This window comes from Myotis nattereri, assembly GCF_964212035.1.
Source record: "Myotis nattereri genome assembly, chromosome: 18".
Lineage (NCBI taxonomy): Eukaryota > Metazoa > Chordata > Mammalia > Chiroptera > Vespertilionidae > Myotis > Myotis nattereri.
The window spans coordinates 37,830,178-37,896,202 of record NC_138093.1 but is presented as its reverse complement, the minus strand read 5'-3'; the positions used below and the strand labels follow the sequence as shown (position 1 = coordinate 37,896,202).

The window sequence follows — 66,025 nt, the reverse complement described above, 5'->3', positions numbered from 1 at the left end:
ACACACACACACACACACACACTCCTGAGTTGCTGGGGGGCGGCGGGGGGGGGGGGGGGGGTTAACCAAGGCAAAGAAGTGAAGAAAGACTGGAGATAGAAGTTTTTGACAGTTACTAACCCCCAAGGGAGGGGCACTTGGAGAGATAAACAGAGAAAAAGAGACTCGGAAGGATACTTTTGTGGAGTAACATGATCCTTGACCGTTTAAAATATTGCAGCCAAGGACTTGGCCATGCCATGTTTCTGCAGCCATCGGCTTCTGGGATCATTCACCTCTTCGTACTTGCCAAGTGAAATGAACAGGGCTGATTCCAAACTGGGTCACTAAGGCATCTGCATTAACTGGCTCTACATTTAATTCAGAATCTAGAGGCCCATAAGGACCCTTCTCTTTATTATACAAATATTTCTGAAAAATGTAGTTTTTCCCATGACCACACAAGGCCACATCATAAAGGCTTTTATTACCCAACTGTAAAATGTCCCCAACCAAACCATTCAAGTGACTGTAAAACAATAATCTGACCATGGCCTCCCAAGTGGAATATACTCTAAGGACCAGAAGAAGTGCAGAAATATTCTAAAGTAGGCGTATTGTTGGTGGGGGTGTTGGTATTGTTGTTCTGAAACTATTGTGCATTGTGGGGTAAAACAAATGAGTTAAATATCAGTGTCTTTGTGAAACAGGATTTTTGGTGTAGAACAAAGAGGTACAGATTTAGTTGATACAGTTAAAGTAAAAACACTATAATTTTGCATTTCAATTGGAAATATAACTTGGAGCTCATGGTGTTTTTATGCCATTTTCTAACTTTATCTTAAAAAGGCCTGGAAACAAAGACCCATTAGCAATGAGCATGCTATTGTTCAAACTGAGCTATCTCAATACCATTTCCCACTAAAGGGAAATGACTAATTTCAGGTATGGGGGAGGAATTTTCCAAGATAAGCAAGGAAGCTTTCAAAGACTTAAGATTGTATCAAAAGGAATCAGAAGCTACTAGAATAATTCTACTGGCCAAAGATAGGCAATTTGAGTGTCAAAATGAACAGTATCTACAATGAATTTAAACATATTTGATGTGTTTAAATATGCTTAAATCTGAGTTCACAATGATACTTAATTGTAGTAAAGTACACATAGCATAAAATTTACTACCTGAACATTTTAATTGTACAGTTTAGTAGTGTTAAGTACATTCATGTTACTGTAATCAATAAAAATATATATATATTAAAAAAATAAAGCATATTATTGTGCAGCCAACCTCCAGAACTCTTTTTGTCTTGCAAAACTGAGACTGTATTCCCATTAAACATAAATTAAACTTATTTTGAGATAATTATAGCTTCATATGCAGTTGTAATGAATAATAGAGAGAGAGAGATTTGAGTGTTCTTTACCCAGCTTCCTCCACCCTCAGTGGTAACATCTTGTGAAACTATAGTACAACATTACAACCAAAATAATGACATTGTTACCTCAAGCTACAGGGCATTTCCATTAGAAGAATACCTCAGGTTGCCACATCCCCACCTTAACATCTAGCAATAAGCAGGTTATAGTATGCAACCTTTGGGATATTTTAAAAAAATTTTGAGAGAGAGAGAGAGAGAGAGAGAGAGAGAGAGAGAGAGAGAGAGGAGAGATAGAAACATCGTTGTGAAACATCAATCAGCTGTCTCCTGCACGCTCCCTACTAGGGATTGAGCCCAAAATGGCTGGCATGTGCCCTAATTGGGAATCCAATTGGCAACCAGTCACTAGCTTCTCTTTTCATCCTCATAACAGGGTCTTTTGCAAAGCAAATGTGTTTTAATTTTGATGAAGTTTATTTTATCAGTTGTTCCTTTTACAGAGAATGCTTTTCGTGTCAAATCTTTGTCTAGCTCTTCTAAAAGTTTTATGCTTCACATTTAAGTTCGTGACCTACTCTTTGGGTTAGTTTTTGTATAAAGTCTGAGATCGAGGTTAAGGGTTTTTGTTTGCTTGCTTATGAATGTCCAATTTCATCAGCAATGTATATTTAAAAAGCTATTTGTTTTTGCCCTAACCGGTTTGGCTCAGTGGATAGACTGTTGACCTGCAGACTGAAGGGTCCCAGGTTTGATTTTGGTCAAGGGCATGTACCTTGGTTGGGGGCTTGATCCCCAGTAGGGGGCGTTCAGAAGGCAGCTGATCAATGTTTCTCTCTCATTGATGTTTCTAACTCTATTCCTCTCCTTTCCTCTCTGTAAAATTAATAAAACATATTTTTTTAAAAAATCCTATTCTCCATTTAATTGCTTTTGCACCTTTGTAAAAACAAAAAAGTCAGTTGGGGATATTTGTATGGGTCTACTATTGGGTCCTCCATCCTGTTTCATAGATCTGTGTACTTATCCTTCTGTCAATACCCAACCGCTTTGACTGCTATAGCCTTTTAGTAATTCTTGGGTAAAGTCTTGAGTAAAACGGGAAAGCGGGTTCCTCCCACTTCTTTTTCAAAATTTGTTTTAGGTCCTCTAGTTCCTTTGCCTTCCCATATAATTTTGTCTGTATCCACAAAAATCTTTCCAGGATTTTCCCCTCACTAATTTCATTTTTTTTGTCATCACAATCATGTTTTATTTTGAGAAATGTCTTGATTTTGATGTTTGACAGAAATTTTGTGTTTTTATTTTTTGTTAATCCTCAGCAAAGGATTCTTTGTCTTCTTCTTCTTCTTCTTCTTCTTCTTCTTCTTCTTCTTCTCCTTCAAGAGAGAGGTAGAGAAAGAGAAAGACCAATGTGAGAGAGACACATCAATTAGTTGTCTCCTGTATGCACCCTGGCCGGGGCAGGGATTGAACCTATAACCTTGGCACATTGAGACAATGTGTTTTCTTTAAGGATATTGCTTGAAGGAGTTTTCACTGGATATAGGAATCTGGAATGACAGTCTTTTCTTTCAGCACTTAAAAAATGTTTGTGCCACTTCTTCTGGTTTCCATGGCTCCTAACAAAGAATTTGCTGTCATTCAATATGTGTCATTTTTCACTGTTTTCAAGATTTTCTTTCCTTCGTTTTTAGCTTTTAGCAGTTTTTTTAAATTTATTTTTTAAATATATTTTATTGATTTCTTACAGAGAGGAAGGGAGAGAGATAGAGAGTCAGAAACATCAATGAGAGAGAAACATCGATCAGCTGCCTCCTGCACACCCCCTGGGGATGTGCCTGCAACCCAGGTACATGCCCTTGACCGGGATCGAACCTGGGACCTTTCAGTCCGCAGGCCGACGCTCTACCCACTGAGCAAAACCGGTTTCGGCAGCTTTTAGCAGTTTGACAATGATGTGTCTTGGCATGAATTTGTTTGCATTTATCCTCTTTGGGGTTTGCTCATGTTCTTCAGTCTGTAGGTTTATCCCTCTGTCAAATTTGGGGGAGTTTTCAGCCTTATTTTTATTAATAGCTTTATTGAAATATAATCCACATACTATAAAACCCATCTGAGTTTTGTCAAGTTGCATTCATTTGATTGCCTGTAGGCTTAGGTTTGATTCTACCACTTAACGCTGTATCTTCCATTCACCTCACTTAGTTCTTGGTTTTATTGTCTCTCCTGCCTTCTGGGTTGACATCATCCCACCTCATTCCATGTTTTCCTTCCTCTTAGTTTAGTATACATTCTTTCTATCTTTTAGTGGTTATCTTAGATTTCTTAATGTGCATGTTAACTTAAATCCTAACGTTTACCCTTCTTACAAATAACCTTGAATAATTCCAGTGCAGTCATGCCTAAAGTTGCCCCCTTCTCCCAGTGACCAGAGCCCTCAGTTGCATCTTCAGTTTGTGAGTTGGACTGACATGGGCAGTCACCAAGGCCATTCCCTTTCTGCTCCTTGAACAGGAAGGAGGAGCAGGGGCCCGTGAAGTGCCCCCTCGAGTTCCCATGCTCTCTACACGGCTCCCTCATCCCTCACCCTGCAACCTTTTGGGGGCTTTCTGGCCTCACAAAAGGAAGCGGGAGCCAGGATCTGGTTCACCCCTTCCCTAGGTCTGAGGATCTGGACCCCTATTCTCAACAACCTGAGCCCCGTGTGCACTTTACACGGAGGAGCCTGAGTCTACACAGACTGGGGACTGTCCAGCATCATAGGATTGGGGATTCTCTTGAGCCTCCCCTGTCAGTGCAGCCACAAGTGGGAAAGGATACCCAGTGGCCGGCCTCACAGCAGGCCAGGCCCTGGGCAGGATCCAGCCCTTCCTGCCGGCATTTTCCAGGTGCCACTCGGACTTGGCCATCGTCTTCTTAGGCAGGTTCTGGTGCTGCTGGTATTGCTGCTGCTGCATCTTCACCACACCGGCTGTGGGCTCTTCCTGCGGCAGGAGAGTCAGAAGCTAGGAAAATTCCTGGGCAAGTGGAATAGGGAAACTGAGGCAAGAAAATTAAACAAGGCGAGGCCATTTAAAAAACGTACAGCCAGCTTGTGAATCGCAAGACCTTATCTTCCCCAACCAAGGGCACTTGAAAGCAGATAGTTTATAGCTCTCCTCCCTAGCCAGAGAACACGTAGCTTAAATCACCTGGTGTGGGAAAGAGAGAACGAAGGCACAGTTAGTGCCGTTGGTGCTAAGCCCGAGGACAGATGAAATGGGGAACAAATTAAAAAACAAACGAAAATCCCCTAGAGCCAGGCAGACCCAAGATAAAAAGTAAAACAGTCAAGCAGACCCAAGAATAATTGGAAACTCCCCTGGGCACTTGTTGTGATGCATCAGCATGTTACAAATGTACCTGGAAAGCTGATGAATAGTCTGATGAAAACTTCCCTTAAGGTGCTCATTCACAGAAAAAAGGAAAAGGTAAAAGCCCTCAGAGCAAAGACCCAAGGTGGGCATGCTCTGGCCGCTTCCCGGGCATGCAGTATTTATTTCTTCCTAAACTCTAAGGGTCCCACAAGACTTGCACCCAGGGAAGCCGTGGGGTGGGCGGCAGCAGCTCCTCCCAGGCTACCCCCCTGATCCTGTCTCAAGGCCCCCTTTCTCTCTGCCTCCCCAGAGAGCTAAAAGCCCTGCGTTGGTGCACTTCTTCCCTGTAAGGTTTCTAGCAGAGACCACCTAGGCTCCCTGTTGCTGCTGCTCCCCTAAGTCCTTCTTGTTTCACTGTCCCCAGCTTCAATGAACACACTCTCTGGACTCCCGCTGTGCCATCTTTCCACATGGAGTCAAGAACCCACACAGGAGGCCGGCCTGAGGAGACCCCTCCAGGCCTAGGCCTGTCCTGCTGGGGGGCGGGGCGGGGGCCCTGCACCACCACTTCTTGCCCTTCAGGGCCTCCTGCAGCAGGTGCTCCTTGTGTGGTCAGTCCTCGATCCTCACACCCTGGCCTTGCACGGCACCTGCTTCCCCTGAGTCTTGTTCTCAGCCTTCGGGCTTCCCTGCCTCCTGCTTCCAGCTCCTCCAGCTCCTCCAGCTCCTCCAGCTCCTCCAGCTGGCTTTGCAGGCTGGTGGCTCTTCCCCTTCCGTGGAGTCAAGTTCCCTTTAGCTTCTGCAGCTGCAACTGCCTGCGTGGGGCCTTGCCGTCCAGGTACTCCCCGCTCACCTCCACCTTCCTGAAGGGCGGCTCCGGCTGTCCCACCTTCTCCCCCGGGCGCCTCAATGGTGGCTGGGCCTCTGTGGCTTCTCCTTCGGCTTCTGTGGCTTCTGCGGCCTTCTCCTTCGCTCTCAGCTCCTTTCCTCCCCCTCCCCGTCCCCGCTCCTGCTCCCGCAGCCCTCTTTTCTCCAATGTGGCAGCAGACAGCTTTTTGGCGCTACCCTGCCTCCAGGTCTCCTGTATCTTCTCATGCATCCGTTCCTGCACAGCATCCAGGGCCAGGCAAGGAGTTTGCCAGCCAAGTTCAGCTTCTGCGGCTCGGGGCTGGGCTGGGAGCAGATTTTCCTGGCGAGGCCCTGCAGGTGGACCTTCGGAGAGCAGAGAAGCCATGGCCGGAGGCTCAGGGGCCTGGTGGGCTCACTCGGCGCCTGCTCAGGGGAAGGAGGGCTGGGCACAGCGTCAGAGGCCCATTGCAGGCTCCATCCCCGGCCCTGGTCCGGGAGGCAAGCAATCACTGTGTCTCCCACATCCATGTTTTTCTCTTTCTCTCTGTCTCTCCCCCTCCCTACCACTCTACTGAGAAATCAATGGAAAAATGTCCTTGGGTGAGGATTAACGAAAAAATAAATGAAAACAACAAAAAAAGTAAAATGATAGACTTATACTTCTTTTACACAGGTGGGCGCAGGATCGTTAATAGTCCACAATGAACACGATACAATAACAAAGAGAGGATTTATGCCTCCGCCCTGGTGCAGTGGTTGTGCCCTGAGGGGTCTGGAAAAGGGGGAGTTACCCTGACATGCCACAGGAATGTACAAAGACAGGCCTAGTCAAGATGCAGAATGACTTTTGTCAGGGAAGATGCTAGCCTAGGACATGATTACCTGCCATAAACCGCGTTGGCTAGAAAGTTGCAATTTCAGACCATCCTTTGTGGTTACTTTAGGTCTCGGAGTTCTCAAGGCCACTGCGCAGGCCTCCCCTGAGCTGGTCAGGTTGGCATGTGGCCCCTTTTAGTCCACATTTGCTTTCTTTTCTCTCTCTTTCAAGTTAATTTGCATACATCCATGGATTTGGTTTTTAAATCTCCTTGAGTCCCTAGCCTACAAGCCTACATGCACCCCAATTTTCTTTTCTTTCCCCTCACTCCTCTTTCTTATTCTTCTTTAGAAAATGTAAAGCTCCAAAGCCCTTCTCTTAGTCTCCCACCCGTGCGTGATGCTCAGATCCTGGTGACCTCCACGCAGCCATTGGATGGGTGACTCGTCCGTAATACTCTCTTTGGCCAACAGAGCGGGTCTGTGGATGTCCATCATTTTACTTTTTATCCAATCCCAGAGGTTTCCCCACGTTGCTTCCTCCGCCTCCCTAATCTAGCGCCAATGACTTTCCCGGAACCGCTTGCGCCTTCTCTTTTGATTGTTAATATACACTGAGCGGCCAGATGATTATGACCGCCCCATCAGTGCAATGAAGTGAATTAGTTATGCAAATTAATAATAACACAACCTGGAGAGTATTTGCTTAGGAGGTTTTCAATATTCAGTATTTTTGGAAGTGACAATGAAGTAGTGATGGGGTGGTCCTAATAGCCTGGCCACTCAGTGTATAAAATAAACTTCCAAAGTGCCATTTTCGGAGCATTCTCTCAGTCCGTTGAGATGCTGCTACCGGACAATTGTGGACAGTTTGGCTCAAACGCATTCTTTACAGGTCTGGGTGTTTCTTCCGTTGGCGGGTCTCAGGTCACAGTGGCTGGAAGAGCGGCTGAAGGACCTGGGTCTCCCAGCGTCCCCTGCGCGGGGACCTTTCTACACCCCCAGGCAAAGGTCCGGTCCATGGGCAGAGCCCCAGCTGGAGACCTGCACTTTTCTGCTGATTACAGTTCAGGGGATCACGGGAACTATGGGAAGCTGAGATCTGCCTTTCTCAGTCTCTCTCCGCTGAACTTTTTTATTATTAATAATCCTTTATTGCTGAAAGCATTACCTATGTCCCCTTCCTACCCCCCCCCCCCCCATTGGCCCCTCCTGCCCGCCCGCGCCCCCGGCCCTCCCCGCCCCCTGGCGTCCATGGGTTGTCTCTGGTCGTGGGGACGGGGACGGTGTGTACTCCCGCCTCCTTCAGCTCCGGGAGCCAGGCTTGGCAGTTCTCTCACGGGTTTTCTACTTCAAAAGAGAAATAATAAGTAATTTCGTCGTCGGGAAAGGCCAATATTGAAAAACATCTAAAATATCTAACTAGTTGAGACAATGTATACAATTTTGAACTATAGATTACTTACCAGGCGTTAGCACCACAGTCCCTGGTGGTCTAGTGGTTAGGATTCGGCGCTCTCACCGCCGCGGCCCGGGTTCGATTCCCGGTCAGGGAACTTGCTTTTTTTGTTCCTGCTACTCTTAAGAATCCTTTTTAATGATTGACATTGCTTCTTCCAGTCACTTCTTCCATCCACCCAAAGCTGAAAGTTTCATAATTATAATGAAAATATTTTATGCAAATACAAGTATATGCACATACATACATACATACATACACACACACACACATATTTAAATATGTCCCCCTTCTTGCATAAATGACAGCAATCTAGTCACGCCATTCTGCACGTTTCCTTTTCACTTAACAGTATATTTTGGAAATAGTTCCAGATTAGACATGGAGAACCTCCTCATCCCATGGCACATAGGATCTCATTTGATTGATATTCCACCATTAATTGAACAAACTTCCTATTGTTGGACACTTACTATTTTTAAACCTTTATTATTGCAAACGATACTGCCATAAATAATCTTGGACATGTCATTTTACACAGGTGTGGAATAAATGCCCAGGAGTTCAAATGCTGCAATTTACGCTTTCACCAGCAACACACAATGTAAATATAATTAAAAAACAAAACATAAAATAACAATTCATGTGTTTTCATCAGTCAATCTTTTAGTCCTCCCTCTCAATTTTTTTTTCTTTTGTATTACAAGTAACATCGGCATAGATATATCTTTGTGTATATCCTTAGATATTTACTTAGGATAAATTCATAGAAGTATCACCTTATACCATCTATTAAATGGATTAAATAATTAAATGCAAGAACTGAAACAATTAAGAGCTAGAAAAAGTATATTAGTGGGTAATTATCTTAATATTGAATTAGACAAATAGTAAAGGATAAAACTGACATATTACACTACATAAAAAAGAAAACTTCTGCCCATCAGAAAGTCCTATAAATAATTAAAAGACAACCAATAAACTGGCATAAGTAAGTAATATATAATATAAACACACAATAGAAAAAATAGACAAAGCATATAACTTTGCAAGTCTAAAAATGAACAGATAACTGTTATTTATGGAAAATGATCAACCTCAGTAGTAATAGATTAAATGCAAATTACAATGAGACTCCATATGTTTACCCTGCGCTTTCTAAAGGTGAAAAGAATGACGACATCCAGTTGACCGGTGTATTCACTGAATACTGAAAATTTAACATGTACATATGTTTTTAATTGCAATTTTACCTTTATGTATTTGCCTTAAGGAAACACTCTCAAATGTGCAACCATATGTATACAGAGATAACTCCCAATAAAGTGCCTTAACTCTAGATGAACAAAAGTGGCTTTCCTTAAACATGTGAAATAATAAAAAATACTACCAGAATTTTCAATGTGATCGTAGGAGAAACTCTAGAGAACTTTTTTTCTTTCTCTTTAACATAAATCTCAAAATAGCAGGAAAATGGTGGGAACCGAAGCTTGGCATGGGATTCTTCATAGGAAAGTAGGTTCAGAGTCCTGCTCCCTTCAGGTTGCGTTGGTGGTATAGTGGTGAGCATAGCTGCCTTCCAAGCAGTTGACCCGGGTTCGATTCCCGGCCAACGCATTCGGTTTTCTTTTCCCAGATACACGATTTACCTTTTTGTTTCTGTTTTTTTTGCGGAAGGCGTGTGCTGGGTGGTGGAGGGTTAGGGAAAATTCTGAAATAGAGACTCGTCAGATTTGTTTTTCCCGATTCTCCGAGGTGGTCTGATTTACTGAGGGGTCAGAAGAAGGAAGTCAGCTCAAGCGCCGGCGTTGGGGAGGGAGAGCGCGCCCAGTTACTTGCAGCGGTTCGGGAGCCACGAAAAGTGAAGGGCTGGGTAGCCCCCCGGCCTCCCGCAGTCACCAGCTCGCTTCTCGGCGGTCCCACCATTCCGGGCAGCAACCTCGATTCCAGTTTCTCAGCTGGAGATGTAAATGGGAAAATCCTTCGGGCCGCCCTCGCACCTTTGGGGAAAGAGAGCAGTGACCGGAGGAGGGGCGACTGGGAACGCCACTCAGAGCTCAAGTCGGGACCGGGGCGCGCCGCCCAGCAGAGGGGGTGATGCTGGTGCCGACAGCGCGGGATTCGGGGGCTCAAAACCACATTCAGATGGACGGCTTGGAGGTTGCGGAGTGGAAGGATTTGCTTGGGATTCTGACTTAGGCGCGTCACCGGAGCGAGGCAAGTAGAACAAGCAGCAGAGGTGGTTTCCGATCTCAAAAGACGCCGGGCTGCTCTGCAGGGGGCAGGCCTGAGCGGCGGGTGGTCCTCGGCGCTGCGGCTGCAGCGCCCTCTGCTGGAATCCGACTCAGGCCGGTCATCGTAGTTGGCCTTGGCGTCTGAGCTTCCTTAGCCTTTTAAAAGTTAAACGAGTGAGTTTATAATCGGCTCGAGGCGGTGTCGCAGAACTGCAGCCTACGACGGGGTGAATGATTGTCTCCCACTCAACTCACTCCGCTGCCCCCCTCTACCCCACCCCCACCCCCACCAGGTGAACTCCACCGGGTGAACCCCACCAGCCTGGCGAGCAGCCTCAGGCCGGGTGCAGAGCGCTGGGCTGTGACGCAGGCGCAGAGGGAGGCTCCCTTCGCCGGGGAATCGGGAGCTCAGCTCCCCTTCCAGGGTTTGGAGAGGAGTGAACCCGCCTTACGGCCCCGCACCCCGTCCGCGTCATCTCGGGGAGAGCTATGCACGTAAGGAGAGTGGTCTTTTACCCAGGACACACACGATTTTAGTATTTAAAACCAAACTCGTGCCCTAGATGAGCAGCGAATTGGACCTATCTTCCCGGTGATGCGCGAAGCCCCCCATTCGGCCTCCGGGTTGTCAAGATTAGGGGAGAAGGCAGCGGGGCGGCAGCCCCAAGGTCCCGAGCACCCGTCCCCGCGCCGCTCCGACCCCTGCGGCTGGTCGGCGCTTCTCAGCCCCAGAAGTCGGTCCCAGGAGCCGGATTCTCTAAGTGACTCGGTCCAAAGGGAATTTGCAGAAACATTGAGGTTTCAGGACCCGTGATTCCTTCCTGCGCAGCCCCCCGTCACTCTCTCGAAGCTTCGGGTTCCTCGGCCCTGAGTTTCTGCTGGATCCACACAATTCAGGACCTGAAATTTCTTTCAGATTGCTGCATGAGACACTTGGTCTCTGGGATGAAATTAATCTGAACTTTTACAAGCCAGCCCCCGGAAGTGCCCGGCTAGCTCAGTCGGTAGAGCATGAGACTCTTAATCTCAGGGTCGTGGGTTCGAGCCCCACGTTGGGCGCACTCTTTTTCCCGGTTGAATCCTTTTTTTAAAAAAATTGAATTGTTTCTATTCACCCCAAATTTAGCAAAAAAAGAAAAAGAAAAAGAAAAAGGGGGAAATGGAGTTAGGAAGGAGAGGGCGGAGCCAGGACCAGGGCAGGGAGAGGAAGCGTGGGGAACTGGCTGGGGTTGCTGACGAGCTGGACACGGGCGGCCTTGGGGAGCGCTGCGCCCACGGGTATTGGGTTAGTTATTGATACACCGGAGAACGTTGCTCTGCCGCCAGAGCCCGGAGACGTTTGCTTTGCATTTGTTCCCGGTAAATCTCTTCCTTGTTGGGGTGGGAGGTGTAGGTTAAGCCGGTGAGCGGGAATCAAGTTTGGCACCGGCCAAACATTCCCTTTTGACTCCTCATTTATCAGTCCTACTTTTTTTTTTGTTTTTGTAAATATGCTTTCATCTCTCTTTTTTATCCCGCTAACCATCTCCAAGAGGATCAATAGGCTACCAGTTATTCTCAGCGTGGTGCCAGGACAAAGAGCAGCACCGCCTGGACACTGTGAGAAATGCAAATTCTCAAGCCTCATGAGATCCGAGGGCTCCGGAACCCTGCGTGGGCCCAGCCACCTGTGAAAGCTCGCCAGGTGCCGCGGAGAAATGCTCAAGGTCGGCAATCACTGCCTTGGGGCAGCTTCCTAGCAACCAAGCTAAACCATGTTTTGGGGTAGGAGACTCAACGCCATAAAGATAGCACCTCTCTTTAACTTGCTGTCTGAGTGTAACATAGTTTTCATTAAAATATCAAAAAGGTTTTTTCAATTCAAACTGGACAACATAACTTTACAGTTTAAAGGGAAAAAAATAAGCTGTAATCTTTAGAGAAATTCATTTTTTTGGTGAGAAATTATCAACAAGCAAACAAACCATGAAGACCGTGATCATGTACGTTGATGGTTGATGCTCTCGATTCCGAAAGACAATGTTCCTCTTTTACTGATTAAAAATTTTTTTTTTAATTTTTTTTTTTTTTTTTTTTTAGACTTCAGAGAGGAAGGGAGAGGAAGAGAAAGACAGAAACACCAATGATGAGAATCACGGATCGGCTGCCTCCCGCACGCCCCGCACTGGGAATCAGGCCCCTTCCTGGGCATATGCCCCAACCGCGGATCGAATCCTGACCTCCTGGTTCACAGATCGAAGTTCAACTACTGAGCCACAGCGCTCCTCTTTTAAACGCTTAGAGACAGCAACATCTTCGCCCCTCCGACCCGCTAGGAGGGCGGGGCGCTCGCGGCCCCCGCGGTGGGGACGCGCATCCCGGGCCCGCGCAGCCGGGAGGACGCGCTGCAAACCGCGCGGAGCCCTGGCCCGCCCCGCCTCCCGGGCGCACCGGCTCGCCCCTCGCCCGAGCGCGGCGCCTGCAGGGGACGGCGAAGACAGTGAAGCCTTTGCACATAGACGCACTGTGAGAGGCAAGATAGAGGCACTGACGGGGGGTTCATGGCTGACCGTCAGAGGAAGCTCGTGTCGCTATTGGAGCAAACCGAGGGCCGCGGATGGACTGGGCAGATCGGCGACAACGGCGGCTGTACCGCCCATAAATAGAGCCGCGAGCGCACGATCGCCCAGGCCAGGCGTGGCCCCTGCAGGCGTGCGCTCTGTACTTTTCTCAATAATACACTCAGCTTATACCCCGTTTGTCCATATGCGCGCCCCTTTGAGCCTGGATTTCTTATTCCCAACAGCCCCAGAAGGGGCAGGGACGGCTCGGGCTGGGGCACAGTCAGTGCTCTGGCTCCGCGGAACCTTCCCTTGCGCCTAAGACCGTGGGAAGAGTGCCCACGGGTGTCGTGGGAAGTTGGAAAATTCCAGTCTCAGGACTAAGGAGGTGGCTCCGCAGTGGGTCTGGGTGGGGCCTCTGGGGATGGACTGAAAAGATCCCTTCCTCCTGGATGTGCTTGCCGTCGAAGTTTGGGTTCCGTCTGGGCGGAACCGAGCCCCAGGAAGGCGGTTCTCAAAGCCCAGGCGAACAGCAGGGCAATCACAGGCCTGGGCCGTGATTTGGTGCCGATCAGCCTTAGGCCGGAGCAAATCCTTTAAACTCTGCAACCTGTTTCCTCACCAGCAACGCGCCCAGGCTGCCTTCGGTCTCGGCTCCGAGAGTTTACGTTTGGGCAACGGGTCCCAAGCTGCCAGGGCGAGAAGCTCACCCTCTCCCCGTCGCCCCAAACTCAGTGCGCAGCCCTAAGGGTGGCGCGGAGGCCGCGCGTTTTATTGGTTTTCTGCGGATTGGGTACCCGCGGTGGCCAGGAGGAGGCGCGAGGTCCCTCCCTTTGGAACTCGGTCCCAGCACACACGGCCTTTCCTCAGTTTGGCTAGTAAAGAATAATGAAATATATATGTGAAATAATAATAATTTTAAGAGGTAATAATGAATTAAAAACTATATGGAATAGCAAGAGAAAAACAGAATAAAATAAAATATAGGGAAAGAAAAATGGATGGAGAAAAGGAACTAGAAATAAGGAATATGAGAGGGAAAAGAGAAGCAGAAACAAAGTGAAATCTAAATAAACAAGAAGATTATATACAAAATAATAATAATAAAGAAATAAAAAGGGAATAAAAAGGTGGCGTTTGGTTCCACAGATTTCAGCCTCTGCGTTCACCCTTTGGATCTGCTATTTGTGGCGCTCCATGTGTTTTGCTCAGAAGCTAGACTGGCCCCTTGGGGTGCTGTCCACAGGCCTCCCAGTAGGTTCTCTGGTGCAGTTCACGTCAGTCACTATCCCTGCCTGGCTTTCAGCCACCAGCCTGACACTTGGCAGGGCCAGGTCCCAAACAGTCCGGTGAACAGGTCTTGCCCCTTGAATGTTTCTGCTCTGACTTGCTCTCCCTCCCCCACAGAGCTCTGAGGGGGTACCCAGGACCTGTATGAGTTGGCTCACCCTCTTCCTGTCTCCTTCTGTCTTTTCTCTGTGTTTCCTGTTCACAATATTTCACATCAGTTTCACTTCCACTATTTTTTCACGGGCAGCTGCCCTGCAGTTCAGCCACAAATCTGTTTGGTGTTGGGAGCATCCATGTTGGATCTCTGCTCTTTGAATTCTTTTTTTTTTTAAAAAAATATATTTTTATTGATTTCAGAGAGGAAGGGAGAGGCAGAGAGATAGAAATATCAATGATGAGAGAAAATCATTGATTGGCTGTCTCCTGAATCCCCCCTACTGGGGATTGAGCCCACAACCTGGGCATGTGCCCTTGACCAGAACTGAACCTGGGACCCTTCAGTCTGCAAGTTGACACTCTATCTACTGAGCCAAACCAGCTAGGGCTCCTCTTTGAATTCTTGATCAGGTAAATTACTTATCCTATATAATAAAAGGGTAATATGCAAATCAACTGAATGGCCAAACAGCAGAACGGCCATCCAGACAACCATCCGGGACCAGGCTATGACACCCATTGGCGCCAGGCCAGCCAAGGCAGGTGTGATGTGATTGGTCGGAAGCCCGACCATTGCAAGTCACCGACTGATAGGCTGTGGTGCCGGCAGCCGGGGAAAGGAAGGCCTACTCTTCTTTTTTTTTCTTTTTAATTTAATTTTATTGTTTGAAGCAGCGGTTCTCAACCTGTGGGTCGCGACCCCTTTGGCAGTCCAACGACCCTTTCACAGGGGTCGCCTAAGACCATCCTGCATATCAGATATTTACATTACAATTCATAACAGTAGCAACATTACAATTATGAAGTAGCAACGAAAATAATGTTATGGCTGGGTCACAACATGAGGAACTGTATTTAAAAGGCCAGAAGGTTGAGAACCTCTGGTTTAAAGTATTACAGACAGTAGTACATATGCCTCCTTTCCCTCCACCCCCCCCCCCATTGACCTTCCCCCGGCCTTCCCTACCACCCCCCTCCTGCACATGCCCTCATCCCACCCTCCCAGTGTCTTGTGTCCACTGGTTATGCTTATATGCATGCATACAAGTCCTTCGGTTGATCTCTTACCTCCCCCCTCCGCCCCCCAATACTCCCCAGCAGGAAGTCCTACTCTTGGATGAATTTTGTGCACTGGACCTCTAGTCTCATTATATTAGGGCTTTTCTCTAAAGTTTTTCCTGTTCCTTCATTTGGGATATATTCTTCTGACTCTCAATTTCATTTTACTTTCTGTGTTTGTTCCTATATGTTGTATCTCTCCCAGTCTTCAAAGACAATTTCTGAGTAGACTGTGTTGAATAGTTTTGGAGGCCAGTTGAAGTAAGGTTTGTGTGGTGCCTAGTGCATCACCTGGAATAAAGGGGGGTGTTCTGGGTGGGGGAGCCTGGTGTGTGCACACTTTCTTGCCTTTTTTTATCAGGCTGGGTTGCCTGATGTAAATAGGGCTTCTTGGTGTACTCTTGGAGTGCCTTTTTGCTTTAACTGTGTGTCAGAGCTGCATCTGGGTGGGGTTTGTCTGTGTGCTAACATCTCAGTGCTCCGCCAGCTCTTCCTGCTCTCCCTGGAGAAAGGCCTGCATGTGCCTGCCTTAGCACTTGTTAGTTCCGCTTCTTTCTGGACAGGAAGGCTCCTTGGGCATGCAGCCATGCCCTGCACTCCACACAGGCAGCCCCGAGTGTGTGTCTTATTGTTTAAAATATCTGCAGTCAGAGCAGAATTTGGTTGGATGCCTGCATCATAACCCCTACGAGCTCTGCTTTTCAATTGGGCCAACCTTGCCTGTGTTCACACAGCTGTACTCTGCTGTTTCTGATCCCTCTCAGCACCACTCAGCTAGGTGACTCTCACTCTACCTGGGCAGCACTGCCAACATGTCCTTTTGCTTTAATTATCTGTAGTCTGGGCAGTGCTACACTGTAGGGTAATGTTGACCTTATAAATTAAGTTAGGAAGTATTTTTTCTACTTTATTATATTGGAAGATTTTGTGAAGGATGGGTATTCTTTTTTTTTTTTGAATGTTTGTGTGAAGCCATCTAGTGCTGGACTTTTACTTTTGGGGAGGTTTTTTTTAAATTTAAATTTTAATTTTTTAAATTAAATCTTTATTGTTCAGATTATTACAGTTGTTTCTCTTCCCCCCCCCATAGCTCCCCTCCACCCAGTTCCCACCCCACCCTCTGCCCTTACCCCCCCCCCCGCCCCCGTCCTCATCCATAGGTGCACCATTTTTTTTAAAAAATATATTTTATTGATATTTTACAGAGAGGAAGGGAGAGAGATAGAGAGTTAGAAACATTGATGAGAGAGAAACATCGATCAGCTGCCTCCTGCACATCCCCCACTGGGGATGTGCCCGCAACCCAGGTACATGCCCTTGACCGGAATCGAACCTGGGACCTTTCAGTCCGCAAGCCGACGCTCTATCCACTGAGCCAAACCGGTTTCGGCCATAGGTGCACCATTTTTAAAAAAATCTATATTTTATTGATTTTTTACAGAGAGGAAGGGAGAGAGATAGAGAGTTAGAAACATCGATGAGAGAGAAACATCAATCAGCTGCCTCCTGCACACCCCCTATTGGGGATGAGCCTGCAACCAAGGTACATGCCCTTGACTGGAATCGAATCTAGGAACTTTCAGTCCGCAAGCCAACGCTCTATCCACCGAGCCAAACCGGCTAGGGCAAGGTGTACAATTTTTGTCCAGTCTCTTTCCGCATCTCCCACACACCTTTCCCTGCCGAGAATAGTCAGTCCACTCCCTTTCTATGCCCCTGATTCTATTATAATCACCAGTTTATTCTGTTCATCAGATTTTTTATTCACTTGATTTTTAGATTCACTTGTTGATAGATGTGTATTTGTTGTTCATAATTTGTATCTTTACCTTTTTCTTCTTCTTCCTCTTCTTAAAAGGATACCTTTCAGCATTTCATATAATACTGGTTTGGTGGTGATGAACTCCTTTAGCTTTTTCTTATCTGTGAAGCTCTTTATCTGACCTTCAATTCTGAATGATAGCTTTGCTGGATAAAGTAATCTTGGTTGTAGGTTCTTGGTATTCATCACTTTGAATATTTCTTGCCACTCCCTTCTGGCCTGCATAGTTTCTGTTGAGAAATCAGCTGACAGTCATATGGGTACTCCCTTGTAGATAACTGTCTTTTTCTTGCTGCTTTTAAGATTCTCTCTTTGTCTTTTGCTCTTGGCATTTTAATTATGATGTGTCTTGGTGTGGTCCTCTTTGGATTCCTTTTGTTTGGGGTTCTCTGTGCTTCCTGGACTTGTAAGTCTATTTCTTTCACCAGGTAGGGGAAGTTTTCTGTCATTATTTCTTCAAATAGGTTTTCAATATCTTTCTCTCTCTTCTTCTGGCACCCCCATAATTCGGATGTTGTTACGCTTGAAGTTGTCCCAGAGGTTCCTTACACTATCTTCATATTTTTGGATTCTTTTTTCTTTTTGTTTTTCCGGTTGGGTGATTTTTGCTTCTTGGTATTTCAAATCTTTGACTTGATTCTTGTGATCCTCTAGTCTGCTGTTGGAACTCTGTATAATATTCTTTATTTCAGTCAGTGTATGCTTAATTTCTAGTTGGTCCTTGTTCATATCCTCGAGAGTCTCACTAGATTTCTTGAGGGTCTCACTAAATTTATCGGTGATTTCTAGAAAATTCTTGAAAAACCTTATAAGTGTGGTTTTGAACTCTATATCCAGTCGTTTGCTTTCCTCAATTTCTGTCATTTGTGACCTGTTTCTTTGTTTCCACATTTTTTATGCTTCCCTGTGTTGATAGAGTGGCTTTGTGTGCTAGGTGTCTTATAGGGTCCAGTGGCTCAGCCTCCCCAATTACCTGAGGTGGACACTCTTGGTGCACCCCTTTGTGGGCTTTGTGCACAGTCTTGTTGTAGTTAAGCCTTGATTGTTGTAGGTATCACTGGGAGGAATTGACTTCCAGGCCAATTGGCTGTGAGAATCAGCTGTGTCTGCAGTGGGAGAACTTCTGTGCTGGAGACACCCTTCTGGGGCAAGACTTGCTTCAGTGGGGGCTTTGGTGCTCACTGAGTCTGCTCCCTGAGTATGTCCCTTATGGATCTGAGGAGTTGTAATCTGGATGGTCCCACTCTGACCACTGGGTACACTGGCTCTTGAATCTCTAAGGAGGTGCTAATTTAGCCTCTGTCTGAGGCTACCCAGCAGGAGCTATGGAGAGATCTGCAGATTCCTCTTCTTTGTTTGGGGTTTGGAGGTGCCTAGATGAGGCCCAGCTGTGAAGCAATGCAAGCTGCTGTGGGGCCTTGGGCCTTCTTTTGGAAGTTCTGGGTCTCTCTGACACAGCTGCTGTTTGTTAGGTAATTTTCAGATTGCGAAGGGCCAGGCCTTTCATATGCAAAAGCCTTTGGGCACAGCTTGGGTGGGGCGGGGTCTCAGGGGATCAACAGGGCGGAGCAAGCAGCTATGGCTGCTCCTCAGTCCTACCCTAAGAGGCCCGAGTCTCAGTGTCCCGGGAATTGCTGTAACAACCTCTGAGAGAAAGCCGCCCTCGAGTTCTGACCCATGCCAGACAGTCCAGTTTCTCCCTGTATGAGTCTGGGTCCCCAGAGAATCGCCTGGAACTGGAGTTCAGAGCAGTTGGGAGCTTAAGACTCCCTCCCAATTGAAAAAGATAACCGTGTCCTCAGTTGCCAGCCCTTCCCACGTGCGCCTCCGTACCTCTGCACTTTACTTCCGAACCTCTTCTGAGTTTCAGTGTACTTTTCTCTTTTCTTCTAGTTGTAGAATTTCCACTCAGCCAGCCTTCCTGTGGTTCTGGATGATGTCTGTTTTATCTTTTAGTTGTATTTTTGAAGTGGTTGTGCGAAGCAGCAATTTCCAGTGTTTACCTATGCCACCATCTTGGTTTCTCCAACTTGGGGAGGTTTTTGATGACTGTTTCAGTTTATTTAGTGTTTTCTGGTCCATTTAGACCAGTGGTTCTCAACCTTCCTAATGCCGCAACCCTTTAATACAGTTCCTCATGTTGTGGTGACCCCTAATTTCATTGTTACAAATTGAACATAATTAAAGCATAGTGATTCATCACAAAAACAATATGTAATTATATATGTGTTTTCCGATGGTCTTAGGCGACCCCTGTGAAAGGGTCATTCGACCCCCGAAGGGGTCTCGACCCACAGGTTGAGAACTGCTGATTTAGACCTTCCAGTTACTTATGAATCAATTTGGGAAGGTGATAGATGTCTAAGAAGTTGTCCATTTCTTCTAGGTCATCGAATTTGGTGGTATATAGCTTTTTTATAGTATTCTCATATAGTTTTTGTATTTCTGTGGGGTCTTGTATCTTCTCTTTAATTTCTGATTTTGTTTATTGACTGTTTTCTCTTCTTTCCTTAGTGAGTCTAGCCAAGATTTTGCCAATTTTGTTAATCATTTCAAAGAACCATGTCTTTGCTAAATGAATTTATTCCTATTGTTTTTCTGTTCTCTATTTTATTTAATTTTGCTCTAATTTTTATTATGCCCTTTCTTCTTTTGACTTTGGGCCTTAATTTTTTTCTAGATCATTAAGATAAAGTGTTAGATTTTTTTTTAAAATTTGAGTTTTTTCTTCTTTCTTGTATGACTTTTTTTCTTCCCCAGGTTAGGGAAGTTTTCTGTTATTTTTTTCTTCAAACAGGTTCTCTATACCTTGCTCACTTCCTTCTCTCTGGGGTACCCATATAATGTGGATGTGGTTAAGTTTCATGTGGTCCCAAAGTCCCCTTAAATTATCCTAATGATTTTTAATTATATTTTGTTTCTGCTCCTCTTATTGAGTGATTTTATTTTCTTCCTTGTCTTCTAATTTGCTGATTTGATTCTCTGCTTTGTCTAAGCTACTATCATTCTTTCCAGTCTATTCTTTATTTCAGATATGTCATTCTTCATTTCTGACTGGTTGTTTTTCATGGTTTCTATGCCCCTTTTCATGTTGTTGATCATTCTTAAAACCATTACTTTATACTCTGTTGTTAATAAATTGCTTGCCTCCATTTCACTTAGCTTTTTTTGTCTGTAGCTTCTTCCTTTTCTTTCATTTGGGTCTGTTTCTTTGTTTCCCCATCTTTGCTGTTTATTCTGTTTGTTTCTATGTAATGGATAGGCCAGCTATTACTCTGTCTTGGTGGAGTGGCCTTCTGCAGTGATTATCATGTGGGACCCAGTGGTGTAGTCTCCTTGATCTTCTGAGCTGGGTGTTGTAGAAATGTCCTTTGCATGGGTTATGTGGGCCCTCCTGTTGTGATTGGCTCTTGATTGCTGTTGTCCCATTAGTAGGTGGGTGTAGCCCTCGTGCTGGCTGACTGTGAGGCTCAACCCCGACCACCTTATGCCAACTGTTATACAGACATTGACAGAAAAAAATAAAGAGAAAACAAAAGCAAACCAAAAAAACCCCAAAAACCCCAAAAACCAAAAACACCAAACCATCATCAACAATAAAATAAAGACAACAAAAAAAAATTAAGAAAAAAAAATGTATGAATACTAAAAGATAAGAGGCCAAGAGAATTAAAGAAAAAAAATGAAAAAAGAAAATTTGAAAGAAGAGAAGAAAGTGGGAAGACAGAATAAGAATACAAAATAAAATAAAGATAATGAGTGGAATAATAATAATAATATAAAACAGTAATAATAATGAATAAAATAAAATCCTATATAATAAAAGGCTAACATGCAAATAGACCGAATGGCAGAACAACTGAACAACCGGTCGCTATGATGTGCACTGACCACCAGGTGGTGTGTGCAGAACATGGCAGGCGTCAGCCACGGTGGATGGTGGAGCAGGTGAGTGGGGGCACCAGACCAGGGCGGGGCACTGGTTGCTGTCATCAGGGCAAGCCTCTGGTGGTTACTGAAAATTCCTTGCTCCCGCACACTGCAGTCCCGCCTGGCACTTGCACCTGCTGCCAGCACTTGAGCCACCACTTGAACCCGCTGCTGGTGCCTGGCACCGGCCCCAATCACTCTGCAATGTTAGCAGGTGTGAGTGGCAGCTGCTGGCCCCGATCACCCCTCAGGGCATCTCCACCTTCCCCTGCTCCTGAGGGGCAATCAGGGCAGCAGCCACTGCTCGCACCCACTGGCGGTGCTGGCCCCAATCACTCTGCACTGTAAGCGGGTGCGAGTGGGGCCGGCGCTGTCAGCGTGTGGGAGTGGTGCCGGCAGGAGCGGGGCTGCCGGCAGACAGGGGACTGAGGGCCAAAGTGGGAGGGGCCAGGCAGGGGCACAGAGGATGGGCCGAGACCTGCCCCTGTGCCCACCACAACCTTGTGGCCCACAGTTCCTTTCAAGGTGCACGAATATTCATGCACTGGGCCCCTAGTATTAAATAAAAGAACTACAGAAAAAGAAACGAGAAAGAGAAAAAATAGATAAGAAAAGAAGAGATAAATAAGAGATAAAACAGAAATAGTACAGAGAAAATAAATGAAAAAAATAAAATATAAATGAACAAATAAAGAAAAGATTTAAAAAGTGGAGTTCTTCTCCACATACTTTTAAGCCTGCTGCTATCACTAGTACCCTTTCAACCTGTTATTTGTAGAGTTTGTTGGATTTTGCTCTGGTTTTGTCCAAATCTGGCCACATGGTGTGCTGGTCCCTGGCCTTCTAGGAGGTTCTCTCATGCAAGTCGTTACCAGTTGCTGTCCCTGGCTGGCCCTTGGCATCCTGACTGAAGCTTGGCAGGGCACCTTTCATCTTCTCAGCCTCTACAGAACAGAAAATAAATAGAAACTGGCCATTGGAGCACCCCTGTTTCTTCTTCTATTTTTGTAGACTTGCACTGCAGGGTGACTTCCGGTCCCGACTTCCTCAAACATCTGAGGAATTCACCTCTTCACTCTGAGGTAAATGCTTTTTTTGGTGAGAGAGCATCTCAGATTACAGCCCCTGGCCTTGTCCTCATGCTGCTGAAGCTCTTGCTGTTGCTCTGTGGTGAGTAGGACAACGCAGAGTCTGGGATTCCGTCACATGGGGGCTCTGTCTTCTATAGAGCTGTGGGACTCTCAGCAGAAGAGTCTGCCTGGCTATGCTCAGGGATGCTTAGATCTCTACTTCCAACTGAGGGTGGGGTCAGGCAGAAAGTGGTAGATACAGGAAAGCCAGATTTTTTAAAAGCAAATGATCATTTTAGCTTTTATCTCATAGGATGTGTTCACCGTCTGTCTTTCTACTTTCATTTATTTATTTTTATATATTCTTTATTGATTTCAGAGAGGAAGGGAGAAGGAGAGAGTTAGAAACATCAATGATGACAGATTGTCATTGATTGGCTGCCTCCTGCTTGCCCCACACTGGGCATGGAGCCTACAACCTGGGCATGTGCCCTGAGAATCAAACCCTGACCTCCTGGTTCATAGGTTGATGCTCAACCAGTGAGCCACACCAGCAGGGCTGTCTTTCTACCTTTTTTTTTTTTTTTATTGTTGTTGTTAATCCTCACCTGAGGATATTTTTCCATTAGTTTTTAGAGAGGGTGGGAGAGAGTGGGAAAGACAGAGAAACATCGATGTGAGAGGAACACATCGATTGGTTGCCTCCTGCGCGAGCCCTGACCAGGACCCAGGCCAGGGAGGAGCCTGCAACCATGGTACGTGCCCTTGACCGGAATCAAACCTGGGAACCTTTGGTCCGCAGGCGGACGCTCTATCCACTGAGCAAAACTGCCTAGGGCATGTCTTTCTACTTTTAATGGATGATTTTGTTTTGGGTATTTTTCAATAGCCACAAAGATAGTTTGTACCACAAATTGGTCTCTCAGTTCTTTGCCCTTCTTACTATAAACATTGTTTTTCTTTATCTTTTTATGACCTTGCATTCCTACCATCAATCCCTAGAGCATTGCTAACAACTGCTCTATTTCCAAAATTGTTGTTTTCAGCATCAGCCCCCTTCCCCACACAACTAACGGACTGTATCTCCAGCTCACATTCTCTAATGCTCGGTCTCCAACATGTCTCAACTCCCCAAGGTTACTTTTCCACTGTCGATTACTACGCTCTGCATCCTCTCTTCTCACAGCAGTCACCTTAGACTCTAGCCATCACAATACTCCGTTGCATACACCTTCATCTCTCTTCCCCCGCAGCAGTCTCCTGATTAACACAGGTTTCTGCATGCTTCACACCTGTGCCTGAGCAGCTGCATGTGACTTCATACCAAAGGCGCAATCAGGCCGCTAGTCTAAAATAAAATCCCAAACTATTACCAATTCTCTCACACCGATATCAACCACTATCGGCCCACCCGGTCGATTCCGGATGCACTGGCCTTCCTATCCCGCCGTGGGAAAGGTGATGCCGTCTTAATGTCTTTGCAGGCGCTGCGTCCCTTCCAGAAATGATCGTTTCCAAATACTCAGTAGGCTTTCACCCTAATTTCACTTAGGTTTCTCCTCGATTGACATCTATCTAAATAGTCAAGACCATCATGAGATCATCAGTAACTTATTTCTCTGATTTATTTTCCTTATGGCGCTAATCACTCTCTGAAACCATGCCATATGTTTATTTTTAATTGGCTCTCTTCCACTGAAATGTTAAATTTTTTTTTAAAATATATTTTATTGATTTTTTACAGAGAGGAAGGGAGAGAGATAGAGAGTTAGAAACATCGATGAGAGAGAAACATCGATCAGCTGCCTCCTGCACATCTCCTACTGGGGATGTGCCCGCAACCCAGGTGCATGCCCTTGACCGGAATTGAACCTGGGACCTTTCAGTCCGCAAGCCGATGCTCTATCCACTGAGCCAAACCGGTTTTGGCGTTAAATTTTGACAACAAAGACTACCATTCATCTTTATTCCTGTAACATAAGTGCCATCTACAATGCCTCGTATATAGTATTTGTTGTATAGATGAATAAAGAAAATGTGATTTTCTTTTTTAAAAAAATATATTTTATTGATTTTTTACAAAGAGGAAGGGAGAGGGATAGAGAGTTAGAAACATCGATGAGAGAGAAACATCGATCAGCTGCCTCCTGCACACCCCCTACTGGGGATGTGCCCACAACCAAGGTACATGCCCTTGACCAGAATCGAACCTGGGACCTTTCAGTCCGCAGTCCGACGCTCCATCCACTGAGCCAAACCAGCCAGGGTGAAAATGTGATTTTCATGTAAGCCTTTATCCATTCTTTTCTTCTACCCGAGGAACTAATTTCTTAAATAATAAACATTTACCCTAAAAACAGAAGGCATCTCACATTAAACATGGGCTTAAATAGATGACATTAATAATGAGATAATATTTACTGAACGTTGAATAAATTCTAGGCACTACTCTAAGCATTTTATGGCTATCAACTTATTTAATTCTCACAAAACTCTATAAGGCAAGTCTGTTATTGTCTCCATATTTTTCAGAAAAGGAAAGTACAGAGGGATGAAACCTTTTTCTCAGGGTGACACAACGTGTAAGAGGAAGAGCCTCTTACCAATGCCATCGGCTGTAGAGCCTGCGTTCTCACAGCAGGTGCAGTTTTAGTGATTATCAGGCCCTGAGCCTTCCTGTCCTGTCCTGGCTACCGTTACATGAGGCAGCATCAGAGCTGGGTCATCCGGACCTTTGAGAGAAGGGCCTGGAAATGGGCGGCTTGAAGAAGGGAGTTGCTAAGTAGTTCTAAAACAGAGGCACCATCGTGTAATTATAAATGAGAGAAGCTCTTGGAAGTTGCTTTATAATCATAAAATGAACTATGTGTTGTTTATGGGCAGGTGTCTTATGGGTGATGTGGAATGTGAGAAGAGGAATGGAGAGAAAGGAGAAAAGAAGGAAGGAAGGGTAAAAATCAGGAGGAAGGGAGGAAAGAAGAGAAGAAAGGGAAGAGAGAAAGAGTGAAGGAAGAGGAAGGGAAAGATGTGGGGGAGGGCGCAGGGAGGGAGGGTCTGTCGTTGGGAAACTCTTGGGAAAATTAAACTTGGCATGGGTTTTGGATTTGGTGTTCCGCACTGACCTCTGCCGAATTCTCTCCCAGGTCAGCCCTGTGAACCAACAGGTGAGTTGCACTTCCCTTTCTTCTTCATGGTCGGTGGGTACCTTGACACGTGGGCCAACCCCGGAGGCCAGTGGGTGGCTGTCTGACATCTGGTGACAGCTACCGAGGTGTATAAACAACCGTGGCTCACTCAGGCCTAGGCTGCGGTGTTCACATTTGTTTCTGTACCTGATATTTGCATGTTCAGCTCGGGGAGCAGGTGTTGGTCTTTCCTCAAAACCACAGTCTTTTTTTTTTTTTTCCCCTGGGAAGTCCCAGCTGAGGGAGGGATATGCTGCTTGCACACAGAAGTCATGGGTATCAAAGATTGATTTTATTTTATTTATATAACAATTTTTTTCAGAATTTTTTATTGTTGAAAGTAGTACATATGCTCCCCTTTTTGCCCATTGATTCCCTCCAGCCTGCCCCCGCTCCCCACCCCAGGCCCTCACCACCCCACTGTCTGTGTCCACGGGTTATGCATATGTGCATACAAGGTCTTTGGTTGATTACCTCCCACCCTCCCACCCTCCCTCAAAGATTGATTTTAGAAGAATCTCTGCCCTTGCAGCCTCAGGGGCCCTGAGGCCCCAGTGTCCTCCTCAGCTGGGTGTTACACCAGGAGGGAGAAGGGAGCCACATTCCCACGGAGAACACCGTCACAGCCAGCCCTGGGCCACGCGCAGCATAAAATAATGCTGCCGGCTCCTTCCCAGTGTTAGCTGAGCTGCTGCCACAGCAGTTACCCAGCGTGGTTTCTCTCTCAGACTCTGATTTCTGCAAACTTACTTCATTGTTCTGATCCTCGCTTAAGGTCTTACCTTTACCAGATGGAGAGAGGAGACCATTTCCCCCCAGAAGAAATATTTCACTGAAGTGTGTTTAAATGTAATATGTGTCAGAACTCTCTTTTTGTGCATAAAATACGAAGCACAGGGTTAAACGAGGCTGTCCTGTCCCATCAGGAACACAGGCTGCACATGCAGCGAGGGAACCCCAGATTAGGGTTCCTATGACAAGGGATGCTCAGAGCCGACTCCTCCGGCTGGGTCCCTCGCCTGGTGTTTGTCTGAGTCTGTGCCAATGCCACGGTGTCTTATTCTTGGCCCTGTTTTTCCTCCGAAAAGCCACACAGGCGCCTAGTCCTAGCCTAAGCCACACCCAGGGTGATGGAAGCTTCTGCCACCAGGAATTTCCCAAGGAGCCTCTATGCCTGAGAATTATCTCTCTATATAAAAGCCTAAGTGACCATTACCACCAGACGACCGGACGACCGGCCAGTAGCTATGACGTGCACTGACCACCAGAGGGCAGATGCTCAGCACAGGAGCTGCCCCCTGGTGGTCAGTGCGCTCCCACAGCAACCTCCCATGGTGGCTGGCCAACCTCCTGTGGTCCGGCCTGCCCTATTGGCCCTGATCGGGACTGGGCAAGATGGCCCCAATGGGCCCCGATCACTGGCCTGGCTGAGGGACCCCAGCCGTGCACAAATTTGTGCACTGGACCTCTAATTTGAAATAAGCTCCAAACTGTAAGATTGAGCTCCAAACCCTTGAAAACTGCGCTTTCTGATGTCCTACTCCATCCCCCACCCAGGCTCATTCAGAAAAGTGGCTTACAGGTGCCCAGGTGCCTTTTTCCTTCCCTTTTCTGCTCAGGCCGTACAGCTGTGCTGCTCCTCAGGCCTCTAGGGACTGCAGCTATCCAAGGAGAGAAAGTGACTCCACTGTGCAGGGCTTCCCACCCCCCAGCGCGGGCAAATCTTGTCGCATCATTCTGGAACTGATGTTCTCCAAGTCCCAAGGCACAGCATTTCAGGGTAAAGATTACAGATATCAAACCAGAAATAACGCCCCGGAGATCTGGAACACTTGGCATTTTTAGCTGGTGAATTAAAGATGCATCAGCCCATGAAACATCAAAATCCCTGAGAGCACTGGCCATTCAGGGGTTTGTTTATTCAACCCTCAGAGCCTCTACTATTTGGGAAGTTTTAAGAAATACCTCTTTCTTTCCTGCCATGAGGAGATGAGATGAAAGCAGAATACAAATATAACCATCTTTAATTCATCCAGGAAAAAGCTCCTAAGGCAAAAACATACACCCCCGAGGCTCAAGATATGGGTTAAATTTTCTCCTTGTAAACATGGCTTCTAAAGGGGCTTGTTAAGAAGTCTCACAAGAAAAAAAGAAAAAAAAAGAACCCCCCCCCCCAAACAAACAGACATAAATATATGAAAAAAAGTCAAAAAAAAAAAAGTCTCAGAACACAGGCTGTGCAGACGTGTGGATGGAGGACATTTCTAAGCAAGTACATGCCTGCTTCTTTCATTACAATAATAAGGGCAGAAGAGAATTAGGTAAAGAAGGAAGTGAGTTTCTCTAAGTCTTTCCCAGATCCTCCAGGTTTTATATTCTGTCTTGGAAAGAGATAGTCTGAGATGTCAGGGGAAAGGAGACAGAAGAAAATAGCCACTAAGGCCTACAACAAGGATGGTTGAAATATATTCGCTTTTCCGACGACTTCAAGCGTTGTCTTCCCCAACGCCAGCTGCAATGGCAGTGGTCAGGACCCCGGCACCGTCTCCAGAAAGGCTGCTCTTAGTTCATGGATAGAAACTTCAGTGAGTAAGGACCGAGTCAAAGGTAAGGGCTGCCTGTGGTAGGAGGCGGTGCTACACAGAGGCAGGTGTGTTGGGGGTGAGCAGATGGCAGAAGAAAGCCCATGGACCACGTGTGGGTGGTGATATGATCCGTGTGTCCAGTTGGCTGGTTCTCACTCTTTTCTTATTTTTCTTGATTTCAGAGAGGAAGGGAGAGGGAGAGAGATAGAAACATCAATGATGAGAGAGAATCATTGATCAGCTGCCTTTTGCACACCCTCTACTGGGGATCAAGCCTGAATCCCAGGCATGTGTCCTTGACCGGAATCAAACCCAGGACCCTTCAGTCCACAGGCTGCCGCTCTTATCCACTGAGCCACACCAGCTAGGGCAGATTCTCAGTCTTGTTTCAAATGCTAAGAATACAAAATGACTGAATGCCATTGCCCTGGAATGTGTGTTTAATCCTTCTCCCTAGCGCTGCTTTTGACAGTCAGCCCTCCTCGGCCCATGGAGGGGAACGCAATGGCCCTGACCTGTAAGACCCAGCTCCCCACACAGAAGTTAGGTGTCCCGCTCCAGTTCTCCTTCTTCAAAGATGGCTCTGCCCTGGGGCTGAGCTGGAACAACTCCTCGGAGCTCCACATCACTGCCCTGAAGAGGAAAGATTCCGGGTCCTACTGGTGTGAAGCTCAGGCAGAGGGACTTAAAGTCATACGGAGCCGGATAATCCAGATAGATGTGAAGAGTGAGTGTCACTGGGCCCCTCTGCTGGGTGCTCGGGGGGGGGGCGTGAGCCTGGGCTGTGTTCACTGTTCTGTTCTGCTCCTGAGCTGCTCTCTCTAGGCGAGTCCTTAGGGGTCCTCCCTTCCCCTTGCTATTCCCATTCAAGCGAGCAGAAGACTATTTAGACAAACTTGATTGTGTGTCTTCACTCTGCAGGAGAGAGTGGAGAAAATCTACATAATACATAGTCCCTGATACAAGCAGCTGTTGCTCACTCAGCACTTTGAACAACTACGGTGGAATAGAGGGTGGTGTTGTATAGGAAGGGCTATTAATAAAGATACTGAGAAGAGAGAAAGATGACCGAGGTTGCACGAGAAGGCTTTGTGGAATAGGCTAATGGAAGAAAAGTGTGGGCCTGGTTTTTAAAGATAGAAAAGGTGTTTTCTGATTCAAAATCACAGATGTTATTGCAAGTCAGGGCCGATGCTTCTGGTATCCTTTCATTCTCGGACAAAGATGTGTCCATTGTGCCATAAAGCAGCTGTTCTCCAGATGCCTGGGCTTCCCACACCTGCTCACAGTCAACATTGGTGATGGTGGAACACACACACACACACACACACACCACACACCACATACACACACCACACACACCACATACCACACACACAAAACACATACCACACACACACGTCCCACCCACCCCCTCCACACCCCCCACACCATACACACACACACACACACCCCACAACCCCCCCACCTCCCCACACCATACACACACACCACACACACACACATCACACACGCCACAAACACACCACACACACACAACACACACCACATACTACACACCACATACCACACACCACACACACACACCACACACCACACACCACACACCACACACACACGTCCCACCCGCCCCCTCCACACCCCCCACACCATACACACACACACACCCCCCACAACCCCCCCACCTCCCCACACCATACACACACACACACCACACACACACACATCACACACACCACAAACACACCACACACACACAACACATACCACATACACACAACACATACCACACACACACAAACCCCACAAACAACCCCCCCATACACCACAAACCACACACACCACACACACACATCACAAACATACCACGCACACACCACACACACATAGCACACACACCACACACACACTACACACACACACACCACAAACACACCACACACACCACACCACATACTACACACACACACCCCACAAACCCCCTCCACACACCACACACACACACACACACACACACACACACACCATACACACACACACCATACACACACACCACACCACACACACACCACACCACACACACACACACCATACACACACACACACACACACACCCTACACACCACACACACACACACACCCCAACCTAGAGAGCAGGCCCTATTCCAGCACAGAGTTGGAATCACCACTTAAACCCAGGCAGTCTGATCTGCAACACGCAGTATTAACCAGTAGCTTTTGTGCCGTGAGGAATGCGTGTTTGAGAGACATCAGGGTGGTGGGAGGTCCATTGTCCTAGGGAGGGAGGTGATGCTGCATCCTCCATGGTGATATTATGGTGCTTTCTTATCCTACCACCACGAACCCAAACAACGCCAATTTCAAATCAGCAGAACCCCCGGCCCCCTCCCCCCAATTAAACTACATAAATGATTGACTTTCTCCAACGCCTTTTCCCCAGGACAGCCATCCTCACTCCTGCCCCTGAAACTCCCCCTTAGGGCTCACGTGTCATTGTGTTTGGCAGGAGTCCCTGTCTACAACGTGAGCTTGGCGACACAGCCCCCCGGGGGCCATGTGATGGAGGGAGAGAAGCTGGCTCTTGTCTGCGTGGCCACGGGGGGCACAGGAGACATCACCTTCCGGTGGTACCGAGGGGCCCTGGGCCTAAACCTGGGGGCCAAGACCCAGCCCTCCCTGGCGGCGGCGTTGGAGATTCCTGCGGTGAGCGAGCAGGACGCCGAGGCCTATTACTGCGCAGCGGACAACGGCTACGGGCCCAGCCTCAGCGGGCTGGTGAGCGTCGCGGTCAGGAGTAAGTGCCCCTGCCCATCGGCTGGCAGGAGCGGGCACACGGGACCCCTGTTTCCTGGGGGGCATCCGGAGGAAGCTCAGGGGGGCCGAGCCCCTGAGGGAAGAGCTGGTGAGTCTGCCGCACTGTCCGACACCCCCTTGGACACCCCATCTTTTCCAGTTCCAGTGTCTCAGCCTGTCCTCACCTCCAAGGCTCCGGGGGCTCCGCCGGTGGCGGGGGAGGCGGTGGAGCTGCACTGCGAGGCCCGGAGCGGCTCTCCTCCCATCCGGTACCAGTTCTTCCTCGAGGATGTCCCCCTGGGGAGCAGCTCGGCCCCCTTCGGAGGAGGCGCCTCCCTGAACCTCTCTTTGACCTCGGAACATTGCGGGAACTACTCGTGTGAGGCCGACAACGGCCGGCGCGCCCAGCGCAGCGAGGCGGTGCCCCTCTGCGCCGCAGGTACAGCTCGGCCCACGGAGCCGGCACCGTCTTGGTGCCCGGGAGGGTCTCACGGGCCTCGCCGTGTTACCCCAGATGGGGGTCGGTGGGTGGTGCCGCCCTGGGGGTGCATCTGAGGGGCCTGCAGGACCTCGTGGCGGGGTGCGTCTCTGGTTCTTTCATCGCTGAGAAGAGCTGCAAGTCTCTAGATCACTAAGTGTCACTGCCCCTGCCCCCTGCGAAGGGCGGACCTTGGCCTCGAGATGTCTGCTCTCCAAACCGAAGTCCTTCTCCTGGCAGCTCACGCACAGGTCTCTCCCCTCAGTGCCTGCAGCGGACAGAGGAAACCCTACTCCGCCCATCCTTGAGGGGCTGCTGGGCGGCGTCGGTCTCACCATTATGGCCCTGTTCTTTTGCTGTTGGCTCAAGAGAAAAGTAGGTGAGTATTTATGGTGATTGGTATGCGGTTACCGTGACCGTGGTTTTCACGGAAATAGGCTGCGTTGGTGTCACGTATACTACAGAGAATGAATGCATCGCGTGCGTCACCCTGCCCGCAGACCTGCTAACAACTCCCAGCAGGGAACCGCACCTATTAAAGTACTGTACTGTTGTTAGTCAAGTTCCTATCCCCTTTGTATTATCCAGCTGATATCTAATGATTCTGTGATTTAATTTTATATGAAAATGTAACTATTTAAATAACGAATCAGCTACTGGATGAGAAATACAGGGAGCAGTTCCAGCTATCCTGACCACCTCCCAACTAAAGTCAATGCATCAATTCTTATGCACCTTAGACTGAAATTACATGCCCTCCCTGCCCCCTCCCCCCATTCTACTCATTACTGGGTTTTTTCCACTTTTCAGTTTAAATGTCATTTAAAAAATACATATTTTTAAAATTGATTTTAGAGAGGAAGGGAAAGGGAGAGAGATATAAACATCAATGATGAGAGAATCATTGATCGACTGCCTCCTGTATGCCCCACATTGGGGATGGAGCCTGCAACCCGGGCATATGCCATGACTGGGAATTGAACCGTGACCTTCTAGTTCATAGGTCGATGCTCAACCACTGAGCCACACTGGCCAGGCTTAAATGTCATTTTCCCCCCAGGAGGCTTCACCTGGCCACACAGCCTACAATTCTCTTCTAGTATTCATCAACAGAGTATCAAGTTATTTGGTTTTTCACTTTATCCCCATTGGTAATTAAACATTTATTTGTACCTTTAATCTGGTTTCTTGGTCTCCGTTGATCAAGGTGGAGATGAGGCAAGAGAAGACACTATGAGCTTCTCATTTACATTACAAGCTTTTTCTGCATCTTTGGGCGCCTCACCCCATCTCTCATAGGGCTGGGCAGTGCCTCCCCTGCAGGATCTTGTCATGATAAAAAACTAGGTGGTGTGGTTGTAAGATCAGAAGCAAAAAATGTAATAGATGTGAAGGTTCGAAGGCTTGAGCTCAAGTCTAAGCTTTGGCATTCACTGTCATTGGAAAGCTGGCTTAATTCTTCTAGGCCTGAGTCTCCTCATCTGCAAAATGCAGGACCGGCCTGAATGGCTGCCAGTTTGTCCCTTGGGCACACGGTGGCATCTGTGACGGGCGTGCTGGCGCAGAAACATGCCCCGCACAAGTGCCACAGGAAAACTGGCGAAAAGAGTTCCCCACTGACATGTGTTCATGTGTTTGACTTTCAGGAAGACGTCCAGCCAAGGACCCACCCAGGTGAGCCTCTGCTTCCTCTTTCTGCACAGACAGTGTAGAAAGATCTGTTTTATAAAAGTTAAATGGTCCTCTCTCAGTAGCTTTTTACATATTAAAATACAGATATATTTTACTAACTCCAGAGAGGAAGGAAGAGGGGGAGAGAAATAGAAACATCAATGATGAGAGAGAATCACTGACTGGCTGCCTCCTGCACACCCCACACTGGGGATTGAGCCAGGCATGTGCCCTGACCGGGAATTGAACCGTGATCTCCTGGTTCATAGGTCAATGCTCAACCACTGAGCCACGGCAGCCGAACCATATTTTTATTATATCCAAAACTTCCACCACACAGTTCCCTCACTGATAACTTGGAATATTCATTTGCTCCTCCTCTTCTTTTATATATTAACAAATTAATTTAAGTCCTTTCATCATTCTTCCTAATGTACCGCCTTCACTAAATCTGTAGAATAAGAAAGCTACATTACTTTGACTCATTCGATGCATTCATTCAGTCAGTTCACCAATATCTGAGGGTCTGCAAATCATTCCATTGAGTGCTGAAAGGCCTGAAAATATATACAAATGTTGAGAGTCGTGAAGTATCATAGATAAATATACATTTCTGTAACACAGGCCAGACAGTAGTGAACACACTGAAAATTTTCATGATAAAGTTCTTTAGGAGTTTAGAAGAGGGAAAGGTTTTTAGAGTGCTTTCATCTGGGGATATCAATATGTACTTGATATGGTCTATAGTGTGTTATTGTTTATGCCAACAAAAAAGAGGTGTGTGTCCCTCCCCTCCTAAATCAGAGTAGCATATACACGCCAAGACAATCATCTTATTTTCTTTCCTCAAGACCCTTGTTCTGCTAGAACATGCTTTCCATGTCGAGTGAGTCAATATTTCTCCATTTGGTACTTGCTGAGCACCCGTAATGTGAAAGGCCTGTAATGGGCTGCGGCTTCTGCCATACAGCTGTGTGGATTGCTGGTTTCCCCAGAAATCACTATTCTACTTAGAACTCTTTCCACCAGGCCCCTCTCATTCAGTGTCTTACTCACAAGCTCAGATGGCGGTGTCTGGAATGCTGGCACAGACGGATAGCACGTGTTTCTGTGTTTGCAGGAGCCCTCCCAGCCCCCCGCCCCGAGAATTCACCTACGTGAATGCAACGGCTCCAGTGCGGCAGCAGCCGTTATATGAAAATGGTGAGGTTTCCCCATCACCTGGACCAAGGCAGGTAGAGCGAGCCAGGGAAGAGGCCATGGGGTCATGTCTGTTGGTCAAACCGGGCCCTGCTGTGCTCCCGCCACCTCCCCAAATAGATGGACCACCCGTCTTCAGGGCTGAGAAGGGGGTGCGTCTGAGGGACTGTGTCCTAACGCCTCCTTTTCCCTCTCTCAGTGAATGTTGTCAGTGGAGGTGAGGTTTACTCCCTGGTGTACCATATGCAACAGGAGCGGCGATCAGCGGCAGGTAAGACACGAGGGAGCGCATTTTCCTCTGACTTTTGTCTTGCCTGGAACCAAGAAAGGGCTGCGTATTGCTGTGCTCTTTTGTGTGCTCGCTTCTGCCCTTGGCGCTGACTGCGCATCGCTGTGCCTCTCTGAGGGCCGGCCTTTGGCCTGGAACCGGCCTCGAGGAGAACCCAGTGCCTGACGGTGGAGTGTGCACCTCACTCTGCAGTCAGGTGCAAGCACTGGAGAGGTGGCTCCTGCTTTTCTCCGTGACGAGCCTTATGCACTCCCTGCAGCACCCGACACAGCCGTCCAGCTGCTACTGGTGTCCTACCTGGTACACGGTGGGCCCAGAAATGCTGCCGGATGTAAATGCCAGGAGGGACCTACTTATCCTCCCACCCCCAGGCTCTTACTTTCTCTCTGCATACTAAGGGAAGTGTATTTGTGATAGGCAGAAAAGTGAGACAAAAATAGTAAGAGAAGTAAATCCATGGGCGATAGACCGGAGAGGAAGAAGCCTTTATTAAAACTAACTTAGTGAAGGACTTTAAGTGTAAGTACAACCTCATAGCACGCACCCTTTTCTTCACAGCACCATCCCTGAGGACACAGACGCAGGATAAGGTGAGTTGGAATTCCTCCAGGCTCTTTCTTCTGGGGGCTGGTTGTCATACTTTTAAAATGATGGCCACTAAGGAAAAATGAAAGATCCCATGGTCTACCATCTCCTTTATCTTCTCACACAGTGGGGAGAAAAACGTTCAGTCATAACAACCAAGTGTCCCTGCAGAAGGGCATTTGGGAGGCTTGCGTATACATGTATTTTGGCCATGGACATATGGGTGACTTGGGACTAAACTGTAGTATTTTCCCGGTCTAAAATTTTTATTTAAAAATCTTTACACTGAAATACTGTTAAGCTGTACATATATAACTTTGTGCTGTAAGGTTACCTAAACAACACATCTACATGCATAAAAGGCTAATATGCAAAGTGTCCCCTCGGGCGGGCGTTCAGCTGAGAGACTGGGGGTTCAATTGCTCACTATAACATGTGCTGACCACCAGGGGGCAGCGCGGAACGAGGGGAGGCCCCGGCCGGCAGACAAAAGGCCCCTATCAGCCCTAATTGCTGGCCAGGACCCTACCTGTGCATGTATTTCATGCACCGGGCCTCTAGTAGAAATATAAATTCATAAGCTAAACCGTGATGTTTATAATTAAAGATAGGTAATTTCTAAACTTTGAACAATTCATAACATCCTTGATGATACAAAAATGCGCTCATAAAATGCAGAAATACTGATTCTTCATGGATGCAGGGACAGCAGGTGCTTTGCAATTTTGTTAAGTGTGGTGTGACAGTCAAATGTCTCAGGACAGAATTCAAGTCCTTGGTAAACCCCTGGGTGGCACGCTACCTTTAGTTTATGAATACCAAATTCTGACATTTAAAAAAACCTGACAGCCCCTGGGACTGCCTCGCAATGGCCCATAAGAATGAGAGAAGGCCTCATATGTTTGGGTCAGTTTGCAGGTCATTGGTACACCTTTGCAGCCCACCAGTGATTGCAGACCCTCTGAAACGGCTGCCCCAGGGCCACAGTCTTCCAGTAACTTCTAATTCATGTGCTGCACGGTGCACCATGCCTTTAGCTGCTTGGGAAGAGAACCGGTAGGAGGCATGCTCTCCCTGGGTTCCCTGCTCCGGCCTTACCCCTGTGCCTGTGCTTCTAGGACCCCTCAGCCATCTACTCTGGAGTGAAAACCTCAAGCAGCACAGATGATGACTACGAGGATGCTATTTAAGTTATGGAAGACCCTGCTCTTTATAAAGCACCTGTGACCCAGGCCTCAGAACCAGTGCGTTCTTCAGAGATCTGGGGACTCCGCTGTCCAGTAGCCTCACCCAGGGGAATGCCCTCCATGAGACGATTTCCACCTCCACTGGAAGGCAAAGTTGGCTCAAGCCCCAAACAGACTACCCCAGAGACCGACCCCGCATGAATGAAGAAATGGGAAGGCCTCTGCTACCAGAACCTGATGCTTGCTGGTTCTTTCAGGCCCGGGTCAAATTGTGCTCTAACTTCTTTTTCTAAGAGGAAACAGGACAGGATAAAAGCACTTAGGACTTTGGGGTAGAGGGAAAGCGGGGCTTAGGGTGCACAAAACCCAAGGTTAGTGATTTTGTGGGACTTCTCCATACAGAGCTGTGTCTATCCTGTGGTTCAGGTGCCTTTTCTGCTCAAACGGTACTGACCACTTACATTAATCTTCCTGTTTCTCTATAAAATATGTGACTCGTCGCATTTGAAGTCACTGTTACCAAACCAGAATTAAAACAATGTTACATAAGGCATCACTGCGGTTATGCTCCATGTTAGCATATTTTGTATGTACGAGCCCATCTGGATTTGTAGTGAGATATATTTGTGCTTGTCACCACATCCAATGTTCTGCCTTTGCTGCAGCCCCAGAAGCTTTGTGAATATAATTTTTTTATTCACAAATGTTGTGAAAACACGTGATCATAGGATTTGGAGTTTGTATTTTAATTTTATAAATCAATCATTTGCTAACGCTTATAAATTTAAACAATATAAAGCATAAAATGTAAAAAATTAAAGTCTTCCCTGTAATGTAACACAAGTGGCCCCCATTGTTAAACATTAAGCATTGTTAAAATCACAGCTCTGCAGAGATTTTTCTATTTTTGTACAGGCATTTATACATCATTGTAAATATGTAAATATTTAGAAATATACCTATTTAATAAAATACCATGAAATATTTTTTAAAAGTTGAAAATGCTACCATTTATTCCTCTAGACAAACATATCAATGCACAAATATGATGAATTATAAAAAGAAAATTATATGATAAGCTCAAAAACAGCCTCTGATTCTGAATTCTGTCAATGTTCTTACCTTTTGCGGCAGCATGAATGGACATTATTATGCGAAGCCAAGTAAGCCAGGCAGAGAAAGACGAATATCACATGATCTTACTTTATGGAATCTAATAAACTGAAGAACAAAATAGAAACAGAGGCATGGATACACGGACCAGACTGACCGCTGTCAGAGGGGAGGGGGGAGGAGAGACTGGATAAAAGGAGGCGAAGGGATGAGACAAAGCACATATATTCATAACCCATGCACACAGGTACAGTGTGGTGATCGCCAGAGGGAAGTGGCGGTGGGGTGGGTGGAGTTGGGCAAAAGGGCGGAAAATGGAGACATCTGCAACAGTGTCAACAGTAAAAATAAAGTAAAAAAAAAGGAAGACTGAATATTATTATAATCTTGAAAGTAGTCAGCCACATGGTAAAAAATAGATACTATAAAATGTCTCCAGTCTCTAGGTGCTTTCTGTGTTATACATAAATATATTGCTGGCCAATTACTGTTTCCCACAGACACTTTATTGTTTTGTTAATCCTCCCCTGAGGATATTTTTCCATTGAAAAGAGAGGGATGGGTGGGGGGGGGGGCGGTCAACTGGGGAAAAAAAAGACATATGTAAAACTTTAGACAATAATAATAAAAAAAAAGCCCTAACTGGCTTGGCTCAGTGGATAGAGCATCGGCTTGCAGACTAAAGGGTCCCAGGTTCGATTCCGGTCAAGGGCATATACCTTGGTTGTGGGCACATCCCCAGTAGGGGGTGTGCAGGAGGCAATTGATTGAGGTTTCTCTCTCTTTGATGTTTCTAATTCTCTATCCCTCTTCCTTCCTCTCTGTAAAAAAAGTCAATAAAATATATTAAAAAAATAATCATAATAATAAAAAAAAAGAAAAGGAAAGAGGAAAAGACAGAGAGAAACATCGGTGTGAGAGAAACACATTGACTGGTTGCCTCCTGCCCGGGCCGGGCTGGGGAGGAGCCTGCAACCAAGGTACATGCCCTTGACCGGGATTAAACCTGGGACCCTTTGGTCCGCGGGCTGATGCTCCATCCACTGGGCCAAACTGGTTAGGTCCCCACAGATTCTTTCTTACACTGCAGAAGCCCAGCGGGCTGGGCACTCTTCTAGACGGCCCGTGGTCGGCAAACTGCGGCTCGCGAGCCACATGCTGCTCTTTGGCCTCTTGAGTGTGGCTCTTCCACAAAATACCACAAAATACCACAAAATACCACGTGCGGGCGCGCACAGACAGTGCAGTTGAAACTTGGTGGCCCATGCGCAGAAGTCGGTATTTTGTGGAAGAGCCACACTCAAGGGGCCAAAGAGCCGCATGTGGCTCGCGAGCCGCAGTTTGCCGAGCCGCAGTTTGCCGACCACTGGACTAGACTTAGGGAAATCAAGACCCTGAAGATCAGCTGCCAGCAAAGTGGAGTGGACCCTGTGAGGTCCTTGGCTACGCCACCCACAAGTAATACCTGTGAACCCTTCACTGGTCTTTAATTCCTTTTGAAAAGAACAGGGTGACCGAGACCCCAGCTGGCCAGGAGAAGACCCAGACATCTCAGAAGTAGACTGCTGCCACCCAGGAGTCCTGACTAGGCCTGCATCACCCTACACTGGTACTGTAGTTACCATAGTAACCTAATCATTTCACTAAACTCTCCACTTCAACTTGCTATTGTTTTGGTTAAACACTGTGCTATACTTTCCTGATTGTGATATTTGCTTGTATGGTCCTAGTGTTCTGCTTTGTTATGCTTTCTTGAACTTTTTTTTGAAGAATTAAACCACATCCTTTGTCTCCTTATCAGCAGTAAGCAGCTAGAGCAGTCACTGCCCCTATTCTGCACAATTGAGAAATGAACAAAAAGGTGGGTTTGTAACCTAAGAACCAGCTCAAACTGGCCCTATCCTGTTTCTTTTTTCTTTTTTTTTACTCTCTCTCTCTCTCTCTCTCTCTCTCTCTCTCTCTCTCTCTCTATATATATATATATATATATATATATATATATATATATTTTTTTTTTAAATATTTTTATTGATTTCAGAGAGGAAGGGAGAGGGAGAGAGAGACAGAAACATCAATGATGCAACTCAGGCATGTGCCCTTGGCCAGAATCGAAACTGGGAGCCTTCAGTCTGCAGGACAATGCTCTACCCACTGAGCCAAACCAGCTAGGGCCCTATCCTGTTTCTTACAAGATATTGAGAGAGACAACAAAACAAAACTGCAAGTCATGCATGTGAAGCACATGTGCAGGAGAAAATGTTACAAATTAAATTCAGAACCGAAAAGGGCTGTGGGACATTTACACTACGGAATACTGTGCAGTTAGGAAAAAGAGGGGCCTCTTACCCTTTGGGACAGCATGGAGGGGCCTGGAGAATACTATGCGAAGTGAAATAAGCCCATCTGAGAAAGACAAGTATCACAAGATCTCACTTATTTGTGGAACCTAATGAACAAAATGAATTGACCAACAAAATAAGACCTGAAGCAGGGAGGCATGGAACAGACTAACATACTTTGATGGGGGGTTTGGGGGGATGAGAAGAGGTAAAACAAAGAACTTATATACTTATATGCACAGCCCATGGACACATGCAGTAGGGTAGTGAAGACCTAGGAGTGGGGGGGTAAAGGCTGTAAGGGTGGAAAATGGGAGATATCTGTAATACTACCAACAATTAAAATATATTAAAAATATTGAATGTAAACTGTAATTGAATATATCTATATGTATATATATATTTATATTTATATTTATATTTTTTATTTTTTTATTTTTTACAAAGGACCTGATTATGACTGGAACCTGGACATCAGAACCCTTTCGGAGGCAAAGGATCTGTTGTCCAGGAAGATCTTGTGCTGAAACCTCTTCAATTTTGCCCCAAACCCCAGATCAGGGAGACAGACGTGAGCTTTGCTTCTTGCCTCCTTGCCGGTCCGCCTTGCAATAACATGTTTGCTTTTCTCAGCAGCGGGTGCCATAGTACTGGCTTCTATGGCCATCGGGCAGCAAGTCCGTGCTCAGCAATGTGCCTGTTACTGTCTTGGGTGAATTTAGTCATTACTATGACATGTGCTTTATATGCATTTTGACACTGACTTCTGTCATAGTGACTTTGGAACCCCAAATTCAACCAAATATATCGAGAGCTCTCTTGAGTTAACTAGCCCCTTTTTCCTGCTCTGTTCTCATAACCAACTGCCTCAAATGGGAGATGTTATTTATTTTGTTGCGAATTGTGCTTCACAAAGATTCTCTTTGCCATACCTCATCTTGTGTGCCATTCAAGACATTGAACAGAGTTTACAGAGAAGGTGGTTGTCCTGCATTGGTTGCAGTGGTCGGCAAACTGTGACTCGCGATCCACATGTGGCTCTTTGGCCCCTGAGTGTGGCTCTTCCACAAAATACCGACTTCTGCGCGTGGGCCACAAAGTTTCAATCACACTGTACGTGAGCACCCGCACGTGGTATTTTGTGGAAGAGCCACACTCAAGGGGCCAAAGACCTGCATGTGGCTCGTGAGCCGTAGTTTGCTGACCACTGGGTTAGAGTATTTGTTTGCTGCCACCTGTGGGATTTCTCATTCAAGGGTCTGCCGACTGATCCAAGAGGCTTTTATATCTACGTGTAACTCTGCTTCCCTCTGGTACCTGTGCTCCATATTGCTGGTGGCTAAATATCCTTGTATAAGGAGTATGTGTATTTCTCACTTTGGAAAAACCTACACACACAGAAGTTCACTTCTCTCTCCATCATAATTTTAAACATGAAGTTACCTTTTCCTCCAATATTTGCTAAATCTCCTAACCTCTAGCTTTGGTTCCTGGCTTGCATCAAAATTTAGGTAGGCTTCCAGATTATGTCTATCCATATGCAAATGTCTATCCTATATAATAAAAGGCTAATATGCAAATTGTCCCCTCGACCAGGAGTTTGACCAGGGGGAGGGGCCAGCTGGCCTACCCCACCCGTGCACGAATTTGTGCACCGGGCCTCTAGTCACCCACAAAATACAGAACAGGATCCGAATGAAATATGTTAATTATTTTAGGGAACTTATTGCCATTATTGTGGCTCATCCACCTCACGATGACATTTGACTCTAATAACTCATTGCTTCTTTTCCCACCTGCAACCCTCACTTTCACAAAAACCACAAATTCCAGCTCACACCATTTGGCAACACTTTGACAAATACTAATTCTCAACCTAAAAGGCAGGCCACATTCTCATGGAGAACATGCTAGAATCAACGGAAAGACAGATATTTTGAAAAATTCACTCTGAAGTTATTTTGTTGATGGTTTCTTTTGCTGTGCAGAAGCTTTTTAATTTTGATATAGTTCCATTTGTTTATTTTTTTATTGTTTCCCTTACCCTTGGAGACATATTGGCAAAAATACTGCCATTTTTCATAACATATCAATTTAGGTTTTTGCCAGTCACAATCCCAACGTTAGATTTACCCAGAGAGAGGCCCTGCTTGCGCCACGCAGGCACCTGGGGCTTGGCAGTGACTCACCGTCTTTGGTCATAGTCTTCTTTTTGAGCATCTACCACCACCTCTTTCCTTTGAAAATCACTTGACAGTGCTCTACACTCACTACCATTGAGACTGGGTCTGGGCTAGTCTCAGCACTTAATCCCCAAAGACCTTACCATCAGGCCTTGCTATGGAGCCAGCTCAGACTTTAATGACGGAGGACACTGAAAATTATAGAAACCCGTTCTTAACACCATGATCCATACCCGCCTGAACTCTGACTTCCGCATTTGCCCACAGCTCTACCAGTCCCGAGGAGAAAGGATTCTGTCTTGTTTGAGTTGACCTTTGATTTTACAGGGGCCTAGAAGGGCAGGGGCCTAGATGGGCACAACGAAATCCTACACTGGGGATTTTCCCAAACAAATGGTAGGGGTTTTTCTTAAACTAGGGAGGGTGGTTTCCCAGGCAGCTGCAACTTGCTGACATGTTTCCATTTTCTCCCCCTGGAAGCAGAAGTTGGTCCTAAATATCAGTTTACATTAAAAAATATATTATATTATATTGATTTCAGAGAGGAAGGGAGAGGGAGAGAGAGATAGGAACATCAATGATGAGAGAGAATCATTGATTGGCTGCCTCCTGCACGCCGCACACTGGGGATCCAGCCCGCAACCCGGGCATGTGCCCTGACTGGGAATGGAACCGTGACCTCCTGGTTCATAGGTTGGTACTCAACCACTGGGCCACACTGGCGAGGCTCAGTTTAAATTTTTTACCTTTGCTTTGTTTATCTCTAGTATTGGGGGTGCTGCCGGGTTTCCATATCCAATATTCCACAATCGTCTCATCTTCCTGGGAGCATCTACATAATAGCTGCTTCTGAAACTTGTACTTGTACCTGTTACCTTACCTGCTTACCCTCCGTTCCGGAGAGAGATAAAACTTCTCATTAGTGCAAGGGGCATCTAAACATTGAGAATTTAGGACAGTGCTATGAATGTCACTCTGTTATAGTCACTGCCTGCATCAGGGCTCTCCCCTGTTTAGTTTAAGCTAATGGGTAGACTTAGAATACAGCTAAGAGAAGATGCTTATCATGGTCATAACCTACAGGCCAAAGGTACCACAGACCAGCTAATCCTTCACAGGCTTGGTAGACATTGGGACTCCAATTTTTTAAAAAAGGAATATTTTGAAAAGCTATGTCAGCATCCGTTACCTGGGTTGTGTAGGGAAATGTACCAGTTGGCTATTGAGGAAATGTACCAGTTGGCTATTGAGGAAATGTACCAGTTGAGACTGGTCATACTGCACAGAGAGTCTGCCACCTGAAGTACTGCTGGAGATATTGGGAAAGGTTACGTTTCCTTTCAAAGTTCCCAAGAGCAGGAGAGGAGTTTTATTTCAAATTTAACAGAATCTGTTTTCTGAAACTCACGGTGCCTCTGCCCTAGTAGACATGATAGACCTTTAAAGCAAGGCCTGCTCTCGAGGGAAGTTACTTATCATCTCTGTAGCTGTTTCATTCTCCTGGCCATGGCCTCCACACCGGAGACATGGAGAGAAGACCGGCGGGAGTTCACAACGTTCCTCAGAGGGCTGCAAGATTTAACGTTGGAGAAGTAATCTTTACCCCCTAGTATATATGAGGTTTCATGAGTTCCCTTTGTTCTTCTGAGCCACTAGGTAGTATTGTTCCATTTGACGCCAAGTTATTAGATGTCTGTCAGTTGCCATGGCCCGTCCAGCCCCACTTGCCAAAGGCCACAAAGAAGAACTTCCCTGCTTTTCGGGTCACGCTTTCCCTGGAAACTATCAGTCCCTCCCCTGGCAGCTGCCATTCCTTTGTTTTGGGTGCGGTTGTGCCCCCTCCGCTGGGAAGCCCCAGACTGGGAGAGATGAGGCTTCTACAGAGAAAGGGGTGCATGTGGAGCTAGAGGGTGTGGGAAGAAGCCCTTTTCTGCAGGTTAACAGGTGCTCCAAGCTCTGTTTTCACCAGATGGGCGTCCTCTCCATCCAAGACAGGATGCTCTGGCGCACAGGAGCCACGGCAGCTGTGGAACCTTCCAGGTTCTGTGTTCTCCTGCTCGGATAATAAACCGGCAAAGTACACAGGTGTCTTCTCGTGGCTTAAAATGCTGGTGTGATTAACAAAGAGAAGAATCAGCTTTAATTACCTGCTAAGAGAGTTATAGTCTTCAAAAGTCTGACCTTTGAAAATATATAGTTTTTATCTCTGAGATTAGGAACAAGACAAAAATGCCCACTCTCACCACTACCATTCAACACTAGAGACACAAAACCGTGGCAGGTTCGGTCCCTACGCCTGGCCTGCGATCAGGGCCATCTTCCCCAGCTGCCTGCCGCCAGCCTCACCCACTCCCCCCCGCCCCCCTGCTGCCACGCACCCAGGTTCCCAGTTTGCCATCGGGCGATGAGAGCCTGCCGGCTGGGGAAAGGGACCGAGAGGTGGCCAGTGCACCTCATAGTGACTGGTTGAGCAGTCGTTCTGGTCGTTCTGCCGTTATGGTTGCTGAGCTTTTATTATGTAGGATAGTACTGGAAAACTAAGCAATAAAAAAGGGAACCCAAATTGGAAATAAAAAAGTAAAATTGTCACTTATTTCAGATGACATGATTCTATATAAAAAAACTTAAAGACACCACCAAAAGACTATTTGAAAGAATAAAATAATACAGTAATGTTACAGGATACAAAAGCAGTGTCTAAGAATCTATTGTGTTTTTATATACTAAAAAAATATCAGAAAAAGAAGTGAAAAAAATTCCATTTACAACTGAAAAAGAAAAAAAAAGAATAAAGTGCCTAGGAATAAAGTTAATAAAGAAAGTGAAATACCTATACTCTGAAAACTATAAGACATTGTTGAAAGAAACTGAAGTAGGCACAAGGAAATGGAAAGATATTTCATATTCATGTGTTGGAAGAATCAACATAGTTAAAATAACCATATAACCTAAAGCAATATACAGATTTGATGCAATCTTCATCAAAATCTCAAAGGATTTTTAAAAGAAATAGAACAAAAAAATTATCAGATTTATATAGAACCATGAAAGATCCTGAACTGTCAAAGCAACCATGAGAAAAAAAAAGAACAAAGCCAAAAGTATTCCCTGACTTCAAAATATACTACAAAGCTACGATAATCAAAACAGAATGGCATTGGCAGGAAAAGACAGACCAATGGAACAGAATTGAGGGAGAGCTTAGAAATTAAGTCACACATATATGGGCAACTAATTTTTTTTTTTTTTTTAATCAAGGAGCCAAAAAGAAACAATGAAGAAAGAAAAGCTTCTTCAATAAATGGTGTTGGGAAAATTGGATAGTCACATGCAAAAAAATGAAACTAGACTGCTACTTGACACCATACACAAAAATTAACTCAAAATGGATTAAAGATTTAAATATAAGACCTAAAATAAAATTTACATAAAGAAAACACTGATGCTATTTTTTTTTAAAATCCTCACCCAAGGATATTTTTCCATTGATTTTTAGAGAAGGGGGAAGAGAGGGAGCGAAGGAAGAGAGAAACATCGATGTGAGACCTGACTGGGCCTGGGCCAGGGAGGAGCCTGCAACTGAGGTATATGCCCTTCACCAGAATCAAACCTGGGAACCTGGGACCCTTTGGTCCTCAGGCCAACACTACCCACTGAACCACTTAGGGAAGTACTAAATTTATGGACCTTAATCTCAGAGAGGATTTTGTGAAATTGACACCGAAGGAAGTAAAAGCAAAAATAAACAAATGGGACTGCATTAAACTAACATTTTCTGCACAGTGAAAGAAACGGTAACTGTGGAAACTTTGGTTAATATGACCTTTTCCCCGTTTTTAATATTCAAACGGGCCTCACCCAGAACCTTGACTCACCTGCCTCCTTCTCCCTTGCACAGCCACTCCATTAATCATTAATCCCCCAGGACAGCGAGGTTTTGGTCAGCATCATGTAATCTTAGGAAACAAAGCCTCCAGCTGGTTGACCCAAATACAGAGTTTCAGTCAAACTAGAGATAACATCTGGCCTCAGGTGTGTTTGAGCTCCAGGCCCAGCGAGTGGCATAACGAGATGAAGTGACACCATGGCTGACATCGGGACCAAATGTACTGATCCACTACCCCCTACCCTGACCCTGACCACAGCCCTAATTCCTAGTTACCGACTGATGATTTGCCCTATGCACACAGCCCAGCACCTGGAAGCCAGTGGGGAGCCAGGTATTGAGCATTTGCTCACCTGTCTCTGGGCATCAGCCACTTTCCAACACTAAACTCTTCCTTTCTTTGCTGCAAGTCCTGTTCATGTCTTCAGTGAGCATTGATGCACACAGGCAAAAGAATCCCTTTAGTCTGGTAACAAGACCATCAATAAAACAAAAAGACAGGAAACGGAATGCAAGGAGATATTTGCAAACGATACTTAACGATAAGCGGCTAACATTCAAAATATATAAAGAACCCATACCAATCAACAACAACTACGACAATAATTCAATTAAAAAAAAAAGTGGACAGAGGGCCTGAAAAGATACTTTTCCCAAGATGATATATAAATGGCCATATGTGAAAAGCTGCCCAACTTCACTAGCTGTGAGGGAAATGCACTACTTAAGACATTTTTGAATGCTCCATTTTGGGAGCCTTTAAAAAATTTTTTCTCTCTCAAATTAAATCTTTATTGTTGAAAGTATTACATATGCCCCTCTACCCCCTCCCCCCATTGGTCCCTTCTAGCCCTCCCCCACCACCCGCCCTATTGTCTGTGTCCATGGGTTATTCATATATGCATACAAGTTCTTTGATCTCTTCCCACCCACCCGCCCTCCCCCGCCTTCCCTCTGATATTCTGCAGTCTGTTCTATGCTTCTATGTATCTGGATCTATTTTGTTCATCAGTTTATTTTGTTCATTAGATTCCACATATGAGTGAGATCATGTGATACTTGTCTTTCTCTGATCGGCTTATTTCACTTAACATAATACTCTCCAGGTCCCTCTATGCTGTCTCAAAGGGTAAGAGATCCTTCTTTTTTACTGCTGCATAGTATTCCCTGGTGTAAATGTACCACAGCTTTTTTATCCACTCATCTATTGATGGGCACTTGGGCTGTTTCCAGATCTTAGTTATTGTAAACTGTGCTGCTATGAACATAGGGGTGCATACATTCTCTCTGATTGGTGTTTCGGGTTTCTTGGGATTAATTCACTGGGTCAAATGGGAGTTCCATTTTTAATTTTTTGAGGAAACTCCATACTGTTTTTCATAATATCTGCACCAGTCTGCATTCCCTAGCAGTGTACTAGGGTTCCATTTTATTCACAACCTCATCAACATTTGTTGTTTGTTGATGTATTGATGATACCATTTTGACAGATATGAGGTGATAGCTCATGATGGTTTTAATTTGCATTTCTCTGATGGTTGGTGGTGTTGAGCATCTTTTCATATGTCTAGTTGCCATCTCTACTCTTTGGAGAAGTGTCTAAGGCTCAGGTCCTTTGCCCATTTTTAATTGGATTGTTTGTGTTTGGTGTTGAGGTGTATGAGTTCTTCATGCGTTTTGGATATTAACCCTTTATCAGCTGTATCATTGAAGACTATGTTCCCTGATTCAGTGAGTTGTCTTTTCAGGTTGTTGATGGTTTCCTTTGCTGTGCAAAAACGTTTTAGTTTGATGTAGTCCCATTTCTTTAGTTTTCCTTGTCTGAGGAGATATATCAGAAAAAATATTGCTAGGGAAAATGTCTAAGATTTTACTGCCTATGTTTTCTTCTAGATTTTTTATGGTTTTGAGTCTTATATTTAAGTCTTTAATTCAGTTTGAGTTTATTCTTGTGTATGGTGCAAGAAGGTGATCTAATTTCATTTTGTTTTGCATATATCTACCCCATTTCCCAATACCATTTAACGAATAGACTCTCTTTATCTTATTTTTATGTTTTTCATCATTTGTCAAATATTAATTGACCATAAAGGCATGCATTTATTTCTGAGCTGTCTATTCTGTTCCATTGATCTATATGTCTATTCTTATGCCAGTGCCATGCTGTTTTGATTACTATGGCCTTGTAGTATAGTTTGATATCAGGTAGTGTGATTCCTCCAACTTTGTTCATCTTTCTTTTTTTTAAAATATATTTTTTATTGATTAAGATATTACATATGTGTCCTTATCCCCACGTTACCCCCTACCCCCCACCCCGCTCATGCCCCCCCCCCCCCCCGATGTCATTGTCCATTGGTTAAGCCTATATGCTTGCATATAAGTCCTTTGGTTGATCTTTCCCCCTACCCCCACCCTCCCCTACCTTCCCTCCAAGGCCCGACAGTCCAATCAATGCCTCTCCATCTCTGGATCAGTCCTTGTTCATCAGTTTATGTTGTTCATTATATTCCACAAATGAGTGAGATCATGTGGTATTTATCTGCTCTCCAGTTCCATCCATGCTGTGGCAAATGGTAAGAGTTCCTTTTTCTTCTTCCTCTTCTTAAAGAATACCTTTCAGCATTTCATATAATGCTGGTTTGGTGGTAATGAACTCCTTTAGCTTTTTCTTATCTGTGAAGCTCTTTATCTGACTTTCAGTTTTGAATGATAGCTTTGCTGGATAAAGTAATCTTGGTTGTAGGTTCTTGGTATTCATCACTTTGAATATTTCTTGCCACTCTCTTCTGATCTGCATGGTTTCTGTTGAGAAATCAGCTGACAGTCGTATGGGTACTCCCTTGTAGGTAACTGACTTTCTTTCTCTTGCTACTTTTAAGATTCTCTCTTTGTCTTTTGCTCTTGGCATTTTAATTATGATGTGTCTTGGTGTGGTCTTCTTTGGGTTCCTTTTGTTGGGGGTTCTCTGTGCTTCCTGGACTTGTAAGTCTATTTCTTTCACCAGGTAGGGGAAGTTTTCTGTCATTATTTCTTCAAATAGGTTTTCAATATCTTGCCCTCTCTCTTCTTCTGGTATCCCTATAATTCTGATGTTGGTACGCTTGAAGTTGTCCCAGAGGCTCCTTACACTATCTTCATATTTTTGGAATCTTTTTTCTTTTTCGGTTGGGTATTTTTGTTTCTTTGTATTTCAAATCTTTGACTTGATTCTTGGGATCCTCTAGTCTGATGTTGGATCTCTGTATATTATTCTTTATTTCAGTTAGTGTATGCTTAATTTCTAGTTGGTCCTTTTTCATATCCTCAAGGGTCTCACTAGATTTCTTGAGGGTCTCACTAAATTTATCGGCAGTTTCTATAAAATTCTTGAAAAACCTTATAAACGTGGTTTTGAACTCTATATCCAGTCGTTTGCTTTCCTCCATTTCTGTCATTTGTGACCTGTTTCTTTGTCTCCACATTTTTTATGCTTCCCTGTGTTGGTAGAGTGGTTTTGTGTGCTAGGTGTCCTGTAGGGCCCAGTGGCTCAGCCTCCCCAGTTACCTGAGGTGGACATTCTTGGTGCACCCCCTTGTGGGCTTTGTGCACAGTCTTGTTGTAGTTATGCCTTGATTGTTGTAGGATCACTGGGAGGAATTGACCTCCAGGCCAATTGGCAGTGAGAATCGGCTGTGTCTGCAGTGGGAGAACTTCTGTGCTGAAGACACCCTTCTGGGGCAAGACTTGCTTCAGTGGGGCTTTGGTGCTCACTGAGTCTGCCCCCTGGGTGTGTCCCTTATGGATCTGAGGAGTTGTAATCCGGATGGTCCCCCTCTGACCACTGGGTACACTGGTTCTTGGAGGTTACCCAGCAGGAGCTATGAAGAGAACTGCAGATTCCTCTTCCTTTTTTGGAGTTTGGAGGTGCCCTGATGAGGCCCAGCTGTGAAGCAATGCAAGCTGCTGTGGGGCCTTGGGCCTTCTCTTGGAAGTTCTGGGTCTGTGGCCCAGCTGCAGTTTTTTAGGTAATTTTCAGGTTGCAAAGGGCCAGGGCATTCATATGCAAAAGCCTCTGCTGCAGCCTGGGTGGGGCGGGGTCTCAGGGAATCAAAGGGCGGAGCAAGAAACTATGGCGAATTCTCAGCCCTGCCCTAAGGGGCCGCGCGCATCTCAGTGTCCTGATAATTTAATTGCTTCAAGCACCTCTGAGGGAAAGCCGCCCTCAAGTTCCGAGTTCTGCCTGCTTCCAGACAGTCCAGTTTCTCCTCGTATGAGTCCTGGGTCCCCAGAGATTCCCGGAACCGGAGTTCAGAGCAGTCAGGAGCTTGTGACTCCCTCCCGATTCAAAATGACAGCCGCGTCCTCAGGTACCAGCCCCTTTCCGCGCACTCTCGAGCCTCCGTACCTTTGCACTTTACTTCCGCAGCTCCTGACCCTCACTGTGCTTTTCTCTTTCCTTCTAGTTGTAGAATTTCCACTCCGCCAGCCTTCCTGTAAGTTCTGGATGATGTCCGTTTTGTCTTTTTATTGTGTTTTGAAGTTGTTGTAGGAGGCAGCAATTTCAGTGTTTCCCTATGCTGCCATCTTAGTTTCTCTCCATCTTCCTTTTTTTTAAAAAAAAAAGTGTTTTATTGATTTTTTACAGAGAGGAAGGGAGAGGGATAGTAAGAAACATCGATGAGAGAGAAACATCCATCAGCTGCCTCCTGCACACTCCCTACTGGGGATGTGCTCGCAACCAAGGTACATGCCCTTGACCAGAATTGAACCTGGGACCCTTGAGTCCGCAGGCCGATGCTCTACCCATTGAGCCAAACCAGTTAGGGCTCATTCCTCTTTTATATATTTTTTAGACTCTGTTTTATTTATTTCTGCTCTGATTGTTATCATTCTCTTTCTACTCACTTTGGGTCTTGTTTATTTATTTTTAGTTCCTTTATGATTAAAGTTAGATTGCTTAGTTGAGGTTTTTTCTGTTTTTGAGGTGTACCTATACCACTATGAATTTCCTTTTTAGAACTAAGAAGAAAACTTTTGATGCATTCCATAGATTTTGGGTTGTTGTGTTCACATTTCCATTTGTTTCATAGTTTCTTTTTATTTTTTTCTTGATCTCATTGTGAATCCATTCATGTTTTAGTAGAATGCTATTTAGTAGAATGCTATTTAGTAGAAGCTGAAAAACCTCCATGACTTTCTGTGTTTCTCAGTTTTTTTCTGGTGATTAATTTTAGTTTCCTACTATTATGAGGTCAGAGAAGATGCTTGATGTAATTTCAAACATTTATAATTTATTGATACTTATTTTGTGTCCTAACATGTGGTCCACCTTAGAAAATATTTCAGGTGCACTTGAAAAAAATATATATATTCTGCTGCTTTGGAATAAAAGGCTCTGAAGACACCAGTTAAAATCTTCTGATCTTGTCCTTGCCAGTGTGGCTCAGTTGGTTGGGCGTCATCTTGTGCATCAAATGTTGCCGGTTCAATGGTTGCCAGTTCAGTTCCCTTCCTGGTCGGGGCACATGCCCAGGTTTTGGGCTCAGCCCTTGGTAGGGGGTGTGCAGGAGGCAGCTGATGGATGTTTTGCTTTCACATCAATGTATTTCTCTCTCCCTCTCAGTTCCTTTTTCTCTAAAAACCAATAAAAAATTTAAAAGAAAGATGGCAGAGTAGGCAGACCTTTCCTGCACCTCCTCCTGTGGCCAGACTGGAAATAAATTGGGGAACATTCACCTGGAATTACCAACGGAGGTGCAGCTGAGGAGGAGACTTATAGCAAGGAAGGGCAGAAACCTCTTGGAAACTGGGAGGAAGGTGAGGTTGCTAGAGGGGCTGGCCCAGCTTCCACGGGGTGTGTGTGTGGGGCGGGGGGAGGGTGCGGGGGTGGTGTTTCCCTGAGAGGATCTAGGCCCAGACCCCAGGCCGGGCTCCCCAGTTCAGACACCAGAGCCAGGAATAGCAGCCCACATAACATCCACCATTAAGGGTGTTGAGACTTCTGGATGTTGGGGAGACCAGAGCCGATAGGAGATAAAGCCACAGCTTTTTTTTTTTTTTAAACATATTTTTATTGATTTCAGAGAGAGGAAGGGAGAAGGAGGGAGATAGACACGGCAATGATGGGAGAGAATCATTGATCGCTGTCTCCTGACATCCCCCACTGAAGATGTGCAAGAGCCTACCACCCAGGCATGTGCCCTGACCAGGAATTGAACTGTGACCTCCTGGTTCATAGGTTGACGCTCAACCACTGAGCCATGCCGGTCAGGCAAAGCCACAGCTTTTTTGTTTGCTTGTTTTGTTTTGTAACCCAGATGTTGTCGCAGAAGTTCCTGGAGCATCTTATAATCATCTGTGGACTCTGTGCCTGTTACATTGCTTGACTCTATTTCATGTCTCTCCTTGGAGGTTTCTCCTGTTATTTCACTTGGGGCATGTGTGTTTGTCTCCTCATTTTGGCTCCTCTTTGTTGTTGTTTCTATGGCTTAGGGAGATCTGCTGCTTCCCAATCTCGGTAGGATGGTCTTATGTAGGGGTGTCCTGGGATGCAGAGCCCTTGATCACCTGAGCTAGGCTCCCCAGGAATGTCCCCAGTGTGTGTTGCGTGAGCCCTCCAGTTGTAATCGAGTCTATATTTCTATTGGCCCATTTCTGTGTGTGTTCAGCCCTCAGGCTGGCTGACGCTGAGGATCTACCCAGACCACAGTGTGTAAGCTGCTGAGCAGGCACGGACACTAGAAGCATAATTCTCCTCGGTGGCGTCTGGTGCCTGCTGAGATGTCCCTTTGGACGTGCAGCTTGTGGAGCTGATCAGATGGCGCTCTCATGTTGTCTGTGGTGGCCCTGGGTGTTTTGGTTCTGGGGCCTCTTGAAACAGACTCTGGTGCAGGTCAATGTCAGATGCTGCCTGTGACTGGCCCTGAGCTAGCTATTTGGAGCCACAAAATGATCCACAATTTGTGGCTGCCTTTCCTGAGCCTGGGTGTGCCTGGGAAGGACTAAGCTGCATACCAAGGCCAGTTTCCACCAGCACCAAGCCCAGGGGCAGGTCAGCGTAAGGCTCAAGGCACCTGGACATCTGCCTCTGTCTGCCTCTGCCTGCCAGCTGCTTGTCAGCTGCTATTCCTCTATTGGGTGAGGTAGATTCTCTTTAGTCACGAGGTATGAGCGAGCAGTGTTCACCAGATTGGTGCAGGTTTGATGTCATTGCCAGTGCTGGTCTCAGGCCACTCAGCAAAAGGCTATCTGCCACCAGGTCTATACCAAGTCTATCTGCCACCTGCTGGGTGCCTGCATAGTTTTGTGTGTGTGTATGGGGGGCGGGGGTTAAGGTTTCAGGGAGTCATCAGGGTTTGGCCACCAGACCTTATCAGGCACAAACAAACCAAGATTTGGCCAAGTGAAGAGAAAACTTTGCGCCAGTCAGGCATGCGAGAAAAAAAATGGCCCTCATCCTAGAGCCACACACCGCAGTCTGTTCTAGGTTCTGCCAGGAGCCAGAGCTCAGCAGGGCGGGGCTGCCAGGTGTTGGGTGGATGAGCTAGTGACCTCCTACATGGGAAAGATGTCCATCAGGCTGGAGGGGAGTTGGTTGGAACAGCCCCCGCCCCACAGCCACTCAGTTTATCCAGATTCTGCGAGGACCTCCTGGGGAACTTGGGCTTGGTTGGGTGGGGCTTCTGGTAGTCGAGGTGGGGACTCCAGGAGCTCAGAAGGTGTGGCTAGCAGGTCCCTGGTGATAGGTGCCAGTCTTGTTCGTGAGAAAATTGAGGGAAGGGCTTCCACGCCAAAACCACCCAACTCAGTCGTTGACACCCCCTGAGTCTGCCTGAACCCCTACACCCCAAGCCAGGCAGCTAACTCCTCATCTGGGTGTGATCTTTGCAGGGTGGGGTGACAGGGTGTCCAGAGTGTGGAGCTATTGCATTATCGTAGGCTGATGCCATATTGACTCCCCCAAAACATGGCCAATGGTATGGGCGAGGGAGTCAGTACAGGGATCCTGGTGGTTGCCTCTTCAGTTCTCTCCCCAGAGCCACAAACCCCGGGCGAGTGGCTGTGTATGAGATTTTGTCAGTTGGCCCTTTAAGAAGGCACCTTGTGTCTAGCAGAGTCTGATCTCTCCCTGGCCGACAGAATCCCCAGTGATTTCCACAGCCAGATGTTACGTGGGCGCCTCCTACGGGATCTGGTGCTTTGGGCTGGGAAGCCCAGTGTGGGGTTGAGATCCCACACTCCCCAGGTGGAACCTTCGCAGAGAGCTATCCCTCCAGAACCTCAGCCACCGCCGTGGGAGTGGTCCAGCCCTTTTCACCTCTCAGACTTTCCTATCAGTCCTGACGTGGCTTCTTCTTGAAATCCCTGGTTATCTGACTTCTGTCCAGCTGGTCTTCAGCTGATTCTTTAGGTTGCTTGTTCCCTAGTTTAGTTGTAACTCCAGTTTGGTCCTGGGAGGAGGTGAGGGTAACTGCCACCTACTCTGCCATGACCTTGGACCCCTCCCCGAGTGGGCTTTTTCATCCGTTCTCCCCTCGCTTCTTCAGAGCTGGGGTCTCAAACAGCTTCCCACTGTGGCTGGTGGGGGGTTCATCATCTTTAGTTTGTTACTTTAACCTTGTTCAACCTTTGTAAGGAATTCTTTTTATTAAAGTCCCTTATTTTAACCACTAGGAAGAATTCTATTTCCACCTGGTATAAGGGCTCTCTTCTTAAATTGATTTTTAAACTCTGAAGTACTAGAAGACATATCTGTCATGTGTGTGTTAAGGCCTCCAGACCATTGTACAGTGGTTTGGAGCTAATGTCTCAAAGTTAACACCAAAGATTATTTTTCTTACTTCTTCCATTCTGCATGTATCTGTCTAGAGCAGCTGTGGGCAAACTACGGCCCGCGGGCCGGATCCGGCCCGTTTGAAATGAATAAAACTAAAAAAAAAAAGACCGTACCCTTTCATGTAATGATGTTTACTTTGAATTTATATTAGTTCACACAAACACTCCATCCATGCTTTTGTTCCGGCCCTCCGGCCCAGTTTAAGAACCCATTGTGGCCCTCGAGTCAAAAAGTTTGCCCACCCCTGGGCTAGAGCATCTCATGGGCTGGAATGACATGGTTTGGGAGGAATCTTCATCCTCCTGAGTCCTTGGACCACAATGCCTTCTAATATTATCGACTCCCACCATCATTTCTAACAAAGTTCTGTGTGTCTCTTCCTGTGGTCTGGGCAGGTTTCCACAGAGCAGCATCCACACAGTGTTGCCATGGTGTCACAATAGCAGGAATTGCACAGCGCAGCAGGCATCCCGAGTGCTGAAGGGGATTTCCCTGTGAAAGAGAACAGTAACTGATTTAAATGTTACCGGTTCTAGAGCTCCATCAACACTTTCTACAAAGTCAAAGCAAGCAGGGCAGTCTCTCCACAGGGACCTCATCTCTAAGACCCCTTACATTTCACGGAGCATCTCTCATCAATACACACACATCTGAGCAGCTCTGTAAAGAACATTGACTTTCTCAGCACCCAGGAGACTGTGGTGGGGAGAATGCTGAGTGGCACACAACTTTTCTACTTCCTGTTTTCTATTTCTATAAAATCGCTGAGGAATCACAGTGCCCAAACCCAGCTTCACATTCTGTGGGGACAGAATCTGCTCCAGGACCTGAGCTGCACGGACCCTCCCTGGGAGAACTGCTCACCTCCAACCTCATGCTGCGGTGGCTGCTGCTTCTGGCCCTCGGTGGGTAGAAAGCTAGAGCAGGACTTGGGTGGGGCCAGAGCAGAACCACCTGTGCGTGGGCATCTCAGGACCTCTTTTACTTATTTACTTACCGTTTAAAGCTTACTTTTATTTAATTTTTTGTTTTTTAATCCTCACCCGAGGATATTTTTCCATTGGTTTTTAGAGAGAGTGGAAGAGAGAGGGAAAGACATACAGAAATATCGATGTGGAAGAAACACATCGATTGGTTGCCTCCTGATGCACCCTGACCAGGGCCTGGATGGGGAGGAGTCTGCAACTGAGGTAGGTGCCCTTCACCAGAATCGAACCTGGGACCCTTTTGTCTGCAGGCCAACATTCTAATCCATTGAACCAACCCAGCCAGGGCTCAGAATCTCTTTTAGGGCACAGGTCTCTCTGCTGGGATGAGTACAAATGGGCTTCAGCTTCTACTTCAGGACCAACAACTATTATGCAGTGGCTACTGACCAGAGCAAGGTCCCCAGGAAAACCAACAGACTACGAATCTCTTTTCCTAATACAGCTTCCTTCTTCCTCTGTTTCACATTCATTAATGCTCTGATCTGTAGGAAAATTCTTTAAAGGATATCTGTTTGCATAAACTGTATTTCCAGACCATTGAAGTGCTAGTATACTCTGCTTCCACTCCACTTCCACTCCAAGATACCGCAGTTGTGTCTGAACTCTGACTTTCCTAGACTTAAATTGTAGAGAGGCTTTCCAGGCCTGCTGATTGTGGCTTTTGCTGAGAAATATGAGTCTAGTATATGGATGCAAACATGACACCAGACCTAGAATAGGGAGGGAGGGAGGAGCAGGCTCCATGAGAAGACACCTCCATTTGCTTCCTGGCCTTGCCTGGCTTTGTGTCTCAAACAAAACCATCTGTCTTAAAACGTCTAGAAAGATGAGGTGGGGGAGGAATAAACACGCTGTGAAATGTCTGAGAACTTACCTGCAGAATAGCCCACCTCTGGTCAGGGGGGTGAGCGATGTTTATAAATTGTTAGGGCTGCGCACTGGGTTCTGTGGGAATGTTGTCTGTGAGAGAGGTAAGGAAAGGGGGTAAGTATAGGGGAAAGCAATAAAGGGAACGAGGGGGGTGGATAGAAGAGAATAAAAAGTGGGGATGGGTAAGAAGATACAGAAGAAGAGAAGGACGTAGAGAATTGTTGGGAAAGTATTCAGAGAGTTACACGTTTTTCTAAAAGTATAACAATCCTGGTGCGGTGCTAACCTCCCTGACTCTTCCCGCACAGGTCCCGTGGGCGTCCGGCCAGGTGAGTTATTCTCTTTGTTCTTTGAGGTCTCCGGGAACCATGTGCGCTTCCAGGCAATAGAGGTACTGCCTGCTCCAGCCTCTGAGCTCAGGGCTGCAAGGATCAGGCCCAGAATTGGGGGGAAAGAGTGAGGGGCCAGGGCCTCACCTTAGTCCTTGCCATGGAACCAATGCTCCGACGTCACCGTCCTTGCGTGACTACCTGCCTGACGATGTGCGAAGGACCCTTCTCTCCCCTCTCAAGGCAGTAAGTTATTTTCTCTTTACGCTTAAGCCCCCGGACAGAAAACATGTTCACGGTGAAGGGAAAGCAGCCATACAACGTACCCTTGAGGAAGCACCCTCCTGCTTATGGCCACAGACACTCAGAAGCCGCCCCAGAAGCAATGGAGGCAGAGGTGGAGACATACTCCCTGCGATAGGAGGGAGGCAGAGGAACAAGGAGATGCTCTGCCTTACACGGGACTATCCCTCGATTGCAAACTACCCAGGCAGAACGCGTTTTCCATTATTATTATTATTATTGTTATTTAAAAAATATATATTTATTGATTTCAGGGAGGAAGGGAGAGGGAGAGAGAGAGAGAGAGAGAGAGAGAGAGAGAGAGAGAGAGAGAGAGAGAGATTGAAACATCAATGATGAGAATCATGAATTGGCCTTCTACATGCCCCTTACTGGGGATCGAGCCCGCAACGTGGGCATGTGCCCTTGACTGGAATCGAACCCTGGACCCTTTAGGCCCCAGGCCGACACTCTATCCACTGAGCAAAACTGGCTAGGGCTTATTATTATTATTACTATTGATTAACGTTATAATGTAATAAAATAAAGAGGACAACTTGCTTTTCTGTTAGGCTGGAAAGTTACATTTTCTTCTTTAATCATTTATTTGAGAAAGTATTCTATTACAGGGAGGAGACAGAATACTTATATATCTGATACTTTTTTATGTCTGACTATATAAATTGCATTTTATCTGAGGTGATTTTAAGCAAGAATGTTATGAATACATTATAGGGTCTCGGGATCAGCCTCATGCACTCCAGCAAACTTCCTGAAATTACGGTAAATGTGTATGAACGTACATTTGCCCCTTCTTCTAAGGAACAGGTAAAATGTCGGAGCTAAAGGCCGTTTACCTAGATGTATGACAGTCAAATTCTTGTTCCAGGCTCAGGATAGTCAGGAGTCATCATTTTTCATCTATCTCTAGCCCTGTCATTGTTACCAAACTGGCCACATAAATCTTACTCCTCAAATATTTGTTTGGTCAAATTGGTTTTATCTCTATGTTCTTCACGGAAAACCTCGCCCAGTATCAGTCTAGAGAGCGAAAATGTTGGGCCTTCACGAGGGCTTAAGACTTCTCTCTCTTTAATAAGAACGAATGCCCCCGCCAGTCATGAAACCGCCCCGTCTAAGAGTGTGACTTTCAAAGCGGCGAAAGGTATCGAGCCATTGTCTCTGAACTTGTTGACCGCTTTGCTCTACAGGAACAAAGTGACAGGAACAACATTCTAGTCTGTGCCTCCAACATATTGTGCTGATTCTATATTGAAACTTTTTTTTTCTTTTTGAAATATGTTTAAATATACATAAAAAATGGGAACGATGAGACATGTTTACTAGAATATGGAAGTTCTAACTCTTTTCTCCCCACCCCCTTTTGGTTTCCACTTTGGAGACTGGATCTAAACTCCCAGCGGTTCTCAACCTGTGGGTCGAGACCCCTTTGGGGGTCGAACGACCCTTTCACAGGGGTCGCCTAAGACCATCGGAAAACACATATATAATGACATATTGTTTCTGTGATTAATCACTATGCTTTAATTATGTTCAATTTGTAACAATGAAAACGGGGGTCACCACAACGTGAAGACCTGTATTAAAGGGTCGCGGCATTAGGAAGGTTGAGAACCACTGCTCCATGAGGAGAGGGAGTCTGTTCTGAGACAAGCCCCCGAGAGTGGGTTCCTCTTTTCTCTACGTACGGTCACGGCTGGAGGAATACACCCGGCAGGCGGCGAAGTCCATATTCTCCCGCCTTGGTTCTCTCTTCCTCCATGTGTTCCTCCGGGCCGGACACTTCCTTCCTTCCTTTCTTTATTTTTAAATCTTCACCGGAGGATATTTTCCGTTGATTTTAGAGAGAGTGGAAGAGAGAGGGACAGGCAGAGAGAAACATCGATGCGAGAGAAACACATTGATTATATGCCTTCATCCTGAGCCCTGACCAGGGCCCAGGCCGGGGAGGAGACCTTGGCCAGAATCAAACCCGGGACCCTTCGGTCCGCAGGCCGACGCTCTATCCACTGAGCCAGACTGGCTATGACACTTCCTCTCTTTATGCTAAAGGGGCATGGTTTAAGGTTCAGGCCTGGGGTTAGGCGTTTTATTAGAGCACACACTTCCCCTGAAATTTAACCCAGTGTATTACAATCCCAAATTGGTACTAGAACCTGAATTTCTAGCCCAGTTACCACCTAAAAACTTCCCCCCAAATGCCCAAGGGTTCAGGGCTGGGTCACAAAGCACTATGATGGCTGGCTCTTCCCACTGCACAAGCTTTTAAAGAACAGTCCACCAGCCCCTCTCCCAGCTTCTAAAGTTGTTGCTTTTTTCCTGCGAGGGCAGATTCACTACCACGTGCTGCTCCTTCGCTCTCTGCCGACCACTCTCCTCCAAGGGGAGGGAATGACCCCAACAAGCAGGTTCCCAGAAGCCTCTGCCAAACGCATTCCAGTAGAAAATTCTAAATAATTGCCATTGAGACTCCCGGGCTGACGTCTCAGGGGCCCAGATGGTGTCGTCTAGGGAGAATGACAAAGGGAAGGTCTCTGAATTCTACTGCTGGGCCGAGTCTCTCAGAGATGAGAGATGCAGAGAAAGTTAATTGCGACTGTCACAGGGACAGGAGGTCATCTGGAATGGAGATAAGGAGATGTCAGTGGAATTGGTTTACATGCATATTTAGTCCAGAAAATTGATGGCACTTGAATAAATCAAAAACAGACATAAAACCAGCAGGATGTGTAGAAGACAGAAGATGTCTGTCACTAAGTGAAATAGAGCTCACCTTAGCCGGTTTGGCCCAGTGGATAGGGTCCCGGGGTCGATTCCAGTCAGGGACACATGCCCGGGTTACAGGTTTGATCCCCAGTAAGGGGGAGGGGGTGCAGGAGGCAGCCAATCAATGATTCTCTCTTATCATTGATGTTTCTATCTCTCTCTCCCTCTCCCTTCCTCTCTGAAATCAATAAAAAAATATATATATATATTTTAATTTTTTTTAAATTAAATCTTTATTGTTCAGATTTTTACATTTGTTCCTCTTTTTTCCCCCCATAACTCCCCTCCTCCCAGTTTCCACCCCACCCTCCGCCCTCACTCCCCACCCACTGTCCTCATCCATAGGTGCACGATTTTTGTCCAGTCTCTTCCCGCATCTCCCATACCCCTTTCCCCCCCAAGAATAGTCAGTCCATTCCCTTTCTATGTCCCTGATTCTATTATGATCACCAGATTATTTGTTCACTTGATTCTTAGATTCACTTGTTGATAGATGCATGTTTGTTGTTCATAATTTGTATCTTTACCTTTTTCTTCTTCTTCTTCTTCTTAAAGGATACCTTTCAGCATTTCATATAATACTGGTTTGGTGGTGATGAACTCCTTTAGCTTTTCCTTATCTGTGAAGCTCTTTATCTGACCTTCAATTCTGAATGATAGCTTTGCTGGATAAAGTAATCTTGGTTGTAGGTTCTTGGTATTCATCACTTTGAATATTCTTGCCATTCCCTTCTGGCCTGCAAAGTTTCTGTTGAGAAATCAGCTGACAGTCATATGGGTGTTCCCTTGTAGGTAACTGAGTTTCTTTCTCTTGCTGCTTTTAAGATTCTCTCTTTGTCTTTTGCTCTTGGCATTTTAATTATGATGTGTCTTGGTGTGGTCCTCTTTGGATTCCTTTTGTTTGGGGTTCTCTGCGCTTCCTGGACCTGTAAGTCTATTTCTTTCACCAGGTAGGGGAAGTTTTCTGTCATTATTTCTTCAAATAGGTTTTCAGTATCTTGCTCTCTCTCATCTTCTGGCACCCCTATAATTCTGATGTTGGTACGCTTGAAGCTGTCCCAGAGGCTTCTTACACTATTTTCGGATTCTTTTTTCATTTTGCTTTTCCAGTTGGGTGTTTTTTGCTTCTTCGCATTTCGAATCTTTGACTTGATTCTTGCGCTCCTCTGGTCTGCTGTTGGGTGTCTGTATAATATTCTTTATTTCAGTCAGTGTATGCTTAATTTCTAGTTGGTTCTTTATCACAACATCGAGGGTCTCATTAGATTTCTTGAGGATCTCACTACATTTATGGGCAGTTTCTAGAAAATTATTGAAAGACCTTAAAATTGCGGTTTTTAGCTCTATATCCTCCATTTCTGTCATGTTTCTTTGTCTCTGCATTTTTTATGCTTTCTTGGTGCACCCCCTTGTGGTCTTTGTGCACAGTCTTGTTGTAGTTAAGCCTTGATTGTTGTCGGCAATACTGGGGGTGATTTGACCTCCAGGCCAACTGGCTATGAGAGTCAGCTGTGTCTGCAGTGGGAGAGCTTCTGTGCTGGATCTCTAGGGCGGTGCTAATCTAGCATTTGCCTGAGGCTATCCGGCAAATGGCTCTGGGCAGGGCTTGGGCGGGGCAGGTCCCCGGGGATCTACAGGGTGGGCGGAGCGAGCAGTTATGGCTGCTCTCAGTTCCGTCCCTAGGGGCTCTGCTTCACAGAGTCCCAGCAACCACTGCAAACCTCGGAGAGAAAGCTGCCTTCGAGTTCCAACCGAAGCCAGACAGTCCCGCTTCTCCCGTTTGAGTCTGGGTCCCTATAGACTTGCCCGGATCTGGAGCTCAGAGTCTGAAACTCCCTCCTGGCCTGCCGCCAGCCCGCTCCGTGCGCACTCTGCACCTTAGTATTTTACTTCAGCACTGCGCCTCCTCTGAGTCTGGGTATGATATTCTCTTTCCTCCTAGTTGTAGAATTTCCACTCAGCCAGCCTTCCTGTGGTTCTGGATGATGTCCGTTCCATCTTTTAGTTGTATTTTTGATTGGTTGTTCGAGGCAGCAATCTTTGGCATTAACCTATGCCGCCATCTTGGTTTCTCAATAAAAATATATTTTAAAAGAAGGAAAAAAAATGAATAAATAGAGCTCACCTTTGCTGAGCAGGGAAGCCAGAAAGGCCAGGAGATTCTAAGGAATCTGTGGCTGCCTGGCTTCGTGTGTGTGTGTGTGTGTGTGTGTGTGTGTGCGTGCGCGCGGGCTGTCTTTTCTTATAGGAACAGGTGTTAGAGTGCTGGCGCAGGGCGTGCCCTGTGGGTACAGGTACTTTTGCATCTTTTGCAGACTGGCTCAGCATCGATCTGCAAAGCCATGCCTATGAAGGAGACAGGGTGGTTGTGAGGTGCTCTGGAGAAGACAATGGTAAAATAAAGAAACTGATGTACTACAAGGATGGCTCTCGGATAGCCACCTACTCTAGCGCCTCGAGCTACACCATTTCCAATGCAAGACCCAGTGACAGTGGCTCCTATTACTGTAAGTCAGATAAGTCACTACTGTACTTCTTTCAGGAGACAGAAGAATCACGCTCTCAATGGCTCACTGTCCGAGGTGAGGGTCTCACTATTCAAGTGGAAAAGTCTGGGGAGAAGTAGGGCCTGTGTGGGTGGCCCAGGCTGCAGGGCAGGGAAGACCACCCAGAGAGGCAGGAACTGGGGGTGTCTGTGTGTGTTGGAGTCTGGGGCTTGTGTGTCCTGCTCACTGGGGCTGAGAAGACAAGGGACTTCTCAACGGGAGCTCCACAGCTCCCTGACGGGGGTCTCTGTTTAATTCTTCCCTTCAGAGCTGTTTCCGGCACCTTCCCTGACAGTCAGCTCCTTGCAGCCAGTGGAGGAGACCTCGGTGACCCTGTCGTGTGATACCCGGCTCCCCTCGGATAGGTCATGGACCCCGCTTCAGTACTCCCTCTTCAGGGACGGCCACACCTTAAAATCCCGGAGCTCCTCCGGGTTTTGGACCTTAGCATTAAGGAAAGAAGACTCCGGAAATTACTGGTGCGAGGCAATGACAGCATCGCGCAGTGTCTCAAAGCGGAGTCGTCAGTCCTACATCCAGGTGCACAGTGAGTGTCAGGGGCTGGGCTGGCTGGGGAGGGACCCCTCCGAGACTCAGAAATCTCTGGAGAGGAGAAGACTAATAGAAATGTACCGAGTACAAGGCATTGCTCAGAGCAGTTTTAAATTTAGTGCTCCCAGAACCCTGTGAAAGACTGAAGTGTGAACAGTATCTATACAGTAAGTGCTATTACCATCCCCATTTGACACACGAGGAAACAAAGCACAGAGCTGTTCAGCGACCTGCCCAAGGGAACACAGCATGTAAGTAGCACAGTTGGAATTGAACCTGAGCACCCTGGTGGCAGGATATGCCCTTTAAAAAAATATAGTTTTTATTGATTTCAGAGAGGAAGGGAGAAGGAGAGAGACAGAAACATCAATGATGAGAGAGAATCATTGATTGGCTGCCTCCTGCAGGCCCCCTATTGGGCATCGAGTCGGCAACCTGGGCATGTACCCTTGACCAGAATCGAACCCAGGACCCTTTGGTCCACAGGCTCACGCTCTATCGACTGAGCAAAACTAGCTAGGGGGGTATATGCCCTTTTATCCACCTTGCTACACTTCCTATCTCAACTTTGCCAGTGGAGAGTGGTATCATAATAGCTACCAATTGTAGAATCTCTGCAGTGCAGCAGTTGCTTTATACAGGTATGTCTATTTATCATTATGAAAAGTCTGTGCAGCTGGTATGATTATCCGCACTTTATCGCTAAGAAAACTGCAGCTCAGAGCGATGAACTGACCTACCAAGATCATGTGGCAGAGCTGGGTGAGGGCGCACAGCCCATGTGTCCCCCCCACTCCCTCTGTCCCAAGTGCATCAGGAGCTCAGAAGGGAGGATCGCCGTGGGCTGCAGGCATGAGAGAGGGCCAGTAAGTGTGCAGACAGTGAGAGGTCAGATTTTTAGAAGATTGAGTTTCAGGGTGCTCTTGCCTGATAGCCCTCAGCATGCTCCCTCCTCACCAAGAGCCCTCCTCGGCATACAAATCCACTCCAACCATTCCACCCGCCGTAAAGCTCAGCTGCTGGCCCGGCCTCCTCACCAGGTCCTCATCTGCCATCTCGTGTTCACACAGGGATCCCCGTGTCTGGCGCGCTCCTGGAGACCCAGCCCCAGGGTGGGCAGGCGGTTGAAGGAAAGGAGCTGGTCTTAATCTGCTCTGTGGCCGAAGGCACAGGGGAAACCACGTTCTCCTGGCACCGAGCGGACACAGGGGAGAGTCTGGGGAGTAAGAGTCAGCGTTCCTGGAGATCAGAGCTGGAAATCCCTGACGTCAGGGAGAGCCACGCGGGGGGATACTATTGTACAGCTGACAACACCCACAGCCCTATCCAAAGCGAGGTGGTGAACATCACCGTGAAAAGTAAGTACCGCTCTCATGGTTAGCCAGCAACTTCCAACGGGAGCCAGTTTCCTTGTGTTGCAGTAAGGATGCCCCTAGGATGGCCAGGAACAGGGCCAGGAAGAGGTGGAGCGCACTGGAGGGTTGTTGCCATGATGGTGGTGGCGTGGCGGTGGGAGCGGCAGCATTAGCAGAGGAGCTAAAGAAGATGACAGTGGGAGGGACCAGGCAGGGACCGCGGCACGGCCAGAGGCACATTTTTCAGAATTGCTCAGCAGAGGTTGTCAAAGCTCTTCTGAAACGGGCTCTGCAGCATTCAACTGGGAGGCACGATGGTGGGAAAGAACCCACGGGCTGGGGAGAACCTGTGAGAACGCTTGGGAGGGGGTGGAGGGGGTTGTAAGTGGGTTCTAGCAGGGGAGACCCTCTTTGATGGACCCTTCTACTTCCGTCAGTTCCAGCGTCTCACCCTGTCCTCACCCTCAGCGCTCCTGAGGCCCACGCCTTCATCGGGGACACGGTGGAGCTTCACTGTGAAGACAGGAGGGCACACCCCCCGGTTCTGTACTCATTTTATCACAACAATGTCTCCCTGGGGAACGTCTCGGCGCCTGCTGGGGGCAGAGCATCCTTCAGCCTCTCTTTGACCAGAGGACATGTTGGAAACTATTCCTGTGAGGCCAACAACGGCCTGGGCGCCCGGCGCAGTGAGGAGGTGGCACTCAACGTCACAGGTAGGCCATGTCGGATATCTTCTTCCCGGGGACCATTGGCAATTAGGTCAAGCAACGGCTTATGGGTCCTTGAATTTCCCTGTCCCTCGGGGAATCAGAGTTCAACTAGAGCAAGCATGTCAAACGCAAAGGCTAGCACGGGCCAAATAAATAGAAGCTTCAATGTTCATAGAAACGTAGGTTTATTTCGATAGAGACATGCTGAATAAAATGGGCTGAAATAAACGAGTCATCGTTAACATAAAATAATAGAACATTTAATAAAAATTAATATTTTTTCTTGAACACTAACTTACCAGATACTGAATAACTGCACAAATTAATAAGCATCGCACAAATAAACCTATTTTTCTTGTTCTCCAAAAGCGAAATATTTCCTGTTTGCACACCAAACAAGTCAGTCCAAGACTAATGACGTGGCCATCGGCTGCTAAAATATTCACTGCTGGTATTAGTGGAGAGAAATGGTGCGCCTGCGCGTAAGGGAAATGAATTCGATATGATGATAGTAATCAGTTATTAGCGAACATTGTAGTGCATTATTAATAATGATGTCTAACAGGGTATTGTAAAAATTAAGTTATGAAATTTTTATTAAAACGTTTCTTACATACCGTTATGTTGGCTGGGCTGCAAACATATTCGTTGTGGGCCGCGAGTTTGACATGCTTGAACTAGAGTGTCCATCTGTTCTTTTAGGCTTTCTTTTCCATTGGTCTTAACAACAGCCTTCCCCTTTCCCCTTTCGGTTTCCCTTTTACTTTACATCATCGGATGTGTGTGAAATAGATACTACATCATTTGTAGGGCACTTTGCTGGGATAAGTTAGCATTGACAGTGAGGCATGGCTACATCCCTGAGGGAGGAGGGAGGTACCACTGAGATAGGGACACTCAGCTCACAGTGGGTAAGGACATACGACTAAGCTTTATAAATATGTAGGAAAAAGTAGAAAACCATGAACAAACCAGATTCTGGAATTCAAAACGTTACTAGGATTATCTCATTTAATCTCCATAACAACCCTCATTTTACTAATAAATAAGATTTAGACCAAGTCACTTGTCTGAGGTCCCACAGCTAATAGGTCACACACAGAAATGAAACTCTAGCCCTAACTGGTTTGGCTCAGTGGATAGAGCGCCGGCCTGCGGACTAAAGGGTCCCAGGTTCGATTCTGGTCAAGGGCATGTACCTTGGTTGCGGGCACATTCCCAGTAGGGGGTGTGCAGGAGGCAGCTGATCAATGTTTCTCTCTCATCGATGTTTCTAACTCTCTATCCCTCTCCCTTCCTCTCTGTAATAAATCAATAAAATATATTT

The 66,025-nt window shown here is 46.4% G+C and overlaps 2 protein-coding genes across 2 annotated transcripts in view; both read left to right on the top strand.

Annotated features, from left to right (window-relative positions):
- Positions 1-22,011: 22,011 nt before the first annotated feature.
- On the top strand, positions 22,012-35,939 carry LOC308534333 (Fc receptor-like protein 1; the record flags this gene model as incomplete). The annotated part of the gene is made up of 11 exons (XM_081112814.1): positions 22,012-22,042; positions 25,086-25,106; positions 28,170-28,439; positions 30,240-30,527; positions 30,687-30,965; positions 31,270-31,383; positions 32,651-32,678; positions 33,796-33,878; positions 34,075-34,146; positions 34,723-34,754; positions 35,868-35,939. 11 exons carry the CDS (start codon positions 22,012-22,014, stop codon positions 35,937-35,939), a joined length of 1,290 nt encoding a protein of 429 aa, XP_080968940.1.
- Positions 35,940-61,784: 25,845 nt separating this feature from the next.
- Positions 61,785-66,025, top strand: part of LOC308534331 (Fc receptor-like protein 2) — a 6,795-nt gene continuing 2,554 nt past the window's right edge. The window contains exons 1-4 of the mRNA XM_081112811.1: positions 61,785-62,114; positions 62,347-62,625; positions 63,701-63,988; positions 64,423-64,701. Coding sequence (XP_080968937.1) covers positions 61,943-62,114; positions 62,347-62,625; positions 63,701-63,988; positions 64,423-64,701 — 1,018 coding nt within the window. The 5' untranslated portion in view covers positions 61,785-61,942. The remainder of the gene's footprint in view (positions 62,115-62,346; positions 62,626-63,700; positions 63,989-64,422; positions 64,702-66,025) is intronic.